We start from the raw sequence: 72,089 nt of genomic DNA on the forward strand, positions 1-72,089 counted from the left end.
CCCCCACCTCCAGGCTTCCACAGTTCTTTGTTATCCTTCTACTTCATGCTGCTGAGAGGTCCCTCTCAGCAGGCCTTGACACCTAAGAAGAATAGACAGTGGTCGTCCTGAGTGAGAAAAGGAAGCCCGCTAAGTCTAGCAGAACACCATAAAAGTAATCACTTCCTAACACCACATTTGTAAGCACATAAGATCAATGGTCATTTAGATTTTTCTCCAACACTCATCTTTTTCTTTCTCTACGAGAAATTGATTGAGATCATGACATGGAGTTTGTCTTCTTCTACCATGTAGCCAAGGCCGAACGCCTTATTGTCATTATTGCTCATTTGGTTTGGCAGGACCATGGTCTTTGTCTTGGTCCTCTCCAGCTTCTCCTTCCAACCCATCCTCCCACTTTGACCAGAAAAGACCCAAGGCTTGAGCTCGAAACCTCCAGCTTTCTGGATCTGCTTTACATTTGCTGGGATGTTTTTTAGCTGGTCAAGATCATTGTGGGATGTGAGAATGTCATCAACGTAGCCGTCTTCTTGGAGCACCTGACGCTCCTCGTACTTTACAGCCGCTGCTCACATTGACCTTGCAACGTGTGTCTTGGACATGTGGGCTGACACAGTACGTTCCTCAAAGAGGTCAGGATGCGTTCCGCCGACCGTCTTCCCAAGTGGTCCGTCCCACAGTACGAGATTTCCAACAGCTTTGGTTCTTTTTGGCGCTAGTTGACCTTCTCTATGGCTTATGAGCAAATGTATTTCACTGGGTCTCACAAGTTCATCAAGCGGTGTGTCTGGGAAGAACTTGTGCAGCTGCTCCGGTGTCACATTTTTGTGGACATTTGCAATGCTGTCTAGTCTATAACAAACCAATTGATGGGGTTTAAGAGTGCCCTTTGGAGTCTTTACTCTGATCTTTAGAAGATATGCTCCCAACTTTCTTACTACAGTCTTTTTCTCTCCCAGCTTCAGTTCATAAAACTGTTTGCAAAAGTAGAGCTTCTTATGCTTTCCATCACCACAGACTACACACCCTAAATGGTCATCGTCTGATTTGGTAGACTTGGTTCTAGCATGTCTTGGCTCGATCCTGGTTTCTTTTCTACTTGGCTCTTCGTCCCGCAGTTCCTCGAGCTGCACATATATGCTTTCTTGCCCTTTGAGGAATGTCAGGAGACTGTCAAATCGATTCGCTGGTGCCACTGCATTTCTCAGCTTGGATTAATTCCACTATTCCGTGGCTGATGACTTCTGACAGCTGGCATTCTCTGCAACTCCTCCACTATTGCAATAGCAATGCGATTGCCATAGCGGTTTTCTAGGATGCGGAAAATATCACCTGCAGTGGTATAGGTCAGTGATTCTCAACTGGTGGGTCGCGACCCAAAAGTAGGTCACGGACCCGTTTTCAGTGTGTCACGGGCCTTTGCCTGTACTTTCGAAGACGACTTCAAGACCTGAGGACATCACAAACGTGTCTTACTTACCTGCAGCCTTGTACATGGTGAGAGATTTGTTGGCTCAATCAGCAGGGGATACAGTGGGGAAAAAAGTATTTAGTCAGCCACCAATTGTGCAAGTTCTCCCACTTAAAAAGATGAGAGAGGCCTGTAATTTTCATCATAGGTATACCTCAACTCTGAGAGACAAAATGAGAAAAAAAAATCCAGAAAATCACATTGTCTGATTTTTAAAGAATTTATTTGCAAATTATGGCGGAAAATAAGTATTTGGTCAATAACAAATGTTCATCTCAATACTTTGTTATATACCCTTTGTTGGCAATGACAGAGGTCAAATGTTTTCTGTAAGTCTTCACAAGGTTTTCACACACTGCTGCTGGTATTTTGGCCCATTCCTCCATGCTCCTAGTTGAGTTTCTACCAAAAAGTTCTATTTTGGTTTCATCTGACCATATGACATTCTCCCAATCCTCTTCTGGGTCATCCAAATGCTCTCTAGCAAACTTCAGACGGGCCTGGACCTGTACTGGCTTGAGCAGGGGGACACGTCTGGCACTGCAGGATTTGAGTCCCTGGCGGCGTAGTGTGTTACTGATGGTAGCCTTTGTTACTTTGGTCCCAGCTCTCTGCAGGTCATTCACTAGGTCCCCCCGTGTGGTTCTGGGATTTTTGCTCACCGTTCTTGTGATCATTTTGACCCCATGGGGTGAGATCTTGTGTGGAGCCCCAGATCGAGATTAAACCTCTTGGACCCAAGCGAGCCCCATTTGGGGTTCAGAGCGAGATATTTAATCGAAGAGAGCGTCGGAGAAATCAAAGTTCATAAAGAAATTTACAAAAGAAATTAAATTTCTTTTTTTTTAATTTTATCGAGAAAAAGTCTCCTTAATTTAATCATGTTAACCATTTTACACACTGCAAACACCATTATAAACTATTCTACTAACTAACTAAGAAGATCCGCCACAATATCATGCATTTTACGCCAGAGCCGGCAAGACAACAACTCAGAGAATGCCTCGAAAAACGGGGCCATTTCTTCCCCCTTGGCATATCACACAGCTAACTGCACTAGCATTTCACACAGAGTTCAACGGTAGCGTCCAAATTACTCTCCGTCAAAGCGTTCAGGAGTTACAGCCAACAAGCCACAGAAAGCACAACTCCCACACTGTGAAATATTAGAACTGTATCATACCGTGAGTCGGTTTTCAGGTCCAAAACGGTGAAATTCCAAATTATGCCTTGTTAGTATTGTGTTCGTCTGCTAAGTGAGTACGTCTGGAATTTAAAATGCCGTTTCTTCATCTGAGCCAAAATGGTGGTCAAAATGCCGGCGGCGAATCATACAGGGGGCTTGGGGCTTGGGGGCTGACCGCGGCACGGTTTTGGAGTTTTATTGGCTGAAAATTCTGTCAATCACTTAATGGAACATACAAGTGTCTTCCAAATAAGCACCCGGATCTAACGAGTGTTCACATGACAAGATCCGCCGGCAGAGCCTGAGCAAGGGCTCCAGACAAACAGACAGAGACGAGGAAAATGCATCCAGGAGAGATATGAGAGGTCAAAATGGGTCAAAATGGGTCGAAATGATGCCAAAATGATGCCAAACAGCTCTGTTATGATAGATTGTGTCGAGGGGAGACCTTTTCAGGGGAAAGACAGGCCGCTGGACTTCTGCTGCTGCTAACTTTCTGCAGCAAAGTCCCACCAAAAATGAACTGGATCCGGCTTACAATCAAAAAGTATTTAATTAACATGAGAAGCTAGAACAGTTGCAAACTGAATTACTCTATCGATATCAATATGTCCCTTGGGGCTGAGTCCTCACTTGCCCCACCTAATCGGCCAGCCCAGCTGGTCAACTCCCGAGTGGTAACGGCGCGAACAGAACCAACCCAAAACTCTCTGGAACTCTCCTATATTTAAAAGTCTCTGTCCGAATGTTTAAATGTCCAGTATCAGCCTCTGTGATTGGCCGAAATACAATAAACCCTAATGGCTTTGGCCAGTTATCAGCTCAGTGTTTGGTTGAAGTCGTCCGGACTCCTCCTGCTCAGTTGGTCATCTTTCCAGCTCCTCTGTGTCCCCTTTGATGTCTCTGGTCCTCGACCTATTCCCTTATATGGTCGTGAAGAGCCTGTCCTCTGCATTCCTCACTGACCCTATCTCCCCTGATCTCTCTGCCTCATGGCTCAGAACCCCCTAACCTATGTGACTGTACTTTGGTTCAATACTTCCAATGATTATGTTAAAGACTCCTACAAGTAAACTTATTGCGAACATATAATATCTTCCATAAGTAAACATCCTGTAAACCTGTATTACATTCCATAAGTAAATATATTGTGACTCTTAACATAATTTACATTCTCATCATTGTGACAATTCTATTCACCACTAGGGGTGTTATTAATTCTACTAAATAATGCTTTTAATACTTAAATTCTCCACAATTGTACAATATGAGTGATAAACAAAGTGAAATATAGTGAAATATATAGTTACATAGTATATAAAAGTACAATGGAACAGCTTAAAATTCTGGTTCGAAAATGAGAATTTGGCGTGTTTTTTTTTAGATAAACACCTATAACTGGGGTTTGCTTCACTTTATTTACACCAAATCTTTTTGTGAGGCACCTGCACCCTTTGTGCTATGGATTGGGAATGTTTTTAGGCTAGCCAAGGCCTCATTTAATAAATTAGAGTGCTTTTTCTTCAGACAAACCTGTGAATTTCCCCTGTTTGCTGTGTTCAGTCTTCAGCTACTATTAACCAGTAACATATACACAATATTTACTCATCTCATCAAATCTCACAATCCCTAGTGTTATGCAAGCATCAACATTTTTAAAATAGACCTTGTAGTTACAGAATTGTAGTCTCTTTTGTATGGGTTACAATTTTCGAGAAGAGGCCTAAAAAAAGGCTTAGGGTTCAACGAAAACTCTCTTTCCCCTTTGAATTATTGGAGTGCCTCTGATCCAATGTGGATTCTCCTGGAATGGCGTGCAAGATTCATTATTTCCTGGATCAGTCTGACAAGTCACAGATTATCCATTACAATAGTATCAGACCTTATAATGCTCCTGTGCCCCATGATGGAAATAGTACACCTGAACGACCACGTCCGAAGTGTCTGTCAGCCTGCGGCAGCAGACTCGGCAGCAGGAAACCGAAAACTTCAACGCCACATCCAAACCTGAGATCTAAAAACCTCAACGCCACATCCGAACCGTATTCTAAAAAGACGACCAGAGTGAGTCCAGCAAGCCTCAACATCTCTTCCATGCTCACCGCCTTTATCACAAAAAACAGGACAAGGCAATTCACGGAGAGGCCATCAAAGTTGGGACAGTTCTCCTACTCCATCGCTTTCGAGGATAACTCCAGTCTCCAGTCCCAACCACTTCGGTAACATTACATGGTCTCAGCATCACCACGCTAAATCAGAATCAGAAACATTTTATTGCCAAATAGGCTACACATACAAGGAATTTGGTCATCGTGACAATAAACATAAGGCAATAGAAAAAGACATAATTATATAATAGAAAATATGAAAATTACAATAAAATATGATAAACAAACAAATTAAGAGTACATTACATTACAGTCATTTAGCAGACGCTTTTATCCAAAGCGACTTACAATAAGTGTATTCAACATAGGTATTCAAGAGAACTACTAGTCACCAGAAGTCATAAGTGCATCTCCTTGTTTACACAAGCATCTAAGAGCAAAAGTACAGTGCAGAAACAAAATAATACGAATACAATAAGTGCAACAAACTAATACGAATTCAATAAGTGCTAATAAGTGCCAATACAATACAATAAGTGCTAAGTGGAAGGCTCGGGGTAGCACTTCTTGAAGAGGTGAGTTTTCAGCCTGCGCCGAAAGATGGGCAGCAACTCTGCTGTCCTGATGTCAGTGGGGAGTTCATTCCACCACTGTGGGGCCAGGACAGAAAAAAGCCGTGACCGGGTCGATCGGCCGCACGGACCTCTGAGCGACGGGGGAACCAATCGCCCCGAGGCAGCAGAGTGAAGTGGTCGGGCGGGGGTGTCGGGCTAGAGTACGTCAAAACGTTATTCAAGTGTCAAGTGTGTATTTAAAGAGAAGAGTTGTGCAAGGGTGTGTAATTGTAAGTAATTGTCCTGGGGATGTAAGTGTCCGAGTCAGTGGGCGTCTCGGGCTAAAAAGATAAAGGAATTCCATTTCTCAGAACAGAAGAAAAGCAAACATTTTCAGCGCTCTGTTTTACCTAAATTCCACCAGCATGTCCACATCTTGGAAACAACACACTGGATCATGATTACACGAATATTCCTGATGATGTGGTGATCACAAAGACAATTAGATCATTCCCCAACCAGAAAGCCTGGATGAATGGTGATGGTACTATCCAAAGCTGAAAAAACCTGCCTTTTGGTCAGGTCACAGGGAAGCATGTATCATCACCAGAGCAAGACTGAAAGCTGGCATCAAGGAGGCAAAGCGGAGGCATCAAGAAAGACTCCGTGTTTGTGTGCATGCTTGTGTGCATGTGTGTCACTGGTTGCCATGGTTTTTGGAGCACCTGTGTGTTAGAGGCTAATTAAGAGGGGTTAGAGTACAGGGATTTTCAACAAAACTACCTATCAAACCTCTGTCGCATTTCTGCCCCCTATACCAAAACCATGAGTCCAATCAACATATTATGGGGATCATGAGAGAGATAAGACTATGCAAACGCCTAGAATAGTTTTTTATGTTTGTGGTGTTAAAAATGTGAGCTACAGAGCAAAATACAAAACTTGTACCATCTGCTTTCTTTGAGAAATTAGTGGTCAGATTTAATATGGTCTAATGGAGCAGTTGGTTGGAGTTCATGTCACTTTCCGGCTCCTTGAGCTAAATGGATTCCATAGACACATGCGTGCGACCGTCACATTTTGACCAACAATTGTGTATAAAGAGTAAAAGTTGTGTGAATGGGAGCAATTTGTTTGGAAAAATCATAGAATACTTTTCATGCTCTGCTCCACTCTGACCTTGATGTCATCACTCTAGCGCTGAACATTCCGTGGAATACACCCATTATATAATCTGAAACGGACCCAAAATTTTCATGAAACTTAATCTGTGATTTCATGAAAACTGTGGTAGCTATCAAAATGCCCATTTTCTCAAAGAAAGCAGATGGTACCAGTTTTTTGTATTTTGCTCTGTAGCTCACATTTTTAACACCACAAACATTAAAACCACATCAATGCGTTTGAAAATGAGGCTGACATCTGATTGGCTACAGATAGGTCCTTGTTGAAATAAACGCATTTGCGAATCCAGCCACATCAGGGGAGTCTCAAAAAACCCACACACAAATGTGAAGAGATCCACAAATAAATGCAGTGCGATCCACAAACAAATACATACAAATCTACAAACAAATAGAAAAATCGACACAAATAACAAATGCAGAAATATATTTGTGATTTTTTTTTACATTTATATAAATCGTAAATTATTTATGTGTGCATTGGGATGTATTTGTGAATCGTTCTGCATGCATTTGTGAGTCAAATTTATTTGTAAATCCTTCTGTGTGCATTTGTAAATCGAATATATTTGTGAATTATTCTGTGCACATTTGTGAATCTTTCTGTTTGCATTTGTGAGTCTTTCTGTGTGCATTTGCAATTATTGAGACTGATCTGACCCCATATTTGTGTTGCTGCTGTTTAAATTTCTTGTGATGGAAATTAAAAAAATGCACTACAGGAACGTACCACTGTTTTTGTTTTGCTTGTGATGTGTTTGTTGTGTTAAATATGGGCTATATATATATTTGTGTATATGTATATTATCTCTGTATTTGTGCATTTGTCCATCAGTCTGAACCTATGTTATTCTCCTCAGTTTGCTTTTGTCCCCATTGTTTTTGGACCTCTATAATTTCACGAGTCCTTTATTTGTTCATGTACTTGTCTGCACTTGGTTTGTAGCCTAATTATTTTTGAGGATTCAAGAAAAAAATGTGCTATGGGCTATTCTTATTCCTCCTATTATTCCATGTTTCCATTTCCTTTCCTCTTTCCCTCCTTGGCTCTCTCAACTGCGCCAACTATTATTTTTCTGTGTGAGCTGACGTCGTCTCCTGCAGTACGCAGCGGCTTCGTGGAGACCCAACCAAAGCGCATTACAAGCTATTTTGCGTCGGAGTGAGGTGGATCCTGACAACTAGCAGTGCAGAGTCGCTGTCCCGCAGCATTCTGACGTAAATGCATAACGAATCAAAAAAGAAACATCACAATGTAAACGTTAGATTCTTCAATTTAGTATCGTCTCCCGTTTCGGACGCCCATGGTATTAACGACTTCACAATGATGCGGCGAGCAGTGAGTATGCGCTCCTGAAGACCGCGGTGGGTGAAGAGGAGCTGCATCGAACATTTTCTCAGCCTCTACAGTAGTAGCACACGCCGCGGATTATGTGTTTTTACTCCCTCTCGTCCTCCATCCTCTCTCGGTTAAAGTCGTCGAAATTGACCGAAAGGACCATGAGAGATTAAAAACATTTATTTCATCCTACAGCAGCACAAAGAGCCAGGAGAATCAAGATGAAATTTCCGATTGAGAATCCAAGGAAACCAGGGAACATGAACCCTCCACCAGGTTAGACTATGAATTAATCATTTATATTATTTTCGTTAAGACTGCAGTGAGTCTTTAGTGATTGCTATCCAATCTGCATTCCCCCAATGTATAGTAAATTTAATGTGGTGAAAATTAATCTTAAAATCATCTCATTACTGCGTGTTTTGAAATGAAATGCTGCAGTCGGAAACTGTCCCTTCATATAGTCTTTATAGCCTTTAGCTTTCTATCAGGCAGCTCCTGCAGGCTTTCAGAGGAATATGGTAAGACAGAGGCTGATGCTGGAAAGCTTACTACAGCTGCGTCTTTACTGGGGCTCTAAGCACGAGGGGGACATGTGTTGATACATGAGCAACGATTCAGTGGGAGGGAAGGAATAAAGAGAAAATCTGTTTGAGTTTATTATGCCCACAACGAGGCTTTGCGGGAAAATCCAAACAGTCAACAAAAACTTCAATGTGATGCAGTAGAGAGATGGTATGGTTGAACCATTACCTCATCCACTGCTGGGTAAATACACAGAGATTCTGCATGTGTGTCACGTTCTCCTACAGCGTCATCATCAGCTCATGTTTACCCGGCAGTAACAGGTGATTTTACTGTTCAGAACATGACCTTTGAGAGAGTTATGACAGCCTTCTTTCATTCAAAGCTTTGCTCCCACACAAGTGTGGGAGCGGCGTTCACATGCAGCTGCGAAGAAAACTGTTTTCTATACTCATTGGCTGATTGGTTACATTAATGAATCAAAGCAGTTGATTCTATTGGTTTTCATAAGTGTGCTCAGTGTCAGTGACATGTGGCGATTCGATAACCCACTGTTGCATAACCGTGAACGGATGATGAAATGTCAAAATCCAATTATTTTGTTTCGGTGGTTTTCAGTCACAGAGCTAATCAACACCACTGGAGTCTAAACACAGTCAACAGTTCCAAGAGACATTCAGCATTATGTGGCCTTTTCTATAGCAACACTGAGCACTTTTCATAAGATACACAAATGGGTTCATTATAGTATTTAATAACGTCAAGGTTCACTTTATAACTTTTTCCATATTTTTTCAACCACATTCTCACAATCCTCTTCAGCTGTTTTCATCACTGCTACTGCAATGCCAGAGTTTTGATTAAAAACTAAAATCTTCAATGCATCAGCAAACTCTGCTGGTGAAGATTGTGAGATGCAGTTGAAAGCTCTGGAAAAAGCTATTAAATGGTTGTAAGATTTTCTGTTCAGATACTATTTCCAAGGTCAAAAATGAATTGTCTTGGGCTGCAACTAGGGCTGCAACTAACGATTATTTTAATAATCGATTAATCTGTCGATTATTTGTTCGATTAATCGATGAATCGGATAAAAAAACAAAAAACAAAAAAGCATTAATTTCTAACCCTTTTTTCAAAAACAGAGCTGACAGTGTAAATTCACAGTGCAAAACATCTTCAGAAAGTGCACAAACAGGTTGCTTGAACATCCCTGAGCTGTTAAAGTAATAATTTAAAAAAAGAAATGGACTAATATCAGGAGTGGGGTTCAGTGGGTTACCCAAAATACTCTGTCTCTCATCACCTACAAGTACAACAGTACTTTAATGAGTTAACTGAATAAACTTTACCGTGTTCGCCTGGTAGACCAGTAGTAGAATAACAGAATGGGAAGAAAAAATTCGCTGTTTTCACCCGCCATTTCTCATCTTTCTGAGCTCCGCTTAACTTCCGGTTTAATGGTCATGTTACAAAAACAAAAGCTCGTCTATCATAAGTAAAACAACGGCGAAGCAGTTACGAGTTTAACACAAGGTACCCAAAATGGCAATAAATGTAATGTATTATAATTGCAGAAATAAACTAAAAATAATACAAATCGCGTAAATCAACTTCCGGTGTTGTCATGGCAACGTTTATAAGCCGGTCAGCGTCAGCTACAGAACCGGAGTCCTATTCCACTATTCCTAGCTGCGGTGTTCAGGCGACCGGGCCTGCTGTGAACACTCAAACATCTCCACGACTTATTGAGTGGCGTAATAATCGCGCGACACAACGAATCGATAATGAAATTCGTTGCCAACTCTTTTGATAATCGATTTTTATCGATTTTATCGATTCGTTGTTGCAGCCCTAGCTGCAACCAATTATTACAGTATTTTCATTACTGTTCAATCCGCCAGATATCCCCATGCACTCTGTCCTCTGACCTCCTGTGTTCTGACCTCTGTCCTCCTGTCATCTGACCTCCTGTCCTCTGACCTCTGTCCTCCTGTCATCTGTCCTCCTGTCATCTGACCTCTGTCCTCCTGTGTTCTGACCTCTGTCCTCCTGTCATCTGACCTCCTGCCTTCTGACCTCTGTCCTGTCATCTGACCTCCTGTCCTCTGACCTCTGTCCTCTGACCTCCTGTCCTCTGTCCTCCTGTGTTCTGACCTCTGTCCTCTTGTCATCTGACCTCCTGTCCTCTCACCTCTGTCCTCCTGTCATCTGACCTACTGTCCTCTGACCTCCTGTCCTCTGACCTCAGTCCTCTGTCCTCCTGTCCTCTGTGTTCTGACCTCTGTCCTCCTGTCATCTGACCTCTGTCCTCTGACGTCTGCCCTCCTGTCCTCTGTCCTTCTGTCCTCCTATCATCTGACCTCCTGTCATCTGACCTCCTGTCCTCTGACCTCCTGTGTTCTGACCTCTGTCCTCCTGTCATCTGACCGCCTGTCCTCTGACCGCCTGTCCTCTGACCTCCTGTCCTCCTGTCTTCTGACCTCTTTCCTCCTGTCATCTGACCTCCTGTCCTCTGTCCTCCTGTCTTCTGACCTCTGTCCTCTGATCTTCTGTCCTCTGACCCCTGTCCTCTGTCCTCCAGGGCCCTGTTTCAGAAAGCAGGTTTACCAAACTCTGAGACTAACCCTGAACTCTGAGTTGTCTAACCCTGAGATTAGTTAGGCTTGTGCATGATGAATGAAAAAAATCAATGGAGCGTGTAATGAAAAAAATTCCTATACCCGCTTTGCGTGAGTCTTTTAATGCTGAAAAACATAATACCAAAACCCAGGTTGCCTTTTAAGTATTTATTCTCTGCGCTGAGAAGGTTCAATCATCACAACAGAGTGCGTACAGTCTCAGTGAGGAAGAACCAAGAAAAAAGTGAACAATTTATACAGAATGAGCAACGGTGGGGGCCGATGGCCAATGTCTCAGACTGATAGGAACAACAATGAAAAACAAACGGTCAGCAACCACAACAAGCGGCCCAAAGGCCTTGGTGGTGGAACATTCTCATACACACAGTTAGTTATCTATGTGAACAGGCAAGGGAGAACTATTCTTCTGCACAACAGAGACACGGTAAAGTTCAACAAAGTTCAGAACAAAATGACTTATGCGTGAATACAATATACTGAATAGAAATATATACTAAGTAAGTAGAAATATATACTACGTGAAAAATTACCATTACAATCCTCCCCTTGATAATTACATTAGATCACTACAATAGTGTATATTCACCTCTAGAAGTGAGAACATAAGTCAATAACATTTCATAACGATTTTAGTTAAGGACATCATTAACCCCTAGCGTAGGAAAGTGCTGACGGGCTGTTTTGTGTGGTGAGAACACCAAGCCTGTGGAGGAAACAACCTTTACACACTCGTCTCATCATGTCGCTAAAGTCTGTCAGGGATGAGTTTGTATCATAGTTGGAAAAGTGTCAAATGGCGCAGTCGTTTGAACAGAGTACTAGGGGAATACAGGAAGAGTTGGTGGGAAACTGATTTGTTGATGGCTCGCACTAAAGGACTGTTTAACAAAAGGATTGACACGTACCATCATCTGGATATTTCACTAGTTCATTTGGTTAACATTGGCAGGCGAGACTAGAGAAATTTACTGATGTGCGGACAGAATAATGAAGGTGTCGAAACCACAGATTTCATTGTAGCCTGTTGTCAATCAGGGGCATATCGAAACATTAACACATAATACCCAAAATGGTTTACATATGCACATCATTAATCGATAAGGTAAAGGCATTAGCTGTTTTTTTTCAAATTGTAAGCAATTCTATGTTGTAGCAAGCGAAGGCATGTTAGTATAAACATGGCAAGATAAGTCTCCTGAGATGAGGTGAAACATATAGGACCTCCATCTCTGTTGAACTGTATAATAAGACAACATATCAGTGCGTTTCATAACAAACAATAATCAAACAACTTAAACAATTTGAAAGCAATTCTATCATATTACCATAATAAACATTCAGAATCAACTGCCAGTTTAATTGATTCCTTTATCAAGTAAACTAAAAGAAAGCACTGGCTGTTTTGTGAGATCATATTTCTCAGATCACAAGCTGTAATAATAAACATAAGTATTACACAGAAATGTCCCTTTCAAAGTCCTGCTCATCTAAGGAAGGAAAACAGTCGGGCATTGAAAACAGGTCAGATGTTGCAGAATTGGCCTTTTTTCTTCTTTTCTAACAGCGTGTCCAGGGCCAATTTTCATCAATTTAGTGTATTCATATCACATGTTATTTGCTGTTTAGTTAAATTACAAATCGTTTCTTTAATCTGATGGTTGCTTGTTTTTTGTTCTATGTTATTTGGTTGCCATGGTTTCTCATGCATCAATTATTAGGAAACACAATTATTATTGCACAAAAATGCAGAAAACACATTGAACCTCTTAGGCCGCACCATCCCGGACCGCGGAATGTGTGTCATGGTGCTGTAGATCTGCCTTCCATCGCCGTTACTCAGGTGCTCGATGCGTTGTTAGCAAACAATACATTTTCTACATGCTAAATGCTAAAAAAACTGCACTCTCTTGTGTACCATGCTACACGTGATCACATGTCCCAGATATGAAACTTTAGGGAGAGCAAATTGCAATTTGGACAGGCTAGCCTTGTGACCATTTGCAGCCAAAAATTTAAGTAGGATAACTGTAATTGTAAATTGCTCTAATCTGCATGCTTCTTCTGTGGGGCTGCAAATCCTGATGTCATCAACATATTGTTACAAGGCAGAACCATTTGATATGTGTAAATCTGCCAAATTGTCTCTCAAGGCACTGTTAAATACACCAGGGCTTTCTGAATATCCCTGGGGACACCGGGTCCCTTCACATTAGAAGCAAACCAAAATGAATTGTCTTTGTGCACAGGTACAGAAATACAAATATTTAAAAAAAAACATTGCCGAAGTCGGAGACCGAAAAAATGTGTCTGGGGGGAAGAGTGACATAATGGTGTGGATTAGAATTTTGCGGTGCCCGCGGATGCACCGAAGCATGTAAATCTTAGACAAATCGTCACTCAGTCGGTTCCCCCAGGTCTCGAATTTTCTTTACGGGAAAGATTGGTGTGCGCACCACCAGAGAATCATCACAAATCAGATTTTGGGTGAACCACCAGAGGTGTCGCACCCCTCGACAGTCCTACGTCATATTTGTGCGCAGACCAGAGAGAGGAGGGCACATCAGACAGCTCAGCCATGTTTACAAATGGAACTCTTCAAACCATTGTGTGAGTGTGTGTTTTTATCAAACATAAGTTGAGTTACTCTTTTATTGTTAACATTGATGTGCATCATATTCTGTATACGTCATCCTTAAATACTGAAGTGAGAGTTGAGTCTGACTGTACAGCCAGTCAGACATGTCCTTCCACCTCCAATTATGGGCCTCGTGCAGAGGAGGCCTGTGAACTCCACCTTAAACAATTCAGATTGTGTGGAAGACAGAGGAACAGAGACAGCAGCAGCATTTTCTGTCCAATAAATGTCCATCATACATAATTTCTCTACCTACTAAATTTATAGTGCGGTGATCAGACAGCAGGAATCAATGTTTCTCTGTGATATCTAATATACAGGACAAGGGCTTTGTGTATGTTTCACTGATTGGTATTTAACATTTGTATCTTTAATAGTTAACGTGTCTTGTGGTAAAACCTTCATTTTTGTTCAAGTACATCTGGTATGTGGGTGTGAGTGGTGTTTGTATGGTTTCTAATGTGTGTATTGAATGTACAAGTTTGTCATAGGCAGAATCTAAAGTTAACTCACCCTCAGTGTTGTAATGTGTGTGCGTCGTTGGTCCATCACTGAGGTCCGCCCCGCCGTGCATGCTCCTCCCCTCAGTCTGATTGTTGAGCCCTCCCACCAGTAATGTTTCCATGGAGATGTGGGCAGTCTCTTAGACAATGTCCAAGTTGCCACATTTATGGCACACAAAGTTTTCAGCTGGTGTGAATTTTCCAAAGTCTCTGCCCCTCAATTTTCTTCTTCCTGTCATGGCCTGATTACATTGTCAGCTGGGCGTCCTCGAGTTTGCGCTGAAGAAAGTCTTGCTTGTTGTCTGTTGTTGTACTGCTCCTCAGCGTGTTCAGCATGTTGCAGTCTTCCATATCACACATCTCTCTTTAGTGTGATGTTTTCCAGATTCATAGATGGCAGGAAAGCCCTCTACAAAGTTCAGTCGTATATAACATATTCCAGGTTGATTACGGCTGGTGTGAATGCCGCAGATATTTTATAACGCACAAAGGAGGTCAAAGTTATCTTGAATTGTGTGAATTTGCTCTTTGAACTCTCCACATGAGTCATGGCTTCTTCTTCTTCTTCTTCTTCTTCTTCTTCTTCTTCTTCTTCTTCTTCTTCTGTTGTAATGTCCTCTTTGTCTCGTGTTCAGATAATCCAGATTTATATTTTCATCAATGTTCATTGACGGGGCTGTAGTTGTGAGCGTTGACATGGTGCCTGTAGATTTGGATAAGCCTGGTCCTTCTTCATCCTCGGAGTGTTGAGTGGTAGGTTTGGATGTCATGTTTGTGCCTGGTTGAGCATGCAGCAGCGGCGTTGCGGAGACCAGATCAGGATCCACTCGACCATGTAAAACAAATACAAAACAAAAGCAAAAAACAAAGTTCAGCAGTATATTTTCCTTTTCTAGCAGTTGTATATGTCTTATTCAAATATATTTGTTTCTTTCTTTACCTATTGGACATTACTTACTGTACGTTTGCTCTGGTTTATGCTCTTAGATACTTGTTTAGCAAAGGAGATGCACTTATGACTTCTGGTGACTAGTAGTTCTCTTGAATACCGATGTTGAATACATTTATTGTAAGTCGCTTTGGATAAAAGCGTCTGCTAAATGACTGTAATGTAATGTAATTACTTCATCTGTTTCTGCTTCACCTTGTCCTCTCTGCTCCAGACACGGTTTGAGTTGATACAATTTTTGTCGTAGGCAAATAAACCTCCCTCAGGAAAACCACATTCATTCTCTCATTCGTTTGGATGTTGGCAGCTCACTTTCCCATATTTTCCTTCCATGAACATGACATTGGGTTCATCAGGGCGGAGTAACCCTGGCACTTACTCTTCTTCCCCCCCATATTACGCTTTCTCTCTTTATATGGGGCAATGCGTTTCTTCTCTTTATATTTCTTTAAAGACAGTCGTCACCGTGAGTTTCTAGATTCGTTTTTGGCACAATCTGAATAAAAGCCATTGCTCTAGACCCAGTCTAAGCCTACCACTCGACAACCTTTATCCTTACGGACTCTCTTTGGTCAAGGGACTCCAGCGCCTAACTTCTAACCCCAAGATCTTTAACCTCTAAGGCAGACGCCAAACGCTCACCCCTGTTCAACATACAATCTCAAATATTATTGAATTGTTCTCCATCAGTGACAGGTGTCATCAGCCGTGTGTCACAGCGTTATATTTTCATATACAAATTTCCACTCGCAAAAAGAAGGACACGCAGAGGTTTTATTCTGAGCTAAGCCTGACTTGACTCTGTGTAATATTTCAACATGAGGGCAAAAAAACACGCTGTTCAAAGAAATGACTGTCATGACATAAAATAAGTAACTCTAGATTTCCCTGAGGAACAAACTCATATCCTACCAGTATTTATATTCTAACAGATGGTCAATCTCCGCTACTGTAGCGCTGTTAGGCATTTTGATACAAACAGAATGAATGAAGAATTTAAACAGGGTGTCTGCTCTGAAAGAGAGGAGACAGAGTTAACCCTCTAAAAACCCAGCATTTCCCTCATCTCAGGGTGAACTAATACAGGGTTTTACTGAACCTGCTTTTTGAAACAGGACCCTGGCTGCTTTGTTTCAGCCAGCAGAGACGTTTACAAGAACAGACTAAGATAAACAGTCAAACTAAAGACAAACAGCTTTTGTTTAAGCTTGTTTGTAAAAAACAAAACAATTTTGACCTTTTGTGTTGTGCTTGGGTAAACATAGTTGCAGTGGATGAGAGACTGTGGACAGAGCAGACAGAATTAGGTTTCACTTTCGTTTACATGTCCATGCTTGTTGAAAAGATGAATTGATTATTAAGTATTGGCTTTTTACTCGCACATTTTTTATTGCACTAACAGTAAGGAGCGCAGTATCCATCAACTTGAGTAATCTTCACTCCACCTGGTTCACTTCAGTGTGTGTGCTTCGGTCTATGTCCGTGTGGAGTTGGAGGAGCTCATCCCGACAGAGAGAGAAGATGTTCGCTGCGGCATGATAATAAATGACACCAACACATTATATGGTACTAACAAAAAACACCAGTAACGTCGGGGTTGATCAATACTCTGATCTTTAATAATCATCCATTGGGGCCCGTTTAATACTGCGTTTCAGTAGCCATCCCTACCTTCAGATAACGTAAAAACATAGAGCCAGTGTTCAGTTTGTCTTTTCTTGGCTGCTGTAGAATTATGGTGGTGCAAGATGGCGGACTCCGTGGAAGAGGACCTGCTCCCTATGCAGATATAAATGGCTTTTTCTAAGCTAACAAAAATACAACAATTCTTAGTTTCAGGTGATTATACACTGATTAAAACATGGTAAAACCAGAGCTTTAACACTACATGTCATTCACACATTCACACACTGATGACAGGGGCTAACATGCAAGGTGCCACTATCCATCAGGACTAACTAATCATTCACAACAATTTGGGGTTAAGTGCCCAAGGACACATCGACATGGACTAGCGGAGCCGGGGATTAAACCGCTGATCTTCTGATTGAAGGACAACCCACTCTACTGAGCCACGGTCGTTATAATATTCAACATATAGATATGAATATTATATTCCATTTCGGCCAATTAATTAATCATTAATAAACTTCTTGTTCTGAGAATGGTTGGCATTCTTCGGGTGTTTCAGCGCAGGGATGAGGGTCCCTAGTGAGGGTAGGCTTAATCAGCATTGTGGGAACTTATAATGTAACGTAATAGTTCATTAATATGTAAAAGTCCCACACTCTGACTTTTAAAAGGCCGGCCATATTATCTGCCTCAGGAATTTACCAATGTTTTTGTTGCTTCTCTTCACATTCCTCCTGACACAAATTCATAAAATGCGCTACAGGAATTGTGTAGCATAAAGGGCCTGCAACCCTGTGTTGTACAATGACAATAAATTAACCTTGAGATGCTGCAGCACTCATCACACAATTCATTTGTCCTTTGTTTCAGTGAAAGTCCAGACAAACCTGGTCCCCCCTAAGAAGGTGCAGCCAGGCATGCTTCAGTCCAGCCTGGTGCACGCCAGCGTGGCCACCATGCAGAACCCAATGGGCTGCTCTCTGCCGCGGCTCTCTGTCTCCTCCCGCCCCCCCAGCATGGTGGTCAGCATGGAGGCGGTGGCTGATGGCTCAGCTCCCTTCACCATGATGAAGCTGAAGACAGTGCTAGCAGTGTTTGTGGTGGTGGTGGCCTACCTGGTGGCAGGGGGCTTGGTGTTCCGGGCGCTGGAGCAGCCCTTTGAAAACAACCAGAAGATCACCATCACAGCAGAGAAGGCTGCCTTCCTGCAGAGACACCCATGTGTGTCCCCAGACGAGCTGGAGGCTCTCATCAAGGTAAGAACAGCCATTGGTCGATACTGCAGCCGTACCTCAGCCCTGGATATGGTCCCCAGTGGAGACTCGGGTCTAATGAAACCTGAGCTTCATATCGATCCTACTCCATTCAAGCTCCACACGCACTCCACACTCCAGACACCCTGGAATTGGATACAAACCACACTGAGCTGTACATACTAAAATGGAGCCTCTTAATTGCTCCCTTACATCCCTGAAACTCCTTGAAGTTTTGTGAATCTAAAAATAATATTCCCTTGAGATGTTTTTGTATGATTAGTCCACTAATCTTGACCTTTTTTCGACCAGTGCCCCATAGCCATCATCCGGGTCCCTTACTGCCTGTCTTCCCTGAACATTAATACCAATTATTGTTCAGCATGTAACTGAATGCCAAATAACAGATTTGATTAAACAGTTGATTAGACAGTTGGAATATATTCATCATTAGTTTCCCAGGGAGCAAAATAGCCATGTGAATATAAATGTTGTGTGTTAAACAAATGCAACGGTTTGAAATTTGACATTAAAACTTTAGTTAGGTTTTGTTATACAACCAATAACCAAGCAGAAAGCAGAAAGAAAGCTTTCATTTCAACAAGGGAGGGGACACTTAATGTCCTGCATTCTGGTGAATATTTATGCAACAATTTATGGTGGTAATGTGATTATTTATGTAAAGAAAAACACTACATATAATGGAATACAATGCAGGAAGGCTCTCATGCATGCAGTTTTACATTTAAATAGTTATGTTATCCCTGCATGCGAATGACTAAATTGTCATAAAGAAATGGACACAGACAAACAGAACACCTCAACGTCTACCTTTCAAAAATGTGCCCTGAAGTTCTCTGAATGGCCCTGTTGGGAACCACTAGGTTAATTGCTTCATAAAAAAAATCAACACATTAATTGAAAAAAACAGATAACGATTGTTAGTTGATGGCCAAACTGTGTCTATCTTTTAATGTGTGGTTCAAACCAGCATTGGCCAGATGCACCAGCTGTTCACAAGTTCAAACTAAGCCTTGCAATAATGTATAGTGTTTAGTAAGCAAAGTTTTACACATCACTAAATTAAAGAAATGGCTCCCCACAAACTATTCTTACATAGAGATAAGTTATTGTTAACATTTTACACCAAGTAACTTTTGTAGCTGACTGAACCAACTGGCCAAATTAGTTTGCTGTTAAAAACCTTGTTTGGAGGTAAGATTGTAAGAGGTAATATAAAAATATTTAAGTCATATCTGACCTGACCTAAACCTGATTGAAATACTGTTTAATGATGGTATTGATGGGAAGACTTTAAATAAATTGATGAATGCCAATAACAATAATATCAATCTGACAACTATCTCTCTAAAACACATTGCCATGTTTGCATAAATAAATAAAACCAAATCATACCTATATTTGTAAAAGATGATCAAGTAAGTTCAATATATCATTACAAATACATCTTTCAACTTCAAACTGTTAGTTAGGAAGATATATAACAGCTTGTGAAGCAGCAGTGACTTCCTGTTTACATAGTTGCTTTTGATTGGACAATGCTACAAATGGTTCCTTGCAACCAATTTACACATCACTTAAGTCTTCACTAGCTAAGGCATTCCTTAAGTTTAGAGGTCCAACCAGATTAAAGGATAGGTTTATAATTTCTCAAATCAGTCTTTAAACAATAGTGAGGTGCCCAAAGAAACACTGAACTTGAGTTTTCTCGTCATTTCCTCCTGTTCTACTGGCCCCAAAGCGATGTGTTCCCAAATCAGTTTCAATGCAGTCACCATTCATAGTCCTCATTCTGTGTAAAAATGCATTCTTAAGTTTATGGTAAGCTAATGTCAGACTTTAAACAGTTTGTGACAAATGAAGTGGATATTGAAACGTCTTTCTAATACAAAATTCCCTTCTTGTGTTAATATGCCTCCACTGACACTCAACACAGAAACACCGCACTTATACCTGCCTTTTTGCCAGTTTGAGCAAAGTCCACCTAAACCATTATATCTCTCACAATTTAAGATTCTACATTTTCCAAATGGACTTGTATTATTCAAACGTATTGTTCGGTTCATAAGCCTTGTACCGAACGGTTTAATACAAATACGTGTATTGTTACACCCTTAGAAACAAATAATAACCGTAGCTGTGGCGTCATAATGAGGTTATTAGGAGGTGGTTCAACTGTAGAAGGACAGCACAGAAGGCCCAGGTATAAAATGCACGGCCCGCTACTATGACAATCATAATTGTCACTACCATACCAACAATAATAAAAGGCCATATAGATGTTCAAAATAGCGATGTGCGAAAGAATAGGATGGAATGTCTGGAACCAAATTATACTGTTTATATATACACTGCTGTTCAAAAGTTTGGGGTCACTTAGAAATTCCCTTGTTTTTGAAAGAAAAGAACATGTTTTGTCCATTAAAATAACATCAAATTGATCAGAAATAATGATTTTTCATTAAATATTTACATAAGCGTACAGAGGCCCATTCTCAGCAACCATTAGTCCTGTCTTCCAATGGCAAGTTGTGTTTGCTAATGCAAGTTGATAATTTCAACAGGCTAACCCGATCATCAGAAAACTGCTAAAAATTGTTGTGCTGATTAAGTATTAGCAGGAGGCTCATCAGACTCCCAAAAAGGAGATCAGAGAGCATCCTGGCTGCTCTCAGACAAACGTGGCAGGATGCCAACATTATCCTGATTTTAGGAAAATATTCAAAACTAAATGTACCTAACCTATGTGAAGCAACATGTTGCAATTTCCCTTAAATCCTGGCACAGCCTTCATCATCAGAGATGTAACACAATAGTATTGCATACTCTCAGATAAACAGAGATCAAGACACTATGTAATGTATTATCTGAGATTCTCTTATGTCCCGCTGTCTCTACTTCTCTTTACAGCACTCTGTGGAGGCCGCGAATGCCGGAGTGAATCCCATCGGTGACACGTCCTACAATTCCAGCCACTGGGATCTGGGCAGTGCCTTCTTCTTTGCTGGGACTGTTATCACAACAATAGGTACTGTGATTATGGCATGACTCAATGGTTCCCACTTAACAGGTCAATGGAGTTCAATATAGGGTATGCACTCTATGTAGTATAGTACAGGCTGTGCCAAATTATTTCCCCTGTGTACTTCCTTATGTCAATGAATTTATGCAATAGGATATTTGCTGGCTCTATCCTCAGCTGTTGATCTCAAGAATTTTTATTTTTTCAAAACAATTGCATTTGTCAGTTGAATGGATTGTAAGCATCCGCAATCTCCCAAATTTAACCAAACAAAGCAGCCCATTTGTATTGTCAAAGTAAAGTAAAGCCCACATTTTCATTGTCATTACATTAGGTGGAAAAAATTAATAATTCAGCTCCTCAGGCTCCTGTCATTAAGCTGTTTATTACATGTTGATGGTAAATGGACTGTACTTATACAACACTTTTCTAGTCTTCTGACCACTCAAAGCACTTTCACACTACATGTCGTCATTCACCCATTCACACCCATTCATACACTGATGATAGGAGCTACCATGCAAGGTTCCACCTGCCCATCAGGACTAACTAATATTCACACACTGTAGACACAGTTACGGGAGCAATTTGGGATTAAGTGTCTTGCCCAAGGACACATCAACATGGACTAGCGAAGTCGGGCTACATGTATGTACATAATACATTTTAAATATGTCTCCAATGCCTCACAACGGAGTGACTAGTAATAAGTGCATCAGTAGGATTAGCTTCAAGTACTTCATCAGTGGAAGCAGTAGTATATGTAGCTTTTTGTGTACAGTTTGATGAATGTATGTATTAAAATATTCATTCATCATTGACCATAGCATTGATGAGATGGGTGTAGTTGGCTGTGGTTAGTGTGCTCTGTTGAACCTGTAACCATACCCAGTAGTGATGTCACCAGATCCTGAAGTCCACTTCTACATCACTGCTGCAAGGTGGAAAGTCAAACGTGGAGGTCAACAAAGACAAGATTTTCAGGGGGCGTTAAAATACCCTTGTCATCTACTTTTATTTTATATTTATATATATTTATAGTGCTCACCTGGACTTGAAAATCATAGCCCATGGTAACATCTCAAGAACACTCACATTAAGGCAGCTGATGAGATCTGATTGGACAATAGACATTTTATTCATTGTCATTGTTAGCATTAGTGAACTAAAAACAATGTCTGAAATGTCCGCTCCATTAGAATGTATCAGCCCAGTGCTTTTGTTTGCTTATCGTAGTCCTATAGAACTCTTTCGTGTCTTCTTTTTCTTCTCCAGGGTATGGTAACATTGCCCCGAGCACTGAGGGAGGGAAAATATTCTGCATTCTTTATGCAATATTTGGAATCCCACTGTTTGGATTCCTCTTGGCAGGGGTTGGAGACCAGCTTGGTACCATATTTGTTAAAAGCATCGCCAAGGTGGAGAAGATGTTCCGGGTGAGTCAAAACGTAAATCTCCTATCGTCTATGATTCAGCTCTGTGTAAATGATTTGGTTATACAATTTAATTTGTAATGTTGTCCGCTGGTTTTAAATAAGGACAAGAGGACCAGACACCCAGAAATAAAGTGAGACACACTAAGCATGATTTGTTCATATGTCCTTGATGGACACTGCCGTACAAAAGTTTAGAATCCCGTTATATTGATGTATTTCGTCTTTCCTTCAATAATGGCGAGTTTATCGTAGATAAACAGTATAATTCAGACACCAAATGTAAAATTTACGTTAGAAAAAGTGTTGGCGCCAAAAGGAGAATAATGACTTGATTATCTTCCATTTAGTCAATGTTTTAGTGTTGCATGACAAAGAACAATGCCAACCCCTCCCCGAATACCTTTCGGTTTTGAATTCTGAATTGAATATTTTGGGGAAAAACTTATTCCCTCTGCAGTCTACTCAGTGGATGGATTACAAAGTATATAGTAAATATACATAGTATGTTCAGTTGATATTCCGTGAACCAATTCCAGTACAAGTTGCAAGGTTTTCATTTGTCATTATGTCGTCACATGTACGACAAGGTTGCAAAATTAAATTTAGATTGTAGTCCCAATTTGTGAAATAAGAAAGAAAAATAAACAACAAAAAAACTATATTATATACTGAATGTGGAGGATGAATTTAAGAGTCTCAGACAGAGGAAAGAAGCTGTTTTGAAGTCTGGTGGTTCAGCAGCTCATACTTCTGTAGATATAGTTGTACAATAGTGCTAACCTTCTCTTTCTATTTTTAAATTTCATAAGAACTTTGATCAAGCAACACGCCTATTAACTTGTTATAAGCTGTATTATTATGCGCTTGACTCTGAAACAATATCCGGATCCTATTCAAATTTGCACACATTTTGGTGCTGAGCTTTCAATGTATTATACCAATGACTGGAGATTTCTAATATTTCTATATAACTGCTGCTCAGAGGGATCTTTGTCCCTTTCAGTTGCTATTCTGGTTGAACCATTGAACAGCATTTTGTTCACCGTGTACAAAAAATTACTTTTCATGCAAACCCACATATTAAATAACATCTATTTGTAAAGAGGACTTTGTACAACCTAAAAGACTATTCAAAAAATATAAAGCATTCCAACAGCCATCGATTGTAGAGAATTAAGCTGGTGATTTCAAATGTTTGAAATGTAATGCACCGCATTACTAGGCAAAATATTGCAGCTCTTTGTATTCAATTCTAAGTTTTTCTAGTTAGGTTGTTTTCATTTTAAGGCAAATGGGAAACCAAGAGAGGATCCTCGCTTCTATGATTACTTCAGACTGTAATATATCAGTACATGTACCCTGGAGCAATGACTGATTTAATTAAGAAAGATGTTTTAATTTCCTCATTCTAATTTTAAACTTTTAATGTGAATATTCAGGTGTGCTTCCGGTTTCGCCCTGGTATGGAGCAGATGCAGGCTCTGACAGCTCCCTTATCTTTTCACACTTCAACAAACAGTCTAATTCTTTCATCCCTGTACCGAACAGCAGCAATCAGGGTACTGTTGGCGAGCATGTGGTGGTTTGTGCGACCATCCAAGGATATGCCTCCCCAGACCATCACTGACCTACCACCGAACTGGTCATGCCGGATGATGTTGCAGGCAGCACAGCGTTCGCCACAGCGTCTCCAGACTCTTTCACGTCTGTCACGTGCTAATTGTGAACCTGCGCTTATCTGTGAGGAGAACAGGGTGCCATTGGTGAACCTACCAAGTATAATGTTCTCTGGCAAATGCCTGTCAAGCTGCACAGTGCTGGGTTGTCAGCACAGGTCGCACAAGAGGACATCGAGCTCTCACGTCTCATCTGTTTCTCCTCTTTTTAGGGGGCAATTTTTGCCCCCACTGACTGAAATCCAGGGGCATTTAAAAAAAATTGGGGGCACTTTTTGAAACTTGTGAAATAACATTTTCATTTTCATAGTTTCATTGAACTTTGTTCAAAATAATAAATATTGTCACGGGGCATGGTGGAGGACTCAAGTGCAGACCAGGCAGAGTAGCATGAACAAGGTATCTTTAATGAAGAACATCAACTTACAGGACACGATAAAGAATCCATGGACGAGACAAGAGACGAGGGGGTTAAATCCAGCAGGGTAGGCAGTGAGACGGGAGTCGGACAAAATCCAGCAGGGTAGGCAGCGAGACGGGAATAGGACAAGCCGAACGGGCAGGTAGACAATACAAGGAGTGACTGAGGGGCAGGAGTTTATGAAGAGGGAAGAACAGGTGAGAAGAGTTGTGCTGATGAGGGGGAAGTGCTTGATTACTGACCAGAGGCAGGTGAAGGGAATTAGGCTGAGGGAGTGACTGACAGGTAGAGTGGAATAACACAGACACACAGAACACAGAGGCAAAGCCTAATCGTGACAAATATACTTATTTAGGCTTACAGTATATGAGCAATTATCATCAAATGGCAATAATAAGACTATTAGGCAGTAGTCTACAGATTCAAAGTGTTTTCTTATATTTTTTTAACAAAAAAACAAACAGAAAACATAAATCAGACAATCATATTCAATTTTATTCTTATTTCTTTGTGGTTATTTATTGTTATTATGAAATTTTTTAAACAATTATTAACAATTATTAAGTCAACGGTGCCTTGATTACATATACTGTCATTGTATGGAATTATTGAGAAAAATATTTTTGTAGCACCTCAAATATTGTGATATTACCCATTTTGTCCTGAACATATATGCATTAGTCATTGTGTGGAATCTTTTAGAAAAACATTTTTATAGCACCTTAAACATTTCAGAAATGTGCCATTTGAAGGTACAAATTCAGTTCAGAGTTTTAGTAAAATATCTTAATCGACTGTCAGTCAGGTATTTCCAGCAACCCTCAAATCAAAGAATAAAGACACTTTACGCACAATTTAGGTGTATTTTCCCTTTAACTCACGAGATGCAGGTAGTATGTTTTATACTTAATGTGAATATAATTCATTTAATCAAATTTCCATTATGCAATATGTATACTTTGTTGGCATCTTATTCTGAAAACCGGATGTTCATCTGAAGAAACAGGATGTTGTCTCACGTTAATCTTTCCGCTAACTTTGAAAGTCCTTCACTCGCTCCCGATCTGTGCCGTTTGAATGCGTTTACCATGAATTTCAGCGTATAGGTGCACTAACGTGTAAGTGTCTGCTGAGTTGACCACGGAGATCTGAGTGTCTGCTGACTTGACTGCAGTCTCGCAGTCACAGGTCTGATTAAGAAGCGCTCCGATGTTTTTGACAAGTTCATTAAATTATTATTATTAGAGGAAATCATGGGGGCATTTTTTGCCCCTCTCCTAGTGATATCAGGGGCAAAATTATATTTCTTAGGGGCAGTTTTGCCCTTTGCCCTCGTGTATTTTCGACGCTGGACTAGTTGGTTTGTGTACAACAGCTGGTCGTACACAGGAAAAGAGGCTGTGTAAAGTCCCGTAAAAACCCCTATTGGAGATGCATATTCTGAATGTGCTATATACATGTCCAAAGAATGCTCCTAAAATCTGAATAATATTGGGATATTCCACATGTTTTGATCTGAAAATGCTCCACTCGGAATAAGGCCTAATTCAGAATCACAAAACTAAATATGATGTTTACCGGAGCCATATAACATTCAGAATATTGTCATATTTGGAATGACAGTGGAACATGTACATGTAAACGTAGTGTAGCGTGAAGCGGCTCCTGCCCCGTTTCTAGGTGGGGTTGTTTTACGCACCTAACACAGTGGTCACTCCGTCGGCTGTCCCACCTGCGAGGATATACATTCCTCTTTGAGGTGTCGGAACAATACCTTCGGCCTTTTATCTCACCCCTTAGCTAAATTGTTAGGATTTCGGAATTATTGTCTTTTTGGAAGGCTTTTTTACGGCTAATGCCCTAGGCGCTTTCAATAGGATGTAACCCTAACACCCAGTATGTAATAGTTATGTATATCATCTGTACTTTACTATTGCCTATTGTGAACATTCTCACCATTTATGACTAACACTGCCAAGTCTTCACCCAGGGAACTTACCTTAACCTCCTCTGCGTGTTTCAGTCGTCACATCTTATCGCACGGTTAACGGACAGGGGAAGAGGGTTAAATTGTTTTAAAGGACCAGAATACTTTGTTTTGCTTCAGACACTTACAAATGGTAAGGCTGTGGTTTAATTTAAGTTTTTCACACAACAATCACAGACAACAATTGAAATTCATTGAAACAGTCACTGTGCTACAATAACTAATTTTAACACTCCTACTGTAATAAGTTCTCCTCTTTATCAGCTTTCACTGATGAGGTTTAATCCAGTCACACTCTGGAATTCTCTCCCTCCTCTCTTCTCTCTGCTCTGCTGTTCTCCTGTCAGTGCAGGCAGCTCTCAGTCAGCTCTAGAGTTGTTGTTTTTTTCTTCCTTATATGCTGTCCTCTGATAGGAAAAGGGTCTTCTGTCCCCCTATAAGTGGGTAAGACAGAAAAGGGGTCTTCTTTTACCCATCTCTGAGGGGGTAAGACCCCTAAAAGGTCTTCTGTTCCCTTTAGAGTGGGTAAGAAGTCCCATTCTCTAGTTGGGGGAGAAGCCCAAATCTCACAGTTTTTCTGCTGCTTTTTCTGCTGATCTAAGGCTGGCACCTCCTTCAGGTTCACACTTCATCAATGCCACAAAACTCTACGGTTGTAAATTGAAAATGTCATTTTTTTCATCATTAAAATGTACAGCTACAGGATAATCTCGGTCCTTCCTACGTATAGAGCTTTTGTGTTCACTTATACAGCGTATAGAGCTTGAACTCTCTGGTAGTTTTACCTACATACAAAAATCCACATGGACAACGTAGCATGTACACAACATGTGTGAAGTGATTTTCCACTCTTTATGGAAACTACTTTGTTGGTGTGAGGATGATCACTCTCCATGGATACAGTCTCTCTAGTTTACGCAGGAAGTATCATCTAACTCGTGCACGCACTGTATGATGGTCACAGAAATGCATGGCCGCATCACCCAGAGTCCTGCCAGTACCCTCGACGTGTGTGAATTTGCGAGGGCCCGATCAATGCTGCTTGCAGCTTTAATTAGGGCCCGAGCACCGACGAAATTTTGCAGGCGTATCAAAATGGCTCACTAGCGCCCCCTACAGTTTCACAGGCCACGGCCATTACCCAACATGTCCGATTAACGTGAAATTTGACACACATATTCAGCTATATCTGCTCTACAATCAACGCACTCTAACTTTGAAGCTCCGCCCATTCAGATTTCCACCATTTTAACTTTTTTGAAAAACATATTTTTGCAAACTGTTCCTAAACACTGTGTCCGATTGCTACCCAATTTGATGTGGATCAATATTGAATCGGTGTAATCAAAACCGCCTCAAAGACGTGTTGATAATTTATTGTGTTAAGAAGTTATGGACCAGTGAACTTATAAGCGGCGTGGCCCTGTACATCAATCAACTTAACTTTAAAACCATTGTGCCTATCATCACGAAATTTGGGACAAATGTCCACATTGCAGCCTGTAACATACCCTCACATTTTCATTTCCCTCAGCCACTTGGGGGCACTACTGTACAAAATTTGTACAAGATTTACAAAATTTGGTAGGCACATGTATCACATGTGGACTTAAAAAAAGTATCTTCGGACCATGCTCTAAACCCAACCGTAAGTTAGCCATTTTGAATGTTGTATGAATTTCTAGTGTCGTTTTTGCAATTTCCAGGCGCTGTACTTTAACGAACTCCTCCTAGGGAATTATTCAGATCAACTTCAAATTTGGTCAGTACAATCTAAAGACCTTTGCGATGAAAAGTTACTCGAAGGTTGTTGTTTCGTGAAAGGCCGTTGCCGTGGCGACGCATTCTTCGCCATGAAAAACAAAGGTGTTTTTGAGGGGCTAAAAATGCTCAAACCATAACCAATCATGGCACACACTTTTCACCTAGATGTATGAAATTTCGTTAGCAGATGTATCACATCTAACCTTAAAAAAAGTCTCTTGGGATAATGCTCTAAATCCAACCGTAAGTCAGCCATTTTTTATTTTGTCTGAATTTCTCGTGTTTTTTTTGCAATTTCCAGGTGCTCTAATTTAACGAATGCCTCCGAGGGAATTAATCAGATCAACTTCGAATTTGGTCAGAATAATCTAATTGAAAGGGGTTCGTGGGCACACCACCAGAAAAAGACTTCTCTGGTCTAAATATGTGCAAACTAAGATGTTTGGAGAGCAGAAATTGAATAAAAAAGGTTTCCAAATCGCGCTTGTACGTGGAGTTTTCATTAATAGTAAATGTAATTGTTTTTGTTTTGGAACAGGCTGTAATGTAAAGTAATTTCTTGCAACGTGAAGTTTGTTTAATAAAATCAAACTGCACCCAGACTAATTTATATGATAGATTATTCTACATTGGCTCACCTTTTAGCTTAAACTTATTTCTTTCTAAAAAAATATGTTTTTTTTTCCACATGGAACTATTGTGGCATGACACGGGGCCAGATGGTAGATGGGTGCTATTTCCCCTTTAAGGAGCAGCAGCCACATGCCAAGATGGCCGCCGAGGCAACAACTCCAGATCCCAGAAGGCCTCACCACTCACCCAGGTGTAGGTGTTTAGGCCATCTGATTAAGGCCGGACTTAAGGACTTCAGGAGGAGAGAAATGGAAGGAGCGCACACGGCATGAAGGAGCATGGAGACCTACCTGGAGACGAGTTCCACCCCACAGTGAGGAGGTTTTCAGAGGAAGAAGACCTGGTTGTCGGAAGGAAGCTGAGGACACTTTAAGTTGAGTTTTTGTCTAGTACGGTTCTGTTGGGATGCATTATCTCCGCTTGGATGCTTTTTGTTTGTTTGTTTTTGATTTGGACGAAGAGCCTTTCCTGAGTTGTGGAGCCGGATAAGAATAAAACCCTGATCTTATTCTGAGAACCTTTTGACTTGGTCTGTTTTTGTTTGTTTCCTTTGCACCAAACCCCCTAGCCTGCTCGAGTGACCTCTCATGACGTGACACTATACATTCTCCTATTTCTCTTCCAGCTTTGAGTCACTCAGCAGAGATTGTCAGAGCTACCTGCACAAACAAACAACCTGCATTTACTTTGACAGTCTGTTATGCTACTAACACTGAAGCGCTTTCACACACATTCAGTTTTTTGTCGATTTTTACAGGGTGACAGTTATGATTGTATTCGGAGGTACACTCAAAACATTCGAGGCATTTGGTCCGATTGCTACCAAATTTGCTGTGGATCAATAATGAATCTAGTTTATCAAAAGCTTTTTGATATCTCTTTTTGTTTACAAGATATGGACCAATAAACGTCTTAGGGGCGTGGCTTATATCAATACACATAACTTCTCAACCATTTGTCCTAAAATCACAATGTGCTGCATATGTGCACATCGCACCCTGTAACATACCATAACATTTTTATTCAATTCAACCACTAGGGGGCGCTACAATAAACCCATGATTTTGTGCTTTTTTGTCACTTTTTTTCATTTTCAGCCTTTCTACTTTAACAAACTCCTACAGAATTTATGCGATCAACTTCAAATTTGGTGAGAATTCTCTTCAGACCTTTGTGATGAAAACGTATTAAATTCGTGAGTTTTCATGGAAGAACCTTGACGTGGCCATTTTGCGTGATTCTGCATGAAAAAGAAAGTTGTTTTTTTTCTTATGCATGATGCTACTTCAAGCCTGAGCACATTTCAATGCAAATATTTTCACATAGTCATAGAGCCACCTACTGGCAAAACAAAATGTCATATTTTATACTTTTATTTACTCCTAGCCAGTTGACCTGATGAGCCAAACTGGCACTTAGCCGGGTTGATAGTCAACCTGTGCTGGCTGAGTCGCTCAAACAGAGTCTGGAGGTGAGACATATGCTCCGCTCTTGACGCACTGGCCACCAGGATGTCATCCAGGTAGACGACCAGGAAAGGCAGGTCCCCCAGCACCGTGTCCATTAGACGCTGGAACGTCTGCGCTGCATTTGCAGGAGGCCAAACGGCATCCTCAAGAACTCAAACAGGCCGAATGGTGTGATCAGCGCCGTCTTGGGAATGTCCAGCGTGTGAACGGGCACTTGATGGTAACCTCGTACCAGGTCCACTTTCGAAAACACCACGCTATCCGACAAGTGAGCAGAGAAGTCTTGAATATGTGGAACCGCATAGCAGTCCGGGATCGTTGCCTCGTTGAGCCGGTGATAATCTCCACACGGGCGCCACCCGCCCCCAGGCTTCGGTGCAATGTGCAGGGGTGAAGCCCATGGACTGTTGGAGGGGCGAATGATGCCCAGGTGCTCCATGTTTTCAAACTCGGTCTTGGCGATGGTGAGCTTTGCCGCTCTTCTTCCGGCATGTACCGGTGGGCCAGTGGTAAATATGTGATGCTCCACCCCATGCTTGACCGTGGAGGACCAGAAGGTGGGCTGCGTGATGTCTGGGAACTCAGCCAGCAGACGAAGAAACTCATCAGCCGCTGCCAGCATGCTAGTCAACCTGGTAGAGTCCGCTCCACTTAGCGTACATGGGTAAGAACAAAAAGTCACAGCATTTATCAGGCGGCGGCCCTTGACGTCCACCAATAGCCCATAAGTGCAAAGGAAATCCACGCCAAGCAGGGGAATGGCAATTTTGGCAGTAACAAAGTCCCAGCTGAAACGCTGCCCCATAAAATACAGCTCCAGGCACCATGTCCCAAAAGTGCGTATGGGGGTACCGTTCGCGTCTTCCGGGGGGGGGCCCTGCCCGTTTGTCAGCATGTCCACCCGCGATGCAGGCACCACACTCCTCTGCGTCCCCGTGTCGCGGAGAAAGCGCCGCCTGGAAACGTCGTCCTGGATGAACAGCAGCCTGCCTTCCTGACCGACGCTCATGGCCGCCACTGAGCGCCGGTCCTGGCATTTCCCGTCATGCCGAAACTACATGGAGAACGGCACCTTGTAGCCCGCGGACCAAACCTTGCGTGGTAATAACACATGCCGGTAGATCCCTGCCGTTGGCTCGCTGCTGCCACTGCGGCGACGACGACCGTAGTCTCCCCCGGCAGCCATGCCGTGGTTTGGGCCGGCCTCAGCGCCGCCGTGTAACCTTGTTCGCCAGCCAGAAAAAACTTATATCAGCCAACTCCCGACAATTGGTAATTGTGGTGTTGGCCAAAGCGGCCCGCACCTGCAGCGGTACGAAACGAAAGATTTTGCTCTGTGGTTTCGTTGTGCTTGTGTGTGCTCCACGGTGTAATGTTTGAAGGGGAGAAATATGAAAGATATCTGCGGATTCAGGGTAGAATTCTCATGCTTGCTAAGCTATCGTTCGGCCATGACGGTCTCTTTTTTGTGATGATATCTGCATTCGGAGTGCGTAGCTCGCTGTAGCTCGCCGAAAAATACGTGGTATTGTGCCAGAACTTGGTAGTTTATACAGTACTTTGTGTATAATTCTGTTTTGAGTAAAATTACTGTTTTTGTATTGTTTCTCAGAATCTCGTCGTTTAGTAGGTATATAGCATGTGGGTAAAATTCATTATATTTGTTTCGGAATAGTGATTTATATGACGCTCTTCTTCGCAAAACACTCTTGGGCGTCACGAGAGTGGGGTTAACCCCCTTGTCACCAGGGTTATACCCCTTCTCTTAAAAGGGCCCCGTGAATTCGGTCCCTTCAGCCCCCTACACTATGATCGTTTTCGTTCACAGATACACTAATATTAGTGACTCACTGTAGCACCATAGTAGCAGTAACATACATATTGAAATACTGTCAGCAGCCCTCGGTCTCTCTGGTCACGGTCTCACTGCGTCTCACTCTGTCTATTTGCACTTTATAATGAGTTTACAAGCTCTCCACAGTCAAGAGTAGGGGGAATCAAGGCTGCAGCAGGTTGTTAATGAAGCAAGTGCAAACCAGCCATAGAAAACCTCTCCAAAAGCCATCTTCTCAAGAACTGCAAATAAGTATTTCAGCTTTTCAGCATTCAGAGTGGGAGTACAATCATTGATAACTAACCAAAGAGCGTTGCAGATTGTGTTTAGTGTGACAATTTTGTATAAAACCGGACCTTATTCAACATTTTCTTAATGCAGTTTTTTGTCAGTTTTAGCTCCAGAACCGTTTTTAGTAGGTAGTTTGCATGGGAACTGTCCCTTTGTGATTAGTATTAGTTAATGTTGTTAAAACAATACAAAATTTACTTTCTCACAGTGTTTTCTTGGTTTTCCAACATTTCATTATCAAAACATTCTCTTACCGATTAAAATATTACTTTGTTTTTGATCTTTCCAAAGCAATGGATATATTATCAAACAGTACATTTTAAATGGACTTTGAATAGCGCTTCTCTAGTCTTCTGACCACACATCAGTTTTTTTACAATTAGTTTAACACAATGCATCCACAACAATTCAATATAGCATTGGAATCTATTTCATTCATTCATTTCAAATTACATTTTAATATTTAAACTCACTCTCTTACCGGTGGATCAGTCTACATTCCAAAACACGGGGCGCACCACTAAAGTCTGCAGGCAGCCAGCAGAGGACGCTAATGTGACACACCACACTTGTTTCCGTGGAAACTACTGATAATAAGTTGTAAATTATATTTACAGAAATAGAGGAAATAATATGAAAATGATATGGATTAGTAATAACTTAAATAATACAGTAACTGGCAAATAATAGCCAGTGATGGCAAGTGGAATCATTAACTCTGTTACACAGAGATCATTTGCAATAGTGGCTGTTCTGAAGAAGGACTGAGTGTGATGTAGGTCGATAAAAAGACTCTATGTGAAGTCTGTTTCCAGCCTGTCCAAGATGACTTTCTCCCAAAAAGCCATGGCATTTTCACCATCACAGCCTTTGGGAAGACCCTGAATTGGTTGTTTCCTCTTCCTTTGGCCTCCAAGTCCTCGAGAAAGAAGAGGTGGCTTTCTGCATTGTGTAAGTGAGCTGAAATACTAGGAAGTTTCTCTTCAATAGCTGAAGATAACTATTTGATTGACTGTCAATTAAAGCAGTTTTCTGATCAGCCTCCATCTACTTCAGCAGCTGGTAAAGACTTATCAGTTCCGCGGCCACAACCATCAGCACCATTGATACTTTCGCTGGCATGTTCCAGTGTTTCTTAAATATTCCAGTTAACTGCATGTGAATTTCCTAAAAAATCACTTTATTTCGTATTAACTTGCTTAAACTGCAAGTGAAGCATAAGCCATCTCGCACTCAGTGAAGTTGTATTGATTCATATTAAAGCATATTTTTTGCACCAGACAGATGTGAGACAAATCAACTGAAAAAATGTGGCTTAAAAGGCATTACAAATCATGTGATTTCATGTGTCTTAGGTTTAAAAACCTTTGTTCCCTGATAATTGGACGGCACAAATGTTCCATGAATGAATGAAACCAATTTGTAACCAATGAATTTGTACCATTTTGGTACAAATAAAAGGAAACAAACTGCAGGGGTGACTTCCTCTTGTTGAACAAATGAAATTCCAGGTCAACTTCATCCTCTTCATTATCTTCTCATTGTTGGTATCTGGCAGGAGTGGGTTTGGTTATTAGCAAGTATTGAAAAATAATTATTGATAATACAATAATTAATATCAATAGGATTATTAATATAAGTTAATAACAATGGGGCACTACCCTGGGATTAGGGACCAATAACCAAATTGTGGAGTAAGTCTCAAAATCGGTGTTGATAGTTACTAGTCCACATTCAGAGTTACAACAGTGAAGGTTTGAATCAGAGCACTGAGTATAACCAGCTAGTACCACAACACATATGCACAAAATAATCACAGAAACTGCTCCTTAAAACAGACTTTATTCGTAAGACACACAATACACAGTAAAGTTAAACTGGAAACAAACAAACAAGGATACAATAACACACATAACACACTATGACCTATCTCTGCCCAGATAATAGCCTTGAGATCGTCTTCACGTAGCGATCGGCGTGTGTTCATCCGTCTGTTGATTGGCGGAGTTTATCCGGTGGCCATAACGTGCTCTGTCGGCGGGTCCACGTGTGGCAGCCGATGTTGACTTGAAGAATCCGGGAATTCCATCTGCAGGTGCAGTTAAGAGAGCTTGGGGCACAGAGGTTATCCGTCTCTTTCAGGATCCCAGTGTGTGAACACAAAAACAGTCTGTAGGTTGGGACTGCCACCTAGGTTGTTTCGGGTACCAAAGTTCGGGCAATGTTAATTGCAATGGAAAGGCACAGTGTGAAGGTTTGGGCCAATGTTTATAGCCTTGATGATGTCATGACAGTGTCAGAGGGGCTCCTCCTTGGTTTAAACCAACCAAGGTGAGATTTTTAACGCCTGATGTTAGGTGTGGTTTCACAATCTAGGCTTTTCTTTTATAGATAATACACTGTGCCTGATAAATCAAAATCGTTTCTCAGACTCAGGAGTCCAAACCCTATCAGAACTTGCTGAAACCGAGATAGGTATTATGGTTTACACTTTTCTTATACTTTGTGTGTGTGTGTGTGTGTAACTTTCTCTCACAGAATAAACACAACCAGATCAGTCAGACTAAAATCCGTGTGGCCTCCACCCTGCTCTTCATCCTGGCTGGCTGCATCTTGTTCGTCACCATCCCAGCTGTGATCTTCCAACACATTGAGGGCTGGACGGCTCTGGAGTCAACATATTTTGTTGTCATCACTCTGACAACAGTTGGAATAGGGGACTATGTCGCAGGTGAGAGCTTGTCATTCATAGTCAAAATATTCATGAATTATTTAGTTTATTACATAGTATTAATCAAAAGTAAATCAGAACACGTCAAAAGTTGTGTGTCTGTGTATATATATATTCTGTGTAACTTGGGCCACTTCATTGTCTATCTCGACAGAAAACGGACACTGACAACCAACATGATACATCACATCATCATATTACACTCGTCATTTAGCAGACGCTTTCATCCAAAGCGACTTACATTTCTACACCATAGTCACAGCTTAAGTGTCTTGCTCAAGGACACATCGACATGCGACTAGCAGAGCCAGAGCTCGAACCGCCAATCCTCTGATTGAAGGACGGCCCTGCTCTCCACTTTGCCACATCGGCCCTCATATCACACCAACAATTTTAATCATTATTAAAATTACAAGCAAGGTGCACCATGTTATGTCGTTCCCTATTCCAAGGACAAAATATATCTTCCCAAAAAAAGATTTAATTTTTAGATGGTTATGAATAAATAATAAACCTCATCTCAAAATGTTTTTTTTGTTCTCTAAGAAAAGAAATATGAAAAATATTAAGTTCTAAACCTTAATAATTAAATAAATGGTCAGTGTCCAAATATATGTCCATAATTAATCTGTATATGTCAATTGAGTGGGACAAGAGCAGAAGAGATTCCATACCGTCCCGATCCAATCCAATCCAAGGCTTCGTATACGTGTCCCCTGTTATCTGTTGAGACAACTTTGTAAAGATTGTGTCAAGCCGTTTCACCAGTTCTGTACCATAATTTTGTGCAGTTTGTATTCACACTAGCAGGAACACAAGGCTCTCTACCCAAGCAAGAAAATGTAGTGACTATCTAGTGTTAGAATGTGAAGTAAAGTTAAAAGAGACAACCCCTGCTGGCAAATAGTGGTCCCACTCACCACCATTGTCAAATAAGTTTATCCAACTGTCCCTTAAAAGTCCTGTTCAATCTTTCAACCATCCCATTTCCACGGGGGTAGTATTCTGATCTTTTTTAATTTGATGTTCAGTCTCACATATTGTTTGAAGTAGTTCTGATTCATTTTGTCATCCCTTATCTAAAACAGTTCTTGGAACTCCATGCTCAGGAACGTGTCTCACAAAGCAATTATGGTACTGTAGCTGTTTTCTGATCAGACATATGGAAAGCATTAACATACTTTGTAAAATGATCTTGCACAAAAAGCACATATGGGATGTCCATGGGAAGTGGGTGGGAGCTCAGCAATATGCACACAAACTTGAATGGTCTTTCTGTTGTATGGCTTTCAGGGGAGCTCTGTATTGTAATTTATCTCTGTAAGCCTCACATGTCAGTTTACCTATCAAGGTCAGACGTCATGCTTGGCCAAAAGCACATAGCTTGTCCTTTCTTGAATGTGCAATCAGCACTGTAAGGACCCGAGCAGGGTCTGCCATTGAGAATGTTCATCAACAGTGACATCATATATCAGCAAATGTGTTGATGATGTGGTGATGACTAACACAATAAAATCATTCCCCAACCAGAAAGTCTGGTTGAATGGAGAGGTGATGGCACTATCCAAAGCCAAAAAAAGCTGCCTTTTGGTCAGGTGACAAGGAAGCATACAGTATCGCTAGAGCAACACTGAAAGCTGGTATCAAGGAGGCAAAGCGGAGGCGTCAAGAGAAACTATCACGAACCTCAACAACACTAAAGATATGTGGCAGGAGATCCAAAATGTCGAAGGCTAAAAAAGCAGGAGCGCACCCATCATGTGTGAGGTCACGCTGCCAGATGAGCTGAACACCTTTTATGCTCACTTTCATCTCCTCAACAAAAAGTCAGCTGTCAAGTATGCCACTGCCACTGGCGAAGAGGGATGCCAAGCTCTTTCTAAAGGCACTGGGCTAGTTGAGCGCCAGCTGAAGCACCACACAGCTCCAAACATGGCCTCTTAGGGGCTACTCTCGATCTGGCCATAACAAAGTTAAAATGGCATTCTTCATTGTACTCAATGTGCAGATCAGCTCTGGTATGTCCCTTTTCTAGTGGTCCAGGGGAGGATTAGGGACGAACATACAACAATCCAAATGATAAACAAATAGCCCATGTACCATAAACAATATTTATTCTGCTCACGTACAGTTCAATATGAGTGAGTCTCAACACAGAGTGGGAGAGGATGGGACAGGTGTGGTCGTGCCAAACAATTGAAACCAATGTAACAAAACTTGGTCTAACTAACTAACCTCTGAAATCAAACAAACAAAATGGCTTCTCTAGCTTATCTAAATGTACTCGATCAAAACCAAATACAGATGGGGCACCGACCAATAAACCTAGTGTATCTAGACAAAGAAAATCAACTACGTGTTTGCCAATGTAAAGGGTACCCCAGACTCACCTACTGTCCGCAACCTCTCATTACAAACATTAACCTGAAGTCTTGCTCTTAGCATCGACAGAAAACAATTGAAGACCAGACAAGCTGAACTCCTGAGTCTTCCTGCTTTTATCTTCGGCTCTCCCTCTGTCGATTGGCCAGCCTGCAGTTGGTGCAACCTATCGAGCAGCACGACCGGCCCCCACAGGTGGAACCCAATCAACTGATTTCCAGAATAGGAGACTGGGAGAGAGAGAAAAAAGGAAGGGCAGGAGGGGAGAAAACACAATACGTAACAAGCTCCATGAACTCGCTCAAAAGTATCGCAGAGGACATGCAGATCTAGAGTGATGACCCTGGGTCTAAAGTTGAAGTGTAACATCAGGGGATAAAAATGGACTGAAGACTGGGTAATTCCTTTTCTTCCTATCTTTAGGGTAATTCTGGGTCATCCCAATCTCTCTTTTTTTAAGTTGTTCGACAAAGATTTTTGTGAGGGTAATATAGGGTACGGAACTCAGGCTCCTCAAGGATGAGGAGAAGAAGTGAGTCAGTGGGCTAGTAAACATCAGTCCGTGGTAGCTCACTTACCCTCAAATGTGCTGTCACAGAGCCTGGAACTATGGCTCTCACTGAACATGGGAAGGACCCTTGGGAAGGATCTATCAAGTGCTTGTGCAACAGTATGAACCCCCTGTGTTCGGTTGGGCATCGTAGCATTCATTGCAGCATTCAGTTTAGGAGCATCATGAATGTGTAGAACGGGAGTAACATAGGTCTCCTATTCCATCAATAGTCACCCTTTCCGTTCGAGCGTAAATTGACTGCTTGTCTTGTTGGGACCAAGTGTCTGGTTTCTCACTGCTGACGGGTAGTCTCTAGAGTAGTTTCCATTGCTTTTTAACATGACTAAACAAGGAAAAAGCTGGACTATGAGAAGCAGTGAACAGACATTCGTGCACTGGACGATAACGTTCAGGTGAACTCTCGTGACCTTGGAGGGTCCAACACTGCTGCAATGGGACCTCCCTGAAAGCTCCTTCTCAAAGGCTCCATTGGGGAGATGAGAATTGTTGGAGCAAATTAAGACAAGAGGTTGGACTTTCCTGAAAGGCTGGATGGGGATATATTTTAGGTATGAATAGTGGCACTAAGAGACTGAACTGGGTATGTCTGGTCAATAACATCAAATCATCTCTATGCTGTGTTTACACCAATCATGAAGCAAATGTTTGCATTGTGTTACTTGCAGGTGTTTCATTGCAGGATAATTTTGATTTATTCGCATCACTTGCGCTAGACGCGCTGGAGAGGAGTGGGGGTTCCCTTCATGTAGACGTTTCATCAATTATGGCTGAAACAACCACTGTTTTTGCTTTGTACATGTAGAAGTCCAAGATATCCCTGGAAACTAAACGCCATCTTGTCTGGGTTCATAACTAATCTGGAGGCCCTCTGTGAATTTCACCGAGCTGTATTCAATGTATCTAGCAATCCACACGTTGGCTGGTTTACTACAGCTGTATGAAGCAAGACAAACAACTTTTAAAATGCTTGTTTTCTGAATGAAGCTCGGATTAATTGGTGCTAGGCTTTGCTAACATTGAAGCTCCTCCATAAACACTCAAAATATATGTCAAATAGGCATTAATACGGCAGCATCGTTCATAGGCTCATTTAAGATGTGACCGGTGGTTGCCACACAATGCATGCAGTTAGATTTGTGTCCGACTTGATCCTGGCTTAATCTGATATCATGCACAATAACCTCACAGGATGGATGATCGATGTGTCGAACGTGGTCTGCAAACTAGAAGTAGCTTAGAGATTGGATCGAACTGGATGTCATTATTTCTGTGACTTCCTGTATATTCTTTGAAGGCTGCTGAAAACTGTCTGATTTGACCAGAGCTTTTTTTTAACACCCCCTGCCACTGCCGACTGATCTCCACTTTCCAGGAGAGACACAGCTCATCTCAATGAGCCTATTGTTTGTACTATATGGTTTATACTCTGTACATTTGGTCACATAGTTGCGTCCGGTCTCTTTACAAATATAAGGTATTGTTCTCTAGCTCTGGGTGCCCACCTGGCTAAAATATTTTTTTCCTCCATTTCTGATTCAACACTGTTAGGGATGACAGGAGGAGCGAATACACGAATGAGACAATTTTCCCGTATTCACCTCATTTGTCACGCATGTCTATTTGCTTCTTGCATTGACATGTAATCGTGTCGCATGAAAAATTTGCTTTGCGTTTGTGAACACAGCATTGGACCTTTTTAATGCGGTAACAGAATAATTTGTTTTCTGAGGGGACTGGTGGAACTCAGTCTTTCCCCTACCATTATATTAGGGGGGCGCTCCGCCCCCTCTTGAAGGTAGAGTTAATTTTGTTTAATTTTATTTTCTATATAGCGCCAGATCACAACAGAAGTCATTTAAGGTTCCTTTCCTATAGAACAGGGCCCTGTTCCTCGTACATGGTTCAACTAAGTCGATCAAATGTCCTATTATCCAGCTTAAATTAACCCAATGATTGAAGTCAGGCTATCTCGGTTTCTCAAAGGCTGAACAATCTCGTTAATTCGAACCAGACTTCAGTAATCAGGATAATTGCGCGCGTGCCCGTCCTATTTCAAAAGGGGAAGCGTCGATCACCGAAACCATGATTTTCTAACAGTACAACGGCAAATAAACTAAAAGAAAGAGCCTCTTTTTTCTCCACTGACGAGCAGGAGATGATCATCAGCGCATATGAGGAATTCAAGACCATAATCATGGCAAAATCTAACACCGCCACCGCTGCGAGGGCTAGACAAGAAGCATGGCAAAATATCGCAGACAAGTTAAATGCGTAAGTGTTGGGAAAATGTATAGGCTCATCATCCCAATCAATCAGATTATATTTCTTTAAATGTGCTGCTGGCAGTAGGCTTAATGGAATGCATCATCCAATGAGATCTTGCTAGCGAAAATAATTATCTCATCTTTTTCAGAATAAGTAGATAAAACAAGCCCAAAGAGAATCTAATTGATACGAATTAATAGATACTTATGAGGATATACTGTATGCGCTTATGTATCATGTACTATATACAGAGATGGGCAAAAATACATCAACATGTATTTTGATACAAAATACAAAATACTGGTGTCAGAAAATGTAACAAAATACATGTATTTTGTATTTAAAATATAGGAAATACTTTTTTTCTGGATTTTCCATTTTCTCACAATGTGGAATAGCAGAGCATTCAGGTTTGGGCTATAATGTACATAAAGCTCTGGTGAACCCCACAAAAAGGAAGAACAGTTACAGAATTTCAGTGTAACTAAGCAAAGCTATTAAAAGACAACAACTTGATTGATTATGTGTATATATATATATATATATATATATATATTTTTATTATTGGGACTTAACAGCCCATAAACTTTGGCTTTGTATCAACAAGAAAATATTCATCACATATGACATACAAGCTCCCAATCTCCCTCTTCCTATAGCTAGCTACTCGACTGATAAGTTAACTTGCTAAACACTGGCTATGCACTAGCCTAGAGAGCATGCTAGTGTCATTAGCATGTTAGCATCGATCGCTAGCTTGATATTATAACCATCACCATGTATATACAATAGGCTATGTAGCCAGACCCAGACATAAATTATACATCAAGCTAGTTGACATCTGTCACACTCAGATAAAATATTTAACTTGACAGACAATCCGTTGAACTTGAAGATCTGAAGACTGAACTCGTGAACTGTTTTTTAATTCGTGGAGAAAGTATTTTGAGTATTTTAAATACAAAATTACTCCACTCTAAAGTATTTTGTTACAAATTACGTTAGATTTTTAATCGGCCCTATCAAATACAAATGACAAAATACTCAAAAGTAATTGAAATACGTATTTCAAATACAAGTAATAGAAATACTGCCCATCTCTGACTATATATCTGTATATACATGTATGTGTAGATTACCATAAAGAACTAGGAGTTTGAATATGTGTGTGCGAATCTGTGTATGGGCAGATCAGTATGTATGTATGTATTATTCATAATAAGTAGTGAAAATAAATTGTGTGTGATTCTCTCTATTCTTATGAGTCCACCTTAATAATCATTTTCTACAATATTGATATGCTATGGTGTACTAATAATACTGTCATATAATTATGAGTGCCTTCCCCCGGTCCTTCGCAACCTCCACTTGCTCCCGGTCAAATACAGAATAAACTTTAAAATATTACTTACCACCTACAAAGCCCTAAACAAGCTGGCCCCTCCCTACCTTTCAGACCTCCTCCCCCTCCACTGTCACGGGAATGCAAGGACTAGGACTCAATTGCAAGACCACAGGAGACAGAGTCAGGAAAACAGTCTTTATCAGCACAGCTGATTACAGACAGGAAAGGCTGTGTGGAGCCCGTGGTCTGACACAGCGTGCAGGCCGGATCGACGGTGTGGTACCCGTGGTCCGACACCTGAGGGCAGGCAGATTGACGATGTGTGTCCCGTGGCACGACACCGGAGGACACGGGGGGATTCCCGGATCAGCAGACACCGGAGGCAGGCAGAGCGTCGGCGAACAATCCAGTGGGGACACAACAGAGGCTCGGGGGGTTCCCGCACCGTAGGACACCGGAGGCAGACACCGTAGGCAGGCAGAGCGTCAGCGAGAAGATCTGTTGGGACACAACAGAGGAACGGGGAATTCCCGGACCGTAGGACACCGGAGGCAGACACCGTAGGCAGGCAGAGCGTCGGCGAGAAGAACTGTTGGGACACAACAGAGGAACGGGGGATTCCCGGACCGTAGGACACCGGAGAGCAGACGCTCGAGACAGCAGGCGATACGGGGTTGAAGCGGGTGAAAGACGGGACGAACTGACACCCCAGACTGCAGGACCAGGGTTATTATAGTGGCAGGGGAAAGGATTAGTGTAATTAGAGTCTGGTGTGTCAGCCAGCGAGAGGTAATTGGCTGAGTGGCTGCAGCCGTGCACCAGTCAGGGGTGTGGCCATGGGAGTGACTGGAGGCAGAGGAAAAATCCCTGAGCACATGGCACAACACAACACACAGGGAAATGACAGCCACATGAGGAGAGGAGATTGGGGGAAAACAGAGGTTAAGATCCACGCCCCAACCCGTTGTCTCAGGTCCACCGGTGCAAACGCTCTGAAGTTCATCAGGACCAAGCACCGGACCTGGGGTGTCAGGGCCTTCTCAGCTGCTGCACCCCCCCTCTGTAACGCCCTCCCCATCCACATCCGTGAGGCTCCCTCCCTATCATCATTTAAACAAGCCCTCAAAACCCACCTCTTCAAACTCGCCTTCACCTGCTAACCCCTGCACCCCACCCTCCACTACATGACCCATTCTCCAGTTCATTTTTCTTTTTTTGTTTTGTTTGTTTGTCTCTGTCCTATGTAAAGCACCGTTGGGTACTTAGAAAAGGGCTATATAAAATTCAAATATTATTATTATTATTATTTCAACTCACACGGGACACGGGAGCAAGTAAAAACTAAGCACAAAAACATTATTCAGAATTGTCAGTCAATACAACATGTGCCATGGTAATGTAATGAACACATCCATAATTTTCTTAAGCGCCAAATAAACTTTAGGAACAACACGGCATGCAGCGGCTTTCCCGATGTTCGCAATGTCTGGCTCGAGAAGGTCTTGTAAATAAATGATTCCTTGTCGGAATAATCGATAGCGCTCATACAGGAAGTCATCATGATGTGATAACGGATCTTGGCGATCTCGAAGAACTCTCTCCCTATAAAACGCTAATCTAACTAATATCCTCCTTCAATGGGATCTCTGAGGAAGGGAGCTGACATTTATTTCCAGGGGAGTGGCAAGCTTATCCAGCTAATTTAAGTTAGCCTGCGCTGGAGCAGGTTCAACTTTATGGATGTGTTGCTATGGTGATTTTGCCAAACTTGCTTCGTGGAACCAAAAAGCCTCACTTATGTAATCTTATCCTGAAAATTCTCCGGCTAACTCAGTTAGCCACGTACGAGGAACGGGGCGCAGGTCTACACCGTGTGTGTGTGTCCCCCACAAGCACCTAAAGTCCAGTCACCACCGGATGACAGGGTTTGACCCAGCTTGGCTGTCAGAGGGGAAATACTCCCCCTGGCTGTACAAGACTGATCTTGGTAAGTAAGTAAGTAAGTAAATACATAAATAAATAAATGAATAAATGAATAGACATATTAGATAGTACAGTACATAGAGAATGAATAGGGCAGGGCTCTTCAGCCCCTCTGTTGCGGCTCCCTGAGTCTACATCCACACTAATACGTTTTCGTTTTAAGATGATCTCGGTCCAGACTAAAATGCCTGAAATTGAATATCACGTGACTATTAACGTACACTGGGCATGCGGGTGGTTGCCGGTGTAAACAGGAAGTAGATTGGTTGCTCTAAGCCGCTAACGTGACTTCAGACGGCCGCTCCGTAGGTCTGATAACGCCGCTGGACACCTGCTTGCTAATCGCTCCAATAACGGCTGCTTCCTCCACAATAATGCAGACTTTAACTGAAGCTGCTAGTAAAGACATGGTCAGTAACTCCTGTAACTCCTCCGTTTTCGGTGCTTTGAAAACTCTGGCGTAGATGTGCGTCACATCCTATGACGTCGCTGTCAAGCGCCTTTCCCTGCAGGTGACTGATCATGATTTGCAGACCCCCGTCCTCGGTAAAAAAAAAAAAGAAGAAAAGTCACGGAGGAAAATAGAGAGTTTAATTCTGCGTGGACGTATTCATTTGCTTTCACTGCCAACGATGCTGGTTTACCTGTATCCTTGATATGTGCAAAAATGTAATGTTGAATATCACTTCCAGAACAAGCACACAGCATTTGCTGAAAGGTATCACGCTGGAGATGAGCAATAAAGAGCGATTCCTCAACTGCTGCAGCAAACTGAGCACGTTTTTTTCTCCTCTTCATAAGATTTTGATATTGTTATAACAGGTAAAATAGCAACAAAATGTCAAGAATTGTCTTTATTCTTGTTCTATATTTTCATAAATACAACAAACTATAGTTTTTGTATATATAATACAACTATATATAAAACTTTATAAGCTGTGATATCAAATAGCTTTTGCGGCTCCAGACACATTTTATTTGGTGAAAAATATAGGGCAAAATGGCTCTTTGGATAGTAACGGTTGCCGACCCCTGGAATAGGCGATTATGTCAGTTTTCTTTTTGGTTTTAGGAATGTAGCTACAGTGAGTTTGCTTTCTAGGTGTAAGAACTCAATTAAACAAGTATTGAGGCAGCTTGCTCAGTGCCGTCAACATGAGAACAGTTCAGCTCATAACCAGTTGGTATACCAACGCTACCAGCATATTCAGAAGGAGGTGAATCTGCAGGGAAAAGCTCTGAAACCCTTGCGAGTCCTCAATTTTGATGTCAGGTGCTGCAAGTATTGCCGCTATCTCAATCTGAGCCAACTGGTCAGGCTGATGTTACTGCTATTGGAGGACCTGCACTGCTGCAGTATGAGGCTCAGGTTAACTAAGCGATCATCTGAGCTTTAGGCAATTTGTGATGCTCAAGTAGAAAATTATATTTATATGTCTCGCTCAGCTGAACATAAGGGTTCAAAAGATTGTCCAGTGCCAGCTACAGGTTGACAAAGTCTCTCTCACTATCCTGAGTGAAATCTGGTATGGTAGGCCAAGGAACTCTATACAGTGAAGGCTCATGTGGAAGCGGGCTAGATGAAGCCGTGGCATAAACCATTTTGAAGGTTGGGGTATTGGTATCTGAGCTACCTGTTGTGAAACTGGCTGTGGTTGAGCACAAGCACCTTTACGGTACTAAGAAGGTTATAGAGCCTGTAAGTAGTGAAGTTCTCCTCTGCTTAAGTGATATGCTCATTCAGTGTTGCTGAATATCTCTCGGTCTGATTTAGGCCTGACCACAGGTCCTGATGTGTAATCAGGTTTCAGGTGAGGTGTGGATGTTCCCATAAGCTGTGTATGAGGCCTCTTATTGTCATGTGTAACTTCCACATTCACATTATGCTTTGAATTTCTTCCATAAGGAAAGATACACTGATTAGAATCCGACTTGTTGTCAGGTTGATTCATGCCTTCCTCAACTTAGTCCAATGGAGTATCCCCTGGTGGTTGCAAACCACCCTCAGCCCCTTTCAGTGTATTATTCAGCTTTAATGGTTCATGGCCCAGTGTTCTTTGAATTAAGACAGAAGACTAAATAACAGATAACGCTTTGTGTGCATCTGTTGGAGGATGAAGTTTAGGCACTGCAGGGTAATTGACTGTTCATCTTGACTTCGGGGTTGATCTGTACTCCCCAGCAATGGTCTATTATGTTCCATGCTACTTTTCTCAAACTCCTCCATTCTGCTTGCATTTCAGTTTCAGTGATTCAAAAAAACTCTTTATCCATGTGAAGTCTAGAGATGGATTGTCCTGACTCATTATCATTCCCATATGCTTTTCTCTCCTAAGATAGGTCTTGTAATGTGTAGATTAAATTGCATTGTTCTCATACTGTTAATTTTGATTATTTTCATTTGGCATTTTGACTGTCTGGAACTCAGAGAGTCAGGGCTCTGGCTCGAAGGACTGTATTAAAGCTGTTCTTTAGTTGTTCTTTGGTTAGCTGACTGCCTGAGGTTCTCAAAGTAAAGAGACATTCACAATGATTGCAGTTTGGTGGTTTTATTATCCATCCGAACCATGGTTTCTGCAGCGTAAAAAATGCCCAATCCCAAATTTAGAAACTAAATACTAGTCAAGAATTCACAAGAGTTACGTTATCCATGTGTACTCTTCGGCGAAAAAAGGGTCCTAAAGTTGTTTAGCTAAAATGTAATTTCCTTGATTAGAAAGTGTATTTGCAACAATTGTCTGAGCAACAACAGTGTATTTTTCTGAATAGTAAACGTGAGCTGTTGTGCTGGTGATAGTAGAAGGCTGCACTGGCAGATTGTGCTATTTAAGATTTGACAGGAGGGGTTTTCCTGGGAGGGAGGCACTGTTTCCTCCGGGAAACAGGTGGTCCTGTTGTGAGAGAGGATTCCATGACTTAGCATCAGTGTGTTTCTTTTCATCCTACTGTATTACTACAAATCCAAAGCCCAACAACCTTGTCGTTCTGTGGGGTCATATGTGACATCCAATTTCTGTAGACTGAGGAGTGGATGGTGATCACTGATGGTTCCAAATGGACAATTACAGCTGAATAGTGTCTGAAGTGTCTTAAAGACCAGACAAAGGCCCAGAGCTAGTAGTTAGATACATCTATACTGAAAAGGATTGGCTGATGAAAGTTGGGAAATACCATTATTGTAGGGGAGGTGGGTGCATCTGTTAATGTCTGAAATGCAGTTAAACAATTTTCAGTTCATTCATGTTTAATATCTGTAATAAGAGCACCATTGCACCATCCCCGTACCGGGTAGTGTTGGGACAGGCAACTCACCTACTGTACATTACTGGTCTATCACGTAAAATAATGTGCCCCATAAACTGCAGATTAACAAAACAAATATCGGGTTTTGAATACACATTCTGTCCCATACAAATTATGTCAACGAGAAGAAAAAAAAGATGCATGTTTATCAGTGGAGTCCTCTCAATTGGTCTCTGAAAGTTTGGTTGTGAGTTTTGGTTCATTTAAATATATACACCACTTGAGTTGTTATGGAATTTTATGTTGCCAAAAGTATACTGCCTGACCTAGCTTAAATCACATTACAGACAATGTGAACCATGGTGTATTGTTCCATATCTTCATTGTTCAGGAGGGTATGCATGCTGGCAGCAGAAAAGTGATATACATTACTTCAGTCATTCATGTGTTGTTTTCTATTAAGGGGGAGACAGAAGGATTCAGTACCGGAAGTGGTACAGACCACTGGTGTGGTTCTGGATCCTAGGTGGTCTGGCCTACTTTGCTGCAGTACTGAACATGATTGGTGACTGGCTGAGGGTGCTGTCCAAAAAGACAAAAGAAGAGGTATGCTCTCATTAGGAATGGTCAAAGCGCATATGATGTAGGTTATACTCATGTTGAATTGTTGACCAAGGTGAAAAGAGCTTTGCAATGTTCTGACTCATCACTTTCTTAAAACGGTTACAAACAATAATCATCTTTACTATACATAATGTATTCATCAATTACCTACCCAGTGTTACCTTGAATTTGTGCAGATCATACATACCTCCACGGCGAGCAAAGAATAAAAAAACAGGGACAATTATGTACAATACAAATCTCATCCATCCAGTCTTATGCTCAGTACTTCCCAAACACATGTCCGGACTTGCACAGACGAGTATCACTCCTGCTCAAGCGTGAGACTGTTTATGGAAGTTTTTTTAAATAGCAAGGGTTTCCTCCATTTATTTATTTTTGCTTAGCTTATTGATAAATAGGTAGTTGGGCATGCAATAGGTCAAACTGAATGTGAATTTTAAGAATGTCCTTTACTGGACTACAAAGCAAACTTATTCTAACGCTCTGTTGCACTTATAGACTGTAAATTTGAATTCTAACACATCATTACCGTTTCAAGATTGCATTTTTATTTACATTCCCATGTTTGATCTAAAGCTTGAATTTAAAATAAAAAGTGACCGCCTAAATGACTGTATATGCTAATGTTTTATGTGCTGGACTTTACCATTCAGGCAGCCACCACAACTTATTAGTTGTATAATAGAGTTGTATTAGTTTATGTTTTTAAAGGGGAGTTAATTAGCTTTGCATTGTTATATAATGAGGTGGATCACAACTTTTTCATCTTGTGACCTCTTAAAACAAAGCAATGTGTATAATGCCCCTTGTTGCATACAGTAGGAGCTATAAACAGTCTCAGATTGATTCATTAGAATTATTTATAGAGGCCTGAGAAGGTAAAATTATTAACTAATCAGCAAGATAAAAAAAAAGACAAGACGAACCTTAAAAAATATATAATCGTGTTGCAGAAATACGGTTGTCACTATTGACACACAAATTTAAATGTGTTTTTGACTTGTTTCGAATGTGATGGATTCGAATGTCTATTTATCTTGAAAGGAACATTTTCATTATGCTTTTGAACAAAGTCTAAATACACAGATAAGTGATATACTCGTTTGTACTGTCTGACTGTCAAGGTTGTTGAGATCAAGGCTCATGCAGCAGAATGGAAAGCAAACGTGCGAGCAGAGTTCCGGGAGACGCGTCGACGTATGAGTGTCGAGGTCCACGACAAGCTGCAGCGAGCCGCCACCATCCGGAGCATGGAAAGACGGCAGCTGGGCTTGGACCAGCGTGCTGTGTCCCTGGATATGCTTTCACCAGAGCGCCGCGCCATCTTCAACAGCCTGGACACCAACAGCTACAAGACTTCGTCCCAGGAGAGCATCGACTCCAAGCTGAACAACCTTCGGTTGCGAGGGGCTGAGCAGTGCGACCAGAGCTCAAACCACCAGACCACGTCTGAGGACAACATTTTCAACCGCCTAGGCTCCGTCACCAAGCTGGCCAAGCGCAACCGGAATCGGGACCTGAAGAAGAACATCCCAGATGAGGCTCGCCGGCCTCACAGCGAGGCCTACGGCTGCAGTATGCCTACCTTTGACTGCAGCACACCAACTACAGATGAAGGGAAAAGGAAGGACGAAGTAGAGGATGAAAATGAAGACAAGGAGTGCAACACTAGCTTGTCTTATTTTCCACTGTTTGTTGATGCTTGTAAGCCACATAATGGTTTTATTCCGGAGCAGACCAAAACACTTGAAACAGAGCTGCATATTCAAAAGGACCCATAGACAGTGTGTACTCCTACAAAAATTTGTTTTAAATACCACAATTAGTGCCTTAGGTCTCTCTTATTCCTGTGTGTGCTCAAGCAGGAACAACATGTGTCCCTTTGTGCTATATACTGCAATGTCTACATATTAACAGTGCCCTGTGGATGTGATAGACACACTTTGTGTTGTATGAATGCAAGACCTAGTAGAGTTTCTATTGAGTTATGCTGTAATGATGGTCATATTTTAAAAATAGCTGTCAGCTAATAGGTGTTTAAAGCATAACCACATGTGTCTTAGTTTCGTAAATGTGGCCATTATTTCTCTCAGTTATGATAACATTGTACTCAACTAATGTACTTGTTGAGAGCCGGAGGCCTAATCTCCATGAGTGACGAGGGAACGCAATTTTTTTTTCCTCACTATTTATTTGCTCAATATACAATGTTCCCGACTCTAAACCTTATTGGAGGAGTTGTGCTCACTGAATTCCTTCTCCCTCATGTTTGAGTGTACATGTAAACCAGCAACAATTAATACAACTGCACGTGGCTCACAAGCGCTGGTCAAAGTTTTGGGTCCCTTCTGCATCATGTGCACATTGCATGCAGATAACACACAAGGACGACACCGTCTGTGTTAAAGTACAACATTTACTTTTTGTGCTCGCATAGCCATAAAGGGCCACGTGCAGCCCACAATTTGACTGTACATGCTGTCTGAACACATCCATCTATGCAGACAAACAATGTGGTATCAAAAGAACTGTGTGCTTGTCCGTTATCTGTGTTCACGTCCAATTTGCAGTATATCCCATAACGCACATAATAATGTAATAGGCTGGTGGATGATCTGGTTTTCTCACACTCAGTTACTAAGATTTCCAAACAGATTGCTGATTTGTCACAAGACCCTGTCAGTGTTAACCAACTAGGTAATCAAAGTGTTGGTAGAAACGCAGACCTACTTGTGGATAGCACTTTTGAAAACGTGTGTGTGCACTGACTGTTTTTGGTGCTCATACCTTATTGCTTTGCGTCCGGAGTGTATTTTGTGTTTTACTGCACATCCAACATGGAGCCACTGGTTATCCTCGCTGTACATGCACACCACTTGTTAATGAGGTAGTACTGAAAATACAGAGAGAGAAATACTGTTGAATAGCTTTTCGGAAACTTCAGCCAGTAAGGACATTGGAAGCAAATAGAAGCCTAACTTAATGCAGAGGTTGTCCCTTCCAAATGGTGACATGCTATTTATATAAGAAAGCTCACCTGCTGAAGACTTCGCCCTTGTTGAGATCTAGGACAACAAGTTTTGTGTCTTACTTTGTTGTAGTGATGTTGTCGTCTCATGTTTCAGCAATTAAGTGAGTCAGTGAATTATCATCACTGATAAAAATGATGGCCAAAACTGTTAGCTGTGGCTGTTAGTCACATCCAAGATGTGTTCACCGTACAAGCTGTCAGCCAGGAAAGATTCTCACTGGTGTGAGATTTGGACCTGAAATTAGAAATGCACACCATTCTCAAAATGTAATCTTCATGTTTAAGCATAAAGACTTGGAATGCAATGTAGAAATAACAAAGTTGAATGTGACAAAAAATCAACTACCTAATATGAAGTGTTTTTATAATTTTAATAGACACTAAGGAGATGATTGGAAGTATTTTAACCACAGAAATAAAATAGGAGTAGAATGGACATTCCCATTCAAATCAACGTAGCAGGATGGCCAGAGTGGTGGCCATTTTTATGTGTACCGTTGCAAGTCACAGACTCACTGACGTGAGGTTTTGCCAAAACGACTAAAATGAGCAGTGCAGTAGTAACATTACTTGAAGCACAGGTAACCAGAGGATATCATTCAAATTCAACAACTTAATACTTCATCCACAAACTCTTGTTGAAGCTTAGGAAAACACATTGCTATCTCCAGATCAGATGACAACTTTGTTCGGCTTAATTTCTGTAACCGGTGTAGCATTTTAGTATGAAATTAGATAATCAGTTAACTAGCGGACAGCTTAGTTAGTTAACTTGCTAATTCTGCTATGTTACTGGTTACAAAAATAAGGACAGCACAAGCTACCAAGCTGACTAGCCAGCCATCTGTCTCCCCAGGGCTGCGTACGCTCTCTTTCAGGTGAGCTGCGACAACATTACAGCCCAACTGATATGTTGTCACCATAACAACTAACAACAATCACCATTGACATTTGTACTAGTACATTTGTGCTCGTAAATAGACTGTACTTGTATAGCGCTTTTCTAGTCTTTCCGACCACTCGGAAGCGCTTTCACTCTACTTGTCATCATTCATCCATTCACACACTGATGGCAGGGCCTAAGTGCCTATCAGACGAACTCATTCACACACCGTAGGCACAGCTACACAAGCAATTTTGGGGTTAAGTGTCTTGCTCAAGGACACAACGACATGCGACCAGCGGAGCCGGGAATTGAACTGCCAATTTTCTGATTGAAGGACGACCCTGCTCTCAACTTAGCCACAGTCGCCCCCCTAGTCAAATGACCACGGAAAACTGATCAATATCCATTCTACTTCTATTCTATTTCTATTGTTTAAACTGATGTCTGACCTCCAAGTCAGTGCTATGACTCCATATATAGCTGAAATCAGAACATGTAACACATCCACTGTGCGTTTGTTGTCATGCTATTTTTCATGTTTCCTATTTAAATGTCAATGAAAACTATTCAGAACATGACACATTGTTGTGCATGGTCCATAAGCTAAGTTGTTGTCTTAATACAATGTCCAAAAATGCTACATATATCATGACCTCTTTTAACACGATCTCAGGGCTTGTCCTAATATTTGTTGTTGATATTGTCGAACAAGTGCTGCATTCACACTTTGAGAGGGGACAATTACTGCACCTGCGCTCCATGAATGAGAACAGAATGGAAGACAAGCCATAGCACTGTCCATACTGTACATGGAACACCAATGAAGTGATGAAATGAGTTAAGATTATAGACTGCACTGTTGTTACTGAGAGAGAGTATTGTGTGCTTTAGGGCGTACTTGATGCATTTGTATCCACAGACTGTAATAAAACAAGTATGGATCACCGGTAAATTCCTGAAGGGATATTTTGAAGCTCAAATTTGGATTAACCACTCATCTTCAACCTGCATAATCCAAATTTGAATAAAACAAAACTCCAGGAGCCTGGATGGAGCTGAGTTAGGACAAGCAAGTGGCAACCACCACAGATGATATGCTTGATAAGCTGAGAGACATCCAAATGCTGAAAAACATACTTCTCTTGCCCTAACACCTCTTTGGTGGATTGTCAAACTCACCCTGATGAGGCAAAGACAACCTGTTCTCACTCTCAACTCTTAAAAATACAGATGCTTGGTCAGTGGCCCTCAACGTCTGTTACCAATGCAACACCAGGCTTTCAACTAACTTCAATGTAAGCCCATAATTAGACGCTCAGAGCAACTGTATTATACAGAGCGACAAAGTCTGTGTAGGGAGGAGGCTGACTTTCACTCAGCTGAGCTGCTGCTCATGTCCTGTGTGAAATTTGAAAGTCAACGTTGACTGATGGAGTACTTAAACTACGTAGCAACAAGCATGACTACGCTACACTATCAGTCATGTAGTGTGAAAATGACAAAGCGTTCAAGATTACAAGACAGCAAATTGTGTAGTAAAGAATGAGAAAAATGTATCTTAACAACCAAACTTTACGTGAAAAAACTGTATTCCTGCAAAAAACCTTTTGAATGGAATTCTACACAATTGAAGACTTTTCTAGTGGTCATCAGTGGTACTGCATCTTAAGGCACTTCTGTATTGACAACAGCTCTCAGCAATGGTGGTGGCTGATATTCATACAAAATAAGATACATTTTCGTACTTGAACTGCTTATTGAGGGAATTGAGATCACATGCATAAGAATGTCAACTGTGCCACTGATGGTATTACAGTGTTATGATACTCACAATGTCATTTTCACATATACTTCCCAGTCTCATGTTAACATACTCTGTGTATGCACACAATGGGCCTCATGCAACAACATTTTCATATTCTTATCTTAACTTTCTCTTTCTTTTGTACGGTGGGCTAGTATAAGTCCCATGTCAGATTTAGCAAACACTCCTTACTTCAGTAACTGTGTAAATGAGCAGCGTAAACATGTTGAATGCCACCTGTGTGTAAATGAGCATGCATTCATGAGAATTGTAAATTAGCACATTAAATGCCCTACTAATCCCACATAAGGCTACCCGTCCTGCTCTATGTCTGGAAGTTTTCAGTCATAAAAATGGCACCAAAAAATAAAAAGAAGTACTTCACAAGTTCCGAGAACCATCAGCAGTGCAATTAACGAACCTGCTTAAGCCACGGAAAGGGAGAAACAATCCATTTGTGAAAAACGTAGGTTTGGATAACAGCAGATTATATGCACATGACCCCTACAACAGGTCTGGACCACTCGTGTTCCTACCGAAGAGAGCATTTAAAATAAGAGAAACTGGTGATTGCAGCAAGTTAAGTCCTTAAGCACTTGTGAATAAATTGTTTGTACGAGTGGTTGCATGAGGTCCATTGTGTCGGATCGTGCATTACTACATGAAGCAGTAGCTAGTGTGAATGCAGCATAAGCAAGGACTACATGTGTTTAAAAGTGGTTCTAATGACCACAAAATGTCAAAGCTTAAAAGAAAACCAAGAAATGAAACAAAAAAGGCATGCTTAATTGCAAAACTATATTACAATGTATATGGTAATGATTGTATACCACCACTTGCTTCAGAGGATGATTCTTACCATGGCATTTTCTTTTTTTAAGTGCTTTTGTTAAGATGCACAAGCAGCACATGCTCTGTTTCTCACAGTGTATCTTAAGCAACCATTACATTAAATGTAGTGATTGCCTTTTGGAAATAAAGATCACAGAATTAAGTGCTATTTTCGAGAATGTGGAAGTCGATTTCAAAGTCCTCTGTCTTTCACATCTGCTTTGGGTGGCTTTTATCAGAATGGAAAGAAGGATGGATCAGTTTCACGGTCACTGCCTGCGAACGCTTGCATTGAAATGATTCCCTGGTTTTAATTGTTATTTCCTGTGTACCCCTCTAAAAACTCCTGGGAGAACGTTCACAGAGCTGTATCACCTTCACTTCCTGACTCTGTCTGATTTAATACCTCATTGATTTCAACCAATGCAGGCAAACACTTCATATCAAACACTTTATATCCATGTGCACCATAGTACATAGTCCTAAACAACAACACAATGGCTCTTTCACGACTGGACAATGCTGCACAAAGTGATACATTTTGTGTTTTGTTTTGTCTAGGCACTATGGGAAGATTAATAAGAGTTGCGAGCATACGAGTCTGGGTATGTATCTTGACCACCATTTAATCTATGAAATAAACAAGCCTGTGTCTGTCTTCGCGTAGCACGCTCTACTCACATTCAGTGCTGGGACTGTGACACACACGGGCAAAGCAGGGCGAAGTTTCCGAGCATAGAGCAGACATGGTGAGTTTGCACATGAAGCAATGTCTGGAAAGCGATTTGAAGGAAATTATTTTCTTTCACTTTTCCAAGCACTGGCCATATTGGGCTACTGATTGATGTACTGACGTTGCACCATGTGTTATATGGCAGATTTTAGTGTTACAGCTAGAGTACAGTGTAAAGCATTATCTACGAAAAAGTAGCTAATGCTGATAAGACACCTGCAGTAAATATGCAATTCATGCAATTATATGCCAGGGTCCTGGTCTCCCCTTCCCCCATTATGCTCTCCCTTTGTGTTTATATGTTCCTGTTTTTGTTGGTTGGAGCTGGGCGTGGTGGTCTTGTCAGCTGCTGCCACTCAAGCCTGCACATCTGTTGCTCATCTGCAATCAAGCCATCTACACTCAATCTGCTGTAGATACCTGGTTCAGTCTTCCACTCATCTGTTTACCTCTCGTGGTATTTTGCAAAGGCCAACTTTACTACTTTTTGGGGAATTGTACTTTGAGTCTGTTGCTCTGTTTTTTATTCTGTTTTTCTTCGTGTCCAGTTCTCCAGATACCAGCCCCTGTTTATCCTCCATTTGACCCAGCCATCTAACTCACTGGAAATCCCTGTTTGCCTCAGTCCCTCTGCTAACAAGAATTCTACCTCACCCCAGCAACATTTGCTGTATAAAGGAATCCCTGGAATCTTAGCCCCGAACCTACCTGGTTCCTCGTACGTGGTTCAACTAAGTCGATCAAATGTCCTATTATCCAGCTTAAAGTAACCCGATGATTGAAGTCAGGCTATCTCGGTTCCTCAAAGGCTGATCCGTGCTCAAACAATCTCGTTAATTCGAACCAGACTTCAGTAACCAGGATAATTGCGCGTGTCCGTCCTACTTCAAAAGGGGGAAGCGTCGATCAACGAAACCATGATTTTCTAACAGTACGATTACGATGGCAAATCAACTCAAAGAAAGAGCCTCTTTTTTCTCCGCTGACGAGCGGGAGATGATCATGAACTCATGTGAGGAATTCAAGACCATAATCATGGCAAACTAACACCGCCACCGCTGCGAGGGCTAGACAAGAAGCATGGCAAAATATCGTGGACAAGTTAAATGCGTAAGTGTTGGGAAAATGTATCGGCTCATTTTAAGTGCCTCGTCACCCCAATCAATCAGATGATATGTCTTTAAATGTGCCTGCTGGCAGTAGGCTTAATGGAATGCATCATCCAATGAGATCTTATAGCGAAAATAATTATATCAACTCTTTCAGAATAAGTAGATAAAAACAAGCCCAAAGAGTATCTAATTGATACGAATTAATAGATACTTATGAGGATATATGTAGGTGTATGCACTTATGTATCATGTACTATATATATATATATGTGTGTATATACATGTATGTGTAGATTACCATATAGAATAGGAGTTTGAATATGTGTGTGCGAATCTGTGTATGGGCGGATCAGTATGTATGTATTATTCATAATCAGAAATTCAATCAATTGAAGCAGTGAAAATAAATTGTGTGTGATTCTCTCTATTCTTATCATGAGTCCACCTTAATGATGCTCTACAACAATGATATCTATGGTGTACTAATAATACTGTCATATCATTATGAGTGCTTTCAACCATCATGTAGTTCAACCAGCCATCAAGAGGACACGGGAGCAAGTAAAAACTAAGCACAAAAACATTATTCAGAATGGTGAGTCAATACAATATGTGCCATGGTGATGTAATGAACACATCCATACGTTTCTTAATCGCCAAATAAACTTTATGAACAGCACGGCATGCAGCGGCTTTCCCGATGTTCTCCGCATCACCGACACTGTACAAAAATGTACCACTCGCAAAAAAGCGCGAGGCTGTGATACAGTCCGTGAGACAGTAGATGGCGTGTGGTGTTCAATGTACGGCTCGAGAAAGTCTTTACATAAATGATTCCTTGTCGGCAGAATCGATAGCGCTCGTACAGGAAGTCATCATGATGTGATAACGGATCTTGGCGATCTCGAAGAACTCTCTCCCTATAAAACGCTAATCTGACTAATATCGCTTCCTCATCGATGGATCTCTGAGGAAGGGAGCTGACACTGTTTTCCGGGGGAGTGGCAGTTTATCCAGCGGATCTAGCTCAAGCCTGCTCTGGAGCAGGTTCAGGCTTATGGATGTGTTGCTATGGTGATTTTGCCAAACTTGCTTCGAGGAACCGAAACGCCTCACTTATGTAATCTCATCCTGAAAATTATCCTGCTAACTCAGTTAGCCACGTACGAGGAACGGGCCCTGTTTTGCATTTGTTTTAGTGTGATGATGCGTCTTTTGTTGTTGTCACATGACCATATACCAGTAAGTTGAATTGATATTCAGAGGTACATGGGAGAAGTTTGCCTTCAGGGCATTCTGTCAGACAGCCCTTCTTCTAGAAATCTCTTTAGGTGTAGGAATATAACCTACTTGGTTAGGTTAGGGAAATGATCGTGGTTTTGGGTTCAAAACTTTTCCCATGTGTATCTATCACTGGTAGCTAATATCTACTGTATTTCTGTCTGAAAGGTCAATGCATATATTACTGGTAACAAATAATATCTAGTTTACTTCTGTCAGAGAGATTAACGCATTCATCATTGGTAGCCAATATTTCTCTCAGAAAAATGTATGCATTTGTCAGAATTAATGTTATTTATTAGTATCTAATATATTTCTGTTCGTAAGGTTAACACATTCATTACTGGTAACTAATAATATCTTCTGTGTTTCTTTGAGAAAGGTTAATGCTTTGTCACAGTTAACATTAGTTAATAGTATATACTTTAAAAAAAGTATCTTTCTGTTGAGCTGTTTTTCCCGGTCTTTGACTGACATGCTTTGTCTCATTCCCTTCAGAAAATGACAAGAAAAATGAAACAGAAGAGGGCTGCTTTGATCAAATTCCCAAGGGAAATCATGTGTGCTTGCTTTTTACAAAATTCGAAGATTGGGTCCGCTTACAGAAACACTTTGGGAAATACTCTTGCTTGCATTCTTACTGAGAGGCAGACGAGAGAGAGGAGAGAGGAGAGGAGCTTTCTCACGAACTACAGCCAAGGAAAAGTCGAGCCGGACACTGCAGACCCTTTCCCCGAGATCTCCCTAAGCCCAGGGCTAGGGGAACTCACCGGCCCCTGCTTGCTACAACACATTATACAAGGCGGAAAAAAGTACCTTGTATTTTAACTGTGTGGAGGGCACAAACAAGAGCGGACTGTGCAACAGGCTCCCCACTGTGTGGTCAGACAGACTGGGACAAAACGGACCTGGCCCACAGTGGAGGATTTCATATAAACCTCCCCTAAAAAACGGACTGCCGACCTCCAGTGGAGGATTTTACATGGTGCTGTCGCCTCCAATGCTTTTATTTCTGTTCTTAATCCCTCTATCCCTCTATTCTTAGCCAGTGCCCGTTTTGTAACCTTCGAGAGACTGTTTACCATGTTTTTACTGAGTGTAAGAGACTCGCAGGTTTCTGCTCTCTTTTAACATTGTTCTTTAGTCTTTTTGATGTGGTTTTTACTGAAAAGGTTTTTATCATGGGAGCTGCCTACAAGAAAACAGGAACAGAAAAGGTGTAGGGCCGAGATCCTCCTTGTAGCACTGGCACCCCAGTGGCAAGTCTGTGGCAGGTGTCGGCAGGTGTCGGAACTGTGTCAGGCAAGCGGCACTGTTCGGCACCTGAGCGGCACTGTTGGGCACCCGAGCGGCACTCGTTCGGCAGCTGCCGAGCTCAGCGGGCGGAGTGGACGGAGCCAAATTTCCTGAGAACACCCATTGTTGTTAAGACAGGTCAGCTGGAATAAATCAGTTTTATGATTTTAGTTGTGTCACCGGAGCCACCTGTTCTCTGTATAGCCTACATCCTGAGAGTAACCACGTTGTACTTTTTTGTTTGTCATTCATTTTATTTAAGTATGATTTTGCTGGTTTTGCAACAAAAGGGAAGATAATACACTCTTTCCAAATTATTACTTTTATAGTCATTTACAACAATCTGCTAAAATAATGAAAATAAATCATCCGTTTTATTATCATTTAAAAGTATATATATATAAACGTTTTAAAATTAAAACCCATAAAAAGTCCAATCCAAAAATAAGACTGAAAATATCTTCACTCTTCCTCTGCTTATATGTAGGTGTCAGTAGTAGCCACAAGTTGCCAGTGCCAATAGTTTTCACAGGAGTGCCGCCAGCAGTCATAGGGGTGTTGGAGGGTGCCAGTATCGAAAATAAGAACTGGGAGGGAGTTGTGGAGAAAATGCAGGGAAGACTGGCAAAGTGGAAATGTCTGAAGCCACAGATGTCATACAGAGGCAGGCTCTGGTCATCAACAATCTGATGGCCTCAGCTCTGTGGCACAAGCTGGCCTGTATGGACCCCCCTAAAGGCCTCACACAGAAACTACAGGCCATCCTAACGGACTTATTCTGGGACAGGCTGCACTGGGTCCTTCAGAGTGTACTCTTTCTACCTAAAGAGGAGGGGGGTCAGGGGCTGGTGCACATTGACAGCAGAGTGACTACTTTCAGGTTCCAGTTTTTACAGAGATATCTCACAGGTCCAACGGATATGGTGTGGAGAGAGCTAACAGACTGTATTTTAAGGAAGGCAGCTGGTCTGGGAGTGGACACTGCACTTTTTTTAATGGATTTTAATCTTTTTAAATTGTGTGGATTATCTCTTGTCACTTTTTAAGGCATGGAACTGTTTTAAATGGATGAGACCGGAACCCACGTGCTCACTACACTGGCTACTTCAGGAACCGCTGGTGAACGGAGCCAGGTTGGACATCCAAAAAAGTCTGCTACAAAAAGTGAACTCCTCTAAATGGAAGCTGCTGAACCACGTAGTTGGAGAAGCTAAACTATCTATCTATACAAGCAGGAAGAACTGAGTCGAGGACAGAGCAGGACAGGAAGCCCTTCCTATCTTCATTTCACAGGTCAAAGCCAGAATCTGGGTTGATTTCTGGTTCTTTAACAGTATGAACAACATGCAGGATTTTAATGAAAAATTGTGCTACAATGCAATAATATGTTGTGAGTCTGGAGACAAACTAGTTTTTAACGCTCCTTTTAATACAATGTGAAGAGTAACTGTTTGTTTTGTTTTGATTTTTGTTTGTCTTTGTTTGTTGATTTGTTTTAATTATTGCCTTGACAACAATGTTTTGTTCGTTCATATTGTTTTAAGTAAATAAAGGTTTCTAAAAATAAAAAAAAATCTCTCTGTCTGTCTCTCTGTCTGTCTTTCTCTCTCTGTCTGTCTGTCTCTCTACACACTGACACACAAATGATTTGGAGATATTCAGTCAAAGGCATTGTTAGACCTCTGTCTGTCTGTCTCTTTGTCTGTTTCTCTGTCTGTCTCTCTCTTTCTCCGCAATCTCTCTCTCTCACACACGCCTGTGTTGCCCACCCGTCAGTGTCTGATGACGGGCGCACCAAAGAACGGTAGCAGACACCTTGAATAGCGTTCTTAACAAAAGTGTTTTATTCGCGCCTTCGCTAATGCTACGGTACAACGTTCTTTCTCTTCTTCTTCACCGCTTCTCTACCACAAGGACCAGAATATCATGCGCAGACAACCCCCTAGTGGTGAGATGGCGACACCTGCTGGCCGTTTAAACTATAACACACATTAAAATATAACATCGCTGGCCGTTTGAACTGTAACACACATTAAAATATAACATCGCTGGCCGTTTGAACTGTAACACACCTTACAATATAACATTAGTTAGTCCAAAAATCCATTTATCTCACACTCTCCCCCACTTGAACAAATGTCGTCTCGACATTTAACTACACTGGTAACCTTTTGTGTACATACATAGAGTGGTATTACAATGATTGGGCAGCACGTTCTTTAACATAAAGGGTATGACATTTTTTCCTTTAGCACCATAACCACTGTGCACTGTGATCATGACTGCCCCTGACTTTGTCACTTCACATACCCATTACCCCTATTTCACATCATTACCATTCTATTAGTCCTTGTACCTGGGTGGGTTTCTCTCTCTGACAGTCCTCATACCCACTTCATATTCAAACGCCCTGACACACTTCAGCCAACGGATTGTGTGCTTTGCTCTTCCCAGGCCACCAGCCACCTTATGTATCGTTTCAAATGGTACGAGTCTCTTTCTCAGTCAATGAACTGTACCAATTTATTTCCACTACCAAGGCCGCCAGTAGCCGTTCACGGCTATTTCTCTGGTGGACACTGTTCTCTGTGTGAAATTAGGCTGACCAAGTTTGTCGTATGTCAGTGTCTGTGGTCGTCTCCTTTCTCTTTTGGGATATCCTGCTATCTGTTCGGTTTCCTCCAGCATCTCAATGTCAGAGTCCACACTTTCTCCTGGATTCCCAATGTCATCTTTGTTGTCTATAACATCCAGTTCTGCCCTGTCCGTAGCTGGGTTGTCATCCTGTTCCTCATGAGCTCCATGGAGCGAGTGGTGTCCATCTGACACGTCAGATGTGTCCTGGGGATAGAATTCCGGTGCTGTCGGATTGAGTGCCAGCGAATCTTCCTGTTCTGTGGATGACCAAGAGAGTACTCCTGTTGGAAACTCTTCATCTGATTCTTCATCAGTATCTGTTTGCTGGATGTGCTGTGTTCTGAGTTCCTGACCGATTCCATTATTGTTTCTTGTCCTTACTTGCTCTGTGCTTTGGAATGTTTTTGGTTTTGTGTTTTCAGCTACAGGCAGGAAGTCACATGGCAACAATAGATTTCTGTGGAGGACTTTTGTCCTACTTTTCCCACTCTCAGATTCAACCTCAAACACAGGACTGTCATCCCCTTTACGTCCTCTGATGATGTAGACATCATTCTCCCAGTATGAGCGGAGCTTTCCCGGCCCTCCTCTCTCTGTTGTATTCCTCACTAGGACTCGGCTGCCCACTTGTAAATCCGGACCATAGATTCTTTTGTCATATTGTTTTTTTCCTCTGTCGGCTGACCTGCCTGCATGCTTAGATGCTATCTCATAGGCCTCTGTCATCCTCTTTCTCCATTTCTCCACATAGGCCTGATATGAGCCTGGCTGGTCCTCCCTTTCGATTCCAAAAAGGATGTCCACAGGAAGCCGGGGTGTCCTGCCAAATAACAAGAAGAATGGAGAGTAGCCTGTTGCATCGCTTGAGGTGCAATTGTAAGCATGCAGGACTTTAGGAAGATAGCTTTTCCAGTCAGTTTTCTGTTCTTCTGTCAGTGTTCTTAACATGGAGAGAAGTGTTCTGTTGAATCTTTCAGTCTGTCCGTTCCCTTGTGGGTGATAAGGAGTGGTGTGTGATCCCTTGATACCACAGAGTTCTTTTAGACGGTGCAGTAACTGGTTCTCAAATTCCCTGCCCATGTCATGATGGATTTTTCCAGGAAACCCAAATTTCATAGCAAAATCGTTAAATAGTTTGTCAGCCACAGTTTTTGCTGATTTGTTGGTAGTCGCGTAGGCTTGGGCAAAGCGTGTATAATGGTCTATAACCACCAGAATATATTCATACCCCCCTTTAGACTTTTCCAGGTGTAGGAAGTCCACTGAGACTAACTCAAATGGGTGAGTGGTTTTGATACTCATCATCGGAGCTCGTGTTGTTCGGTTTGGTTTCCTCTTCTTGAGGCATTCACACACATTTGTCACGAAGTGCTCAACGTCACGCTGCATTTTTGGCCAAAAGAAACGGTCTCTGATCAGATTAACTGTCCTTTCTGTGCCCAAGTGACCCATCTCCTTGTGAAGCTCTTTCAGAACGAGAGGATGGTAGATCTTGGGGAGTACTAGCTGACATCTAGACTGACTCCTCCTATGCAAAATTCCATCTGCCTTGATCTCCAGTTTACTCCATTCCCTAACCAGGTTTCTCAGCTCAGGGCTTTCCTTCCTTAGGACATTGGGACTTGGCCTTTCATTTTTCATTTTGTAGTCCAATACTTTGCCTATAACCGGGTCTTTTTGTTGTGCATCTCGTATTTTGTCTTTGGATATTGGCTGTACTGTGCTGACCAACCTGTCTGTATCTGCCTGTTCTTGAAGTGTACTGAATGAGACTGAGCTCAACAACGGTGCTGGCTCCTCCTGCTGCACCAGGATACCCTGCTTAGTGGCACTCACTGTTTCCTGACTGACTGACTCTGTGCACTGACTTATGTACCTCTCAAAATACATAGGCATTCTAGACAAGCCATCTGCATCCGCATTTGCTTTACCTGGTCTGTACTTTATAGTAAAATTGAAATCCGCTAACTCGGCTACCCATCTCTGCCCTGTGGCATTTAACTTTGCAGTTGACAGTATGTATGTGAGCGGATTATTGTCAGTATACACAACAAAGGAAGGAGTATGGAACAGATAGTCCCTAAAGCGCTCACAAATAGCCCACTTTAGTGCCAGAAACTCTAATTTACCAGAATGCAGATGATAATTTTTTTCTGGAGGGGTAAGAGTTCTGGAGCCATAGGCTATTACCTTCAGCTTGCCTTCCCTCTGCTGGTACAACACCGCTCCGAGGCCCTCTTGTGATGCATCAGTGTGGAGGACGAATGGTTGGTTGAAGTCAGGGTAACTGAGTACTGGTGGGCTGGACAGCTTGTCGACTAGCTGGCACACTACTTGGCAATGTTCCTCAGTCCATGTCACATGTGTCCCACTAGGCAACTGTCCCTGTTTCCCTCTTTTCTGTGTTGTTTTTCTTTTGAGGACTTTGGTATTAGGAGGAGGATCTGTGCCACTTGGAGGGGCTGCTAACAGGTCATACAATGGCTTAGCCAGGCGTGAAAAGTCCTGTATGTAAGACCTGTAGTAGGAGAGAAACCCTAGCAACTGTCTTACCTCTCCAACAGTAGTAGGACGTTTCTCCTTTAAGGCCTGCACCGGGGCTATTTCTGCAGGATCCATTGTGTATCCCTCCTTAGACACGATCTTCCCCAGAAATCTTACATTGTCTCTGAATAGTTCACATTTCTTTGCTGTGAGCTTGATGCCGTGTTGTTGGTACCGCCTCAGAACCATCTGTATGTGGTTGACATGATCCTGAAAAGATTTACTGTGGACTAGATTATCATCTAGATATGGCTGGCAGATCTCATCCCATAGTCCCCATAGACACTCCTCCATACTCCTTTGAAATTCAGCCGGTGCTGAACTCAATCCAAATGGGATTCGTATCCACTGGTACAAGCCCCATGGAGTTATAAAGGCTGTGAGAGGCTGGCTCTCTTCATCTAGAAACCCTTGGTGGTATGCCTTGCCCTGATCTAACACTGAAAACCAGGAACTCCCACTGAGACTATCTAGCATATCCTGTATCCTTGGGATGGGATGTCTGTCTGGCACTGACTTACGATTTAGTTCTCTGTAATCGCAGCATAATCTCAAGCTACCATCTTTTTTTCTGACACAGACAATTGGTGAGGAGTAGGGTGACTTTGATTTTGTGATCCAGCCCCTGTTGATGAGGTCTTGCAGGTACTCCTTCACTTCCTGGTGAACCGGTTTTGGAACACTGATATAAGTCTTTTGGACAGGAGTCTGATCCTTTAAGGTGATGTGCATTTTCAGTGTTGGAATACAGCCAACGTCCATATCATCTTTTGAAAAGGCATTACACTCCTCTCTCAGCATTCGTTTTGCAATAGCCTGCTGCTCGCTGGTCAGGTGATCCAGTGCTAGAGGTGGGTCCCATGCTTTGCTGTCACTCTGGGTTGGACATGGTGTGTCAGTGTTGACTCCGCCAAACTCATCAGGTGGTGTGTTTCCTGTGTCCTGCGTCTCTGTCTGTGCTGCTTGTCCCTCCATGACGGGCTGCACTGCTGCTGGGTAAACTGCCTTCACCATTTCAATGTGCCCTAAGTTTGTGCGTGGGCTCAGTGCGACACTGTGTTTAGTGCTGTTAACTATAGGGACTGGAATAGTGGTACAATTCCCCTTTCGCTTGGTGAATAGCACTTCCTGTATATGTACCCCTTCTGGCAGACTGGTTTTTGTGTCAGGGCAAAACAACATCACTGTGTCTTCGTCAGTCTGTGTGTGCGAGCGGCACCTCACTGTGGTTGATTCCCCAGGAAGGAGGACTATTCTATGCTTGCCCGTTTTCACGATCACTTCCTCATTATCTGACTGGTAGGTGTGCATTAATTGTATGAAGGTCTCAGCAGCACTGGAGTCAATGCCAAAGGCCCCACTAACTATTTGTGCAACACAGTCATCTGTTGTCACTCCCAGCTGTTTTATTTGGGTATTTATCATTTCCTCTATCACATTGAAGCCTATGATGGGATCCTCAGCTACCTTCGGGTTGCTGGACACAAGCACTGGTACCAACATACTGTGATTTGAAACCTCCGAGTTCAGTTTGAACTCTACCGGTATCCACCCAATAAATGGTATTTCTGTCTGATTGGCTGCAACCCCATTTAGTGGATCTGGTCCAATAAGTTCATCAATCTGACGAATTATGCTGTGAGGGAGGTGTTTACCTCTCCAGGCATCATTTATCACTGTTGCCTGTGCCCCCGTGTCCCAGAGTGCTGTCACAGGTATGTTGTCAAAGCTACATTTCACCATATTCCGTCTTCCTATCAGTTTAATCAGTCTCCTTTTCTGTTTGGCTGAGAGGTAGTTCACCTTACACATATCCGGTAATTTGTGTTTTCTTTCTTCCTCCTCAGTTACCCTTTTCTCGACTTGACTTATTGCCACACAGAGAGGCTTGTGCTTTTCCCAGTGGTTTCTCTGACATCCTTTTGAGCAGTATAATATGACTGAACACCCCTTACATTTTTGTAGTATTTTTACCTGGTCCTCCTCTTGTAGGCAGTTCTGGCAACATCGGGACTGTGATGGTTTTTGTTGGGTTACTGTGGGTCCCTCGACAGCAACCCTCTCCCGTTTCCCTGAGACTGGTAAGGAGCCCTGCACCCACGAGACACATGTCCAGCCTGGCCACACTTGAAGCAGTGGTTGCAGCTTTCTCCTTCACCTTTGTCCTGGCAGGTCCTGCAGCCTCTCTTCCGAGCCCCTCTCTCTCCCATTGTCTGTCTCCTGTTTGTGTATGTACTCATGGAAGCCAATACCATCTTTTTCATCTCTGCCATTTCAGTTTTCAGTTCCCTCACAATTGAATGGATCTCAGTCTCTGATGTGTGGCGGGTTGTCGGAGGCTTTTCTTTCTGGTCTCGGCTGTTCCTCCCAGCCTGTGCAGTTGGGTCTGGAGAAGAGCTATGTTGGCTGCTCGCTGCCTCCCCTGAAACACTAGCATGTAGCTCATTTACACGGGCTGACTTGACAGTGGATTTCTTGAGTTTGTTGAGTCTCTCTGCCTCAAGACTTGCTGCCTCATTTACTCTTTCAATGAGCATCTCATCACTGACTGTTGGGTCGTCCAGGAAAGGCTTTATCTGGAATTTAATGTTATCACTCAACAGCCCTGTGCCCACGGACCTCAAGAATTTCTTACTTATCAAATCAGGGCTATATTGCTCCCCCGACTCATTTTCTTTTGATGCAAACAGCAGCCTGTCTTTGAGTTCTATCGCCCTGAACAGGAAGTTTTGAGCTGATTCCTTCGGTTCCTGAACTATGCTAATGAGTCTCTGGTACAGGTCTGATGTATCTTCCTCATTATAGTGCCCCTTTAGAATAGTCTTAAGCTTTGAGAGAGTCAGATCAGTTTTTATTTCAAGCATATCCCGCAGTTTCAGCCCTGGGCTAATTGCTTTTATGACTGCTTCAATGATATCTGATTCACCATGACCTCTCCGAAGTCCTCCGTCTATCTGGTGTACCAGGTTGGTATATGACAATTTGTCGCGCTGTCCTCCCTCGCCAATTTGCCCACTTATACGGAACTCTCTTCGAATGGTTACTTCAGGAATTTTGGATTGTTGAGGGGACTGGATAAGCTCATTCACAGTGGGGTCGGTTATATGCAGTTTATTACTGAGAGCTTTAATTTCCTCCTCTAGGAGCTTACGGGACAGTTCTTGGGACTTCTGCAGCTCAACGTACTTCCCCTTTATCTCTCGTAAGCGGAGACGTTCCTGCTCTGTTTCCTCACCACTCCCGTCAACCATTGCTCCCATGAAGGCTAAAAGATCTTGGATAATCTGACATGCTTCATCCCCATCCTCATCCTGTTCAATAGCATCCAGTTTCTTCTCCACTAGTTTAACAAGTGTTCGTCGACTCCTATCAATTATGGTCTCGTCATCTTCCTCAATACAGTTTAGGTGTGTGCAGACTTGTACTACCTGATCCCAGTGTAGTTTGGTCAGAATTGAGCTGGCTCTGTCCAGAAGCGCCTCAAGTTCCATGATGACACGGCAGTTAGCTAACTGTTGTTCTAGGTTCGTCTTGGGAGAAAGATCTTCCTCTCACTGCTGGAGATTCTGCTTGAAGACACCTTTCTCCTGGCTGGCTCGCCAAGATATGTTGCCCACCCGTCAGTGTCTGATGACGGGCGCACCAAAGAACGGTAGCAGACACCTTGAATAGCGTTCTTAACAAAAGTGTTTTATTCGCGCCTTCGCTAATGCTACGGTACAACGTTCTTTCTCTTCTTCTTCACCGCTTCTCTACCACAAGGACCAGAATATCATGCGCAGACAACCCCCTAGTGGTGAGATGGCGACACCTGCTGGCCGTTTAAACTATAACACACATTAAAATATAACATCGCTGGCCGTTTGAACTGTAACACACATTAAAATATAACATCGCTGGCCGTTTGAACTGTAACACACCTTACAATATAACATTAGTTAGTCCAAAAATCCATTTATCTCACACCTGTCATTTAAAAACCTCTGTGTATGTGTGTCAAATATTATGATTCTGTCTCCTCTCCCCCTCTCTCACCCACCCAGTCCCACACTTTCAAAATAAAAGCCCCACAAATACAAGATTCAATCCAAGAGTATGAATCGAAAATGCAGAAAAGAGAGAAGCGATATCTCAATTGAACCTCAACGATACTACCGGTAACATCGGTGTGTGTGTATATTGCGACGTCTTCGGGCAGTAGCAGCCACACTGTCAAAATTTCATGCGGAATTTTCTAGTTTTATTTACAATCCATTAAGGTGGAACACTGAGCTCATGCGTGCATCAATAATACTGTGCTATCTTTAGCATATCAGCATTTTTTTTAAATACAAGCAAATAAATGATGTAGTAGCTTTAACGTTTTTTAAGACAAATATAATTTGTATTCATGGGGAAGGTTGGCTATAATTTGGTCGACTGTATGGTAGGAAGTGTTCACGTTACTGGAAAAGGGGTGATAATTGTCAACGATGAATGCTTGGGATGCTCTCCCTTAAGGGACACACCCACGGCTATCTGCTTTCAAAACCACCATTCCCCCTGCAGCATGACAAGTCTGGGCTCAAGCTTGTGCAGAGTTCCAGCGAGTTGCCACTAGAGGTCCTCTTCCACCTTATCAGGGTGTGGCAAAATTAACACAACAGCAACCTGTCATCATCCCAGCCCAATCTGAAATGGTCCTATGGACAAAGGTATCTGAAGGTGCAACTAACCTGTCTTCTAGTGTGATTGTAGAGCCTCTCTCCGACAGCAACACGGAATGGCATGTGGGACGGACCCTGGCCACCCTAAAAGGAGGATCTGCAACCCCAACCCTTACCCAGTAGAGATCCCTCAATGCCAGCCATTGGCCCAAGTGACAAAGGTGGCTACGACTTACATACAAGGATAACAGGAGCTGGTTCTCAACAGTGTGGCGCCATATGTTGTGGAGGTAGCAGTAAGGCGGGTAGGGGTCACAAAGGGAGACAATGATATTGAGTCACATCCGGTGATGTCCTTACAGGGAGACAGCCTGACCCCTGACCAACAGGGGGAGACGACTAGCCTGCTACCGAGGTGGACAAAAGCATTTTCAAGCCATGATGAGGACTTGTGCACTGTGTTGTGAAGCACCAGATACCAACTAGTTCAGACCCCCCAAGTCGTGAGAGGTACCGACCTGTCCCTCCAAGTCTGTATTACGAGTTACAAACCTTGCTGCAGAACATGCTGGACAGTAGTGCGGTGAGGGAGAGTGTGGGCCCTTGGTCAGCCTCCATTCTACTTGTCAAGAAAAAGAATGGAAGCTGGAGATTCTGTGTAGACTACAGTAAGTTGAATGTGCTCACGCATTAGGACGCCTACCCTCTACCCCGCATCGAGGAGTCATTGACTGGACTTAAAGCTGCCAAATGGCATTCCACACTGGACCTAGCCAGCGGCTATGGGCAGGTGGAAATGGACCCCTCTGACAGAGAGAAGACTGCCTTCCCAAACCCTTCGACCTGTACGAATTTGAACGAATGCCATTTGGCCTGTGTAATGGCCCAACCACCTTTCAAAGGCTGATGCAACGCTGCTTGGGAAACCTGGTAAATGACTCACTGTTAATATATTTTGAAGATGTTGTTATGTTTTCTTTTGATTTTGACATTCATGTGCGACATCTGGTAGAGGTTTCAGCGGCTACACCAGCATGGATTGAAGCTACAGCCCAACAAATTCCCCCTGTTCCAGCGAGAGGTGACTTATTGGGCCTGATGCTTTGTCCAGGTTGCTCGACCAGGGAAGGGAAATGGTGCCAGTGCATATTGCCCAGATCAAGGTTGAAAGAGATAAAGTGTGGGAAGAACGCCAAACCAAGGACCTAGATCTCTCCCAGATAAGACAGTGGAAGTAGCAGCAATTGCCCCGGCCTGAGGTATGTGATTCCTCATCACTCTACATGAAACAACTGCTTCAAGAATGGGACAAAATCATACTAAAAGATGGTGTACGGTTGAGAGTGTGTGAAGAGGTGGGTACAGGACTTGTACAGGTCTTTCCAGGTGGTTGTCCCAAAGCAGGAAGCCAAGGGTGTGTGGAAGACATACCATGATGAGATGCGCCACTCAAGCAGTGAAAGAGTTTTGGCAGCTCTACAGCAGCGGCCCAGGATGACTCCGGATATAAAAGAGTGGACTGAAACATGCCTGCAGTGCGTGTGTGCTAAGGCTGGACCTGAGGTGAGAGCTCCTTATTATATAACTATATCCATTTTTTTCTTTCTGGGAAGCCCAGATGACTGGTACCCCTATATCCTTGTGATGACTGACTTGTTTTCCAAGTATGTTCTTGCGGTACCTACCAGGGACCAGTCTGCAAATACGATGGCCCAAGCCCTGTACAGCAGTCTTATCCAGACATTTGTCTGCCCAGAACGTATTTTGACAGATTATAGGGGCTGCTTTTGAGTCGTCATTAATGAGTGAACTTTGCCAGGTCTATGGGTGCCAAAGGAGCCCCACAACAGCATATCATCCCTTAGATCAGGGGTGGGCAAACTTTTTGGCTCAGGGGCCATATTGAGTTTTAAAATTTGACAGACGGGCTGGGCCAGTAGTAGTTGGATGGAGAGTGTTTGTGTGAACTAATATAAATTACAAGTAAAAGCCATTACCTAAAAAGTAAAGAAAACTTACACTTAATTTCAGTGGGAACAGTGTTGTTGCTCACCCTTTTTTGCCAGTGCATCAAAGTTTGGTGTCAGTTTGGTTGTGGCAATTCTCAAGACAGATCTGAGGTGTTCATCAGTTAACTGGGATCTGTGGTGTGATTTGTTGATGTTCGTCACGCTGAACGTCTGCTCACACACGTAGGTAGAGCCAAACAACACCAGCATCCTCTGTGCATCCTCCTAATGTTAAGAAACTTAACTTCGCTTAGTGAAGCATAAAACTCATTCAGTTTAAGGGAGTTGGACTTCGTTTTAAAACAAAAACGATCTCAGTCCACACGGCGTTTCAGCATCGTTTTAGAAATGATCTCCGTCCAGACTAAGACACCTGAAAACGAATATCACGTGACTATTCACATACACTGGGCATGTGGGCGCCGTGTAAACAGGAAGTAGATTGGTTGCTTAGCTAAACAAAACATGACAGAGTAATAAAGTAGTCTTTAATAATGAAAGGTCGTGTTTGATACTTAAGATCTTCTCTAAAATCTTCCTCTATGAACTCAAACAGACACATTTCGTGGAAAGTTTTAGACGTTTTATTTTTCAGACTTAACGTTAGTTACAGTGCTGCATATCTGCTCTATCTCTCACATATCACATTTACTTTAATATTAATATTTGCAGATAAAAGTTTACTAGTTTATGGATCATTATTGTTACAACACACATGTCTATGTTGCCAACACATACAGATTGAACTGTTGTTATGGGATACAGTAACTTCAAAGTAGCATCCTGGAACGTGAACGGCTTAAATTATCCGGTTAAAAGAAGCAGAGTAATGTCAAAAATGAGAAGGGAAAACCACCAAATTATATTTCTACAGGAAACGCATTTATCCCAAAATGAACATGAAAAATTATTTGGATACAAGAACACATTTTATAGCTTATTGAAAACCGTTAAGAGGAGTCGCTATATTATTACATAATTCTATTAACATTGAGAAAGCTTTTGAAAGATGTTGACGAGGAAGCCGGACTGCTCAGCTTTGTCTGCGATCATAAAGGTGACTTTAGACTCACTTCTGAAATGTTATTAACCTTCATTTCTTTGAGATGTACAAATATAAAGTGTTTTAATTGGATGTGCCAAAATGTAGTGCAAAACAAAAAAACATTTAATATTTGCCTGATTTTAAATTACAGTACACGCTTGAAATTATAAAATTGCTTTAATACCTTTTTTTCTGTTTACAGGACTGTTGGCAGAGATAGAAAAATACTGTACTTTTATTCAGCCATCATAACTAAGCAATAACATACTATAAACAGCGACAACCCACTCTTTGGTTTCATGAGTCAATGACAAATGTCATTGAGGTTTTTTCTTGCTGATGTCTCTGAAGGTGAAGGAGACAGACACCTGTGAGGATACAGTGATTGTGGGTATTTGGGAGGGGTGAGGAAGGCGTGTAGCATTCTGGCATCTACCTCCATCCTCCTCATCTTCATTCTTCCACTCCCTTGTCTCCTCCTCTCTGACCAGAAAGGGGTGTCCCAGAGTTTGCCCCAGGAGCTGACTGACTTCGCAGGCCTTCTGCTGAGCA

At 42.0% G+C, this 72,089-nt stretch overlaps 2 protein-coding genes across 2 annotated transcripts in view; one reads left to right on the plus strand and one right to left on the minus strand.

Annotated features, from left to right (window-relative positions):
* Nucleotides 1-8,063: 8,063 nt before the first annotated feature.
* kcnk10a (potassium channel, subfamily K, member 10a) lies at nt 8,064-49,463 on the plus strand (the record flags this gene model as incomplete). The annotated part of the gene is made up of 7 exons (XM_079180626.1): nt 8,064-8,118; nt 17,596-17,981; nt 20,910-21,027; nt 22,297-22,457; nt 35,071-35,263; nt 47,519-47,661; nt 48,807-49,463. 7 exons carry the CDS (start codon nt 8,064-8,066, stop codon nt 49,461-49,463), a joined length of 1,713 nt encoding a protein of 570 aa, XP_079036752.1.
* A 22,076-nt stretch (nt 49,464-71,539) lies between these two features.
* irak1bp1 (interleukin-1 receptor-associated kinase 1 binding protein 1) overlaps nt 71,540-72,089 on the minus strand; it is a gene marked incomplete at its 5' end in the record, with an annotated part of 6,737 nt that continues 6,187 nt past the window's right edge. The window contains one exon of the mRNA XM_079180627.1: nt 71,540-72,089. This exon is cut by the window's right edge and continues 30 nt beyond it. Within this exon, the coding sequence (XP_079036753.1) occupies nt 71,855-72,089 (235 nt within the window). The 3' untranslated portion in view covers nt 71,540-71,854.

The sequence above is a fragment of the Pholis gunnellus genome (genome assembly GCF_910591455.1).
Source record: "Pholis gunnellus genome assembly, chromosome: 19".
Classification (NCBI taxonomy): Eukaryota; Metazoa; Chordata; class Actinopteri; order Perciformes; family Pholidae; genus Pholis; species Pholis gunnellus.